Source organism: Adiantum capillus-veneris, chromosome 25, assembly GCF_014529385.1.
Source record: "Adiantum capillus-veneris isolate H3 chromosome 25, ASM1452938v2, whole genome shotgun sequence".
Classification (NCBI taxonomy): Eukaryota; Viridiplantae; Streptophyta; class Polypodiopsida; order Polypodiales; family Pteridaceae; genus Adiantum; species Adiantum capillus-veneris.
In genome coordinates, this window is record NC_140955.1 from 42912944 (window position 1) to 42985032 (window position 72089).

Here is a 72089-nt window from a genome sequence, read left to right on the forward strand (position 1 = left end):
GACTGCATAGCTCCCTTATTGTAACCACCAATAGTAGGCCATGCTCTTTATCAATCACTTCCACATCCACAGTAGGATTATCTTCCAAACCTGCAAAAACCTGGTCCATAGGAATGTACTTACCGTTTAGCATTTGTGATCGCATATACCAAAATGAGAGTAACAGTGATTGGCTTGCAATCATGTACTTGACAACTAGAGTATCAAGCGCGACCTCGCACCGTAAACCAATCTCTTCCTTTGCATACCATCCTTTGTCAAGAAGTTTGTCACAGGATGACTGCTGAAATGACTTGCACATGAACATAGTTTTTGTAACTCTGATGTTGTAACTATGAAACAGCTCTATGAAGAGTGCAACAGGACAAAAGTTTGCAATTCTAACCAGTTTGGTAGGAATAGAGCTACGTAGAGACCTTTGTATATCCTTGTAGAGCTTACTTCGCATTGCCTCCACCATTGTTTCCTCGGGAACTGGCCAGTCCACAGTGTTCCAATCGGTTGGTAGAGGCACTTTCACCAACATGCCATTCTTATTCCCTGAGCTCAGTTGGTAAAAGTGGTCATAAAAAAAGATTCCCTCATCAGCCAATCTTTTGCTGCTCCTCTCTGAGTACTGTAGAGAACCAATATGGGCATGTACAACATGGAAGAGGCCTATTATGCACTCCACAGGTTCCCATTGCTCATAAGAAGAGGGATAAACATCTGCAATATATATAAGAAGAGTTAAACTAAGAGTATCAATAAGTACAAATGACAAATCTAATGCAATTGAGCTGTGAAGAGTGGAGACATTACTCATAACAAGCGGGAGAAACATTGCAAAATATATAAGAAAAGTTATAATGAGAGTATCAGTAAGTTCACATGTCAAGAGTACTTACAATTGCAACGTGGTTGATGTATATCTGATACATTTCCACCGTTTGCTATCACCTCTGGATGGGTAAACACATGCTGAACAAGAACTTCCTTTACAGATCTTTTGCCGATCTCAACTTTGAAATCCAACACCCTGGCCTTCCATGGTGAGCGGTAAACGTTGATACCACTAGACCTCTTGGGTCTTCTTGGTTGCATGAGGACCCATGAACCTTTGTTTATCCTTTGTCCAACCCATTGGTTGTCTGCACTTATTGAAGCTGGTATTGTAATTGAGAATATGCTACTACTTGGCCTTCTAGGCAAAGTGCCGTTGTTGGTTGTTGGTGTGAGAGACAATAAACACCTGGAGGCTCTTGGGCGAGAAGACGTGGACGCCATAACTCTCAGAGAAAAGCTTTAGTGGAGGGAGATTCACTTTGAAAGCATTCTAATGGAGGGAAAGTGTTTTAAAATTCCAATATCTTGTGCGGGCTTAATGGTCACCCTCCAGTACGTTAATGACCGTAAGAGAATATCAGAAGTGGGACCACACGCAAGCACCTAAAAGCTCGGTAAAAGGAAGGAAATTACTATGCTACAATCCTAGTTTCGTGAAAGTTTTATGCTATTTTCCTATTTTTTGAGTCTTTCCAGGTACTTTCCTACGTAACGTAGCCTTCATGCTCATTGGACGCGCTCTATTTTTCTCTCTCTTCATATGGCCCTCCAAATGACCTCCGAAATTTCCTAATGAAGTAGCCCATCCTTGCCATCGCCTGTGAAATGTAAAAGGTTAGTGAGATTAGCAAAGAGAGGTGGTGCATTTGTTATTGGATCCTTTGGATAAATAGACCCATCGGTCCACAAATCCAAATGATGTTCCTTGTTTGTCCTTCTAAGTTCTTTCTCCCGTTGGGATAAAAAAGACTCCTTCCTATGTTTCTTCAATGGTGCGTACGCTTGATCAACGTGAAGATGATGTGTATTCTTTCTTTGGGTAAGTGTTTAAGATGAAGGGGATGGGGATTGCAAGTTCAAATTGATATTTTCATCGTGAAAAGAAGTGTTGTCCATTCTTATGACTAATGAAATATCTCAAGTTTTGGCAGCGAAGGCATGGCAGCTCGCGTTTGAAATCAATGTAGTCCCATGTTTAGAGTTGATAAAGTTCCTGTAGCTTATGTTTTTGGAGGGAATGCTTGTAAATTGGTGTTTCAAATCATTAGTCATACGTTTATTTAAATTCTTGAAAAGAGAAAGGACAAGTAAACAAGCCATGAGGTAAGCTTACACTTAAGACCTTTATGCTTCTCTATGCTTTGTTTCTAAAGTCAAAAGAGTTAAGCTAATGTCTCCTTAATAACAAGTGATAAAATCACCAGGCCTCCTGGCATAGTAGAAATTTCTTTTTGACATGCAAATTTTTAAGCCCCTTTTCATATGCTTTGTGTACTGCGATCAACTTATATAATTTGCCAATATAAAACATAAATTCAAGGGTATAAACACAAAAATTGAATGGCAATTTTAAGATTCTAGCATGTCAAATGACACGCCAATTGGTTGGATGAATTGTGACAACCCTTCCACAACTTGTTTCTATTTCTCGCTTTCCAACACTTTTAATCTTGATAGTTACACGTAGAAGAAAATACAACCTCGCACAAGCACAAACTAGGACTTGAGATTGCTATCAAAATCTTGGGGTAGTGTCCATTCCCACGGTCAAGGGTCGTTGGGAGGCGGACGAAGATCGCATGGTGAAAATTGCAAGGCAACTATTGCAGAGATGTTCAATGGTGTTGAACTCATGCTGCACATGCGCCTGCACCTCTAATTTTTCCTCTGCTAATGTGTCGCTTGTTGGTGTTATTCTCAACACTAATTTGGCATAAAACCATTTGATTAGGCAGATCATGATCGTTAGCCCACTGACCTTGACGGTCAAATAAAAGTGTGCGTACTTTTTGCACTAGTCACACATTCGTAAATAGCACTAAGAGTTCGAGAACTTATTAGAGACTCAAAACAAATCATCAGAAAATCTATGAAAAGTGTGTTTAAGTGGATGATGTTGATTTTGAAATTCTCATTCCATAATGCCACATTTGCATCTATCACTTGCATCTATCTTGTGGCATTGTTTCATGTGTAGTCTATGAATAACAAAAAGCATATGATCATACGTACTCATGCCACAAATTCACGATCATCTGATCAATGCCTAGTGATGCAACCACGGTTATGAAGAAGTAACTTAAAGTGGATCACTCTTGTTAAATTACTTCTATATCATCTTATCTTAGCACTTTGTTCTCTTTCCATGGAGATGGGACTTGTACGACCAACTTCCAAAAAGGCAAGGGCTTCTAAAAGCTATCACAATCGGACTCATGCTCAAATTGGTCACACGCATATAAATTCCAAAATATGCAACCTATACAAATCAGAGTAAGGGACACAAGGTATTTCGCCCACCAATATAATAGTGCGTGGGACATGTAAAACACATGTGCAAAGCTTGTATTAGCCTCTAGCACTTCAACAAAGGAAGCATGAGTTCCTACAGGTAAAAGCTTCAAGGAAATCTGAAGACAATCTAGGACTAAGAATAAAATTTCGATTCAATTAACAGAAGGGCTTGTAAAAAATTAGTTCAACAAAGAAATCATGAGTCTGTTCACAATTAAAGGTTCAAAGATATTCTTGGACTAAGAATAAAATGTCAGTCTAAAGTATCCATGGACCTTCAAGGGTTTCTTACGTTTTTCTATCGAGATTGGAGTTTTATCAAACACCGAGCAAGTTTTCTCGAGCAAAGGAAAGGTCAAGCAGATCCCACCAAAGAAAATTATGAAAATTGGAGACATATTTTTTAATTTGATTCAAGCTATTTATGAGTCCACTAGAGTGTGGGCAAAAAAAAAAGGTAGCTTTAACCATGCTAGATTATTTTAACCACCTATTACATACAGTAAACACCTCCAATTATGATGTTGCCTTAGGCACAACTAAAGACACTTGCAAGCATGTCGCATAGTCATTTTTCATGAAAATATTAAGTGAGGCAATATTGGGGTGAGAATAGGTTGTCGATTGACTAATATGAGCAAGCCACTAGCCTAACTTTTGTGTTTGCTTGGCAAAGGTAATTATGCACATCATCTTACACTACAAGAACTAGCAAGTAAGCCAACTTTGCTTAATTCAAGCTTTTGGCCACTGTCGACGATGAGAAAAAGAGCAAGTGGCAGCAATATGGAATTGCACAATCCATCTTTCCTAGGCATTGCAAGCCAGAAGATAATTGACATAGTTTAGTATGATTTATCAAGAGATAGATAACAAGACTAAAACTTCACCACAAACGGCACCAATGATGTGAAACATTCTCGGGTAAAATGACGTTGGTAGTAGAGCTTGAACATATTGTATCTATACATGAGGTGACAAAGTTTCTGCTATTATGCCTTCAAAAAAATGCACACCATGTGGATTGTTATGACTGTAGATATGTTTTTGAGAACATGGATTAGACATGTAGGTATCTTTTTATTAATACCTTTGTCTCTTAAAAGAGAAAAACAAAGCCTTCAATTCAGGGAGCATTAGATTCATATCAGCATACACATAGATCATGAAAGCGCTTCTCCAAGAGATACAACAATAGAAGTCCTTGTACATGTGCAGCTCTTGATGCTCATTACTGAACAATGGCCACTCTACAATAAATATTTTGGGTCGGCATTATGTAGACACTAATTCTTGTGTGGTTGGATGGCTAGACCTTTGTTGCATTAGAATGAAGAAATCCACACCCATTTATTGTTGGGAGTAAGAACGAAGAGGTGAGTGGCGCCAGGGGGTAGAAGGGGCAGTGAAGAGAGAGACGAAGGTGGTCACACTCATTGGGATAAAAGGCAAGGTTGAGTGAAAATTGCTAAAAAGACTCAAACGCGATTGGTGCTTCACTTCCAAGATTTCAGCTACATCGCTTCTCAATTGACAAATAGCGCAATCTTTCAAAAAACCAAGGGGATAGTGGACTGATATGAGAGCCACGAGAAGGTAGAAACAGGGCTATTTTTGGGATATTCCATGACAACTTAGCTTATTAACCCTAGGCATGACCTAGCTCTAAAACCTAGTCCGCGTTGCCGCGGACTGATTTGGGAGGGTTTCAATTTCTATAGAGATTATATACATACATTGTAATGATAAATAAATAAATAAATAAATATATATATATATATATATACACACACACACACACACACACACACACACACACACACACACACACACACACACATATATGTATATGTATATATATATATATATATATACATATATATATATATACATATACATATATATATATATATATATATATATATATATATATATATATATATATATATATATATATATATACATATACATATATGTATACGTGTATATATATATATATATATATATATATATATATATATATATATATATATATATATATATATATATATATATGTATATACATACACATATATATATATATATATATATATATGTAACGTGCTGTTACAGGAGAGAGACTAGACCAAAACTAGACCTCTCATTCATTAATCCGTCATCTCTCTTATATCAAGAGAGGTTAGTTACATGCCAAGAATGTACTAGTGTCCTCCCACACTAGGTGGTCGGACACATGACCTACATGACCACACACCACACCTCCCCCCTCAGGGAGAAAAAGATGGATATCTTTTTTACAATTTTGGGTTGAGAAAAAACTTGACACAAAGGGATCAACTCCGAAGCTTCATCTGGGGGGAGTGATCATACAACGGCTCAGGGGCTGGGACTGATCTTAGGGGCTAGACTCGACATCATGTCGAACATGATCAAGGCATGGAACTCGACATCTCACTTATGCAAACATCAGGTTGCTATCATGATGTAATGGACAAGACGAGGAAGAACGAACTGAGGACTCGACAAGAAAATCTCTCGACATAGGCAACGCACTAGGTTGCTATCCCAATGTGAATGGCTAGACGAGGAATGACTAAGACATACAATCTCCAATCCACTTGAGAGTTTGGTGTGAGTGTGTTTTGCTTTATTGAAAACCAACTACATGCTTGATCTAACGTTGAAAAGAGTATCACTAAACACAATGAAAAGTTTTTGCTTCAAGATCCCGCTGCTCGAAACAATCACGAAAATCCAAGCGCAGTAACAAACTTGCCATTCCCTTGCTGGGTGAACTTGCCATTCCTTTGCTGGGTGAAATAGTACTCGATTCTGACTTAGTGAGAGGAACACCCTCATGATCTGCTATCATCTTGAGCACCTTAACCATAGAGGAGGTCTTTTCCAGAATGTTGATAGAATCATCAAGGACAAGAGGAAGCTCAGGAACCAGCGCAATGTGATGTGCATGGGCAAGGAAAAGAGAAGGAATGATAGAGGAAGCGAAGGCAGAAACAACAACATGCCTCTTTTGGCCATAAACTCCATGGTCAGCTCTATGAGTGCCACCACCAGAGATGCTGAAATTTGTCATCAGGTTGTCCACACTGCCCTTCTCTAGCAAACTGGCCAACAATGCAAGCCAATAGTACTGCATCTGAATCCCTGTAGCTTGAATAGGAACTGCAGTCTGGACTGCAGTAGCAACATGCTTCAAAGCAGGCTTCTTTCCTGACGTGGGGGTCCTCTGGATCTTGTGCTCTGACTCCGCAAAAGTGGATTCCTGAGACTTGGGTGCCATGGGAAACCACCATAATAGCATGAACTGCAGCGCATGAAACAACAGAAGCACAAGGAGGGCAAGGGTGAGATCATGGAAAGAAGCAGCAGGGCTGAGGATCTGCGGAACATAAGCAATGATGATGACAGTGTAGGAGAATACGCAGCATGAAACAAGCAGGGCTGTCATGGCTCGTGGTGGCAGTGACCCATCAATCTGTTGACTCTCTGGTGCTTTCTCGCTCGCTAATATGATTAAGAGATTACCGTTGGAGCGACCCTGCTGTTGGGGAACTACAATGCAAGGCCCATAGAGAAAGGTGTTTAGTATGGGTGTATTACAAGAGGAAAGACCATTAGAGTTGAAAGGAATTCTCTGTTGCATGGCAGTCCACTGCTCGCTTTTGTTCGGCATGGCTTTGGGGATGTTCATCTGGAAAGCTTCTTGTATGACTGCAACTGAGGTCAAAGGCTCCGGTGAAAATGGTGACGATGAGCCCTTGTTAGAGTCGAACTCTGACGAACTACAGCTTGCCGGAGCCTCCATCAGCAGCTGCGCCTAAAGCAGAGGTGTCCATGGCGTCTCTAGCTGCGGGGTTTAGCGTTTTGTATTGTTTCTGAGGTTTAGCTAGCGGGGCTGAGGGGCGACTTCAAGATTGAGATCAGGGGTTCGATGATTGTTGCGGGATCTCACACACACACGAGACACTCCAGCCTAATCGGGCTCTATGGGGTACGCCATCGCTAAATGAAGCAAGAAGATGAAAATCAAGAAGACCCTAACTACCTATGCCTATACATGTGCCCGCCGCCTCCACCAATGTAACATGTTGTTATGTTGTTACAGGAGAGAGACTAGACCAAAACTAGACCTCTCATTCATTAATCCGTCATCTCTCTTATATCAAGAGAGGTTAGTTACATGCCAAGGATGTACTAGTGTCCTCCCACACTAGGTGGTCGGACACATGACCTACATGACCACACACCACAATATATATATATAGGGGGAGAGAGAGAGAGAGAGAGCGGATGAACTTAGGCGGAAGATGGTGAAGGAATCGGGTGGAAGTCCATGCCCGCCCTCATTAGAGCCCCGTCTCGCCCTCATCAGGGACTGAGAGGCGGTTTGGAGTGTTGTTTCGCATGACCTGCTGCACTTGCTCTCAATGGCGGACAACATGACCTACTAGACAAGTCACTTACACTGCAAAAATTCAGAGCGGCTATGGAGTATAGTGCACGCAGGCTCGAAGCTCTATAAACGCTGCAAGCTAGACGTGGCTCTTCCTCGGCCCACCCCCATGAACGCTATGTTGCCCTTGCAACCAGTAGCTTTACCCAACATGCCATGATACCATCTGCTTGTGCTGACGCCCATCATCTGTTGCCTCGTCATCACCTGAGGCGGCCTTGTCATAGCTGTCCCTTTCCATGAAATACCACCAATTAATGGTGACCACCTTCGCAAATCATGGTGCTTTGTGATGCCCTGTGCTCGTCATTGTCTGCACTATAAGAGAGGAAAACAGGGATCGAAGGGGATAGTAGCGATGGACTTGAGCAAGGATTTGATGGGGGTAGCCACGGGGAGTCGGGAGCATGAATGAAGAAAGGATCAGGATGTGATATTCATCATAAAGTTTCCCCGCAAGGATGTATTGCACTTGTAGATGAAGCAGCCTGATTTCAAGCATGTAGTTAGCCATTTATGTTTGCATGAAGGGGAAAGAGTTGTTATAGGTGAGATAGAAAAGAACATGCAACTCAACTCAGAGCACGGGGAGCCATCACGGGCTGTTCTCAATAGATTCAGAAACACTTCTGCTAGCTGCGATCTGTAGCTACTCAGACTCAACTCCTCCCCGACAACTATGAAGCAACAGTGCTACTGAAAAGCACTGATCAGCAATTAGTCAGGCGGCTTATGTTGGATCTAGATGGGAGCATGTGGCAGGTTGTGTCATCTGAAACAGTCACCAATCTGTGCAACAATACCATGTGCGGACCATATGGGGTGTGCGTAGATGCACGAGAGCGTGCATGCCTCTGCCTGCCTGCCAGGGTTCACCCAATTGATAGATGTGGGAAACGTCTCTCATCTGCAGTCTGGACAACTTGCCTAATTTGTCAAGCTGCGACAATGCATACTCCATCAATATTTAGCTCGGGATTAGTTATGTATCTGGTGATGCACAACATATATTTTGTGGGCTTAGTAATAATAAGAAACATTTTATTTTATTGGAATTTATGCTCAAGCAGAGGCATTTCCCACCTCATCTTATCAAAAGGCTTCATCGAGTCCACCTCATGCAAGTTTTCCCATGGCCGCTTGTTGGTGTAGGCAGGTCAAATTTGAGCCTAGCCGCGGTAAACAACAAGCTAATTGGTAAACACCAAGGCACATTGCAACTACATCATAGTGTTACCTTGGTGGGCTCGTGCGTGATCATTGCTTAGAACTTCTAGTTGTTTGCGCAAGATAGCCTAGATATTGCTTAGCTTCGCGTTAGCAACACATTTATTTTTTTAGTTTTAAAGGAGAGTGGGTTCTCCCCCCACACACACACACACACACAACACACAGTTTAGATCAAGTATGGGCAGAGAGAGCGTGAGAGGGAACTAGCACTTTGAAATTGAAGCTATAACTTAAGCTGAATTATCACCATTGATCCCTTGTCCATGTGGCGATTGGTGGTTGACAATTCTGGTTACTTGCAAGCTAAAATCATACAATAATTGTATGTGTAGCATGTTATCGTATTCTTTGTTGCACTCCATGCTCAACTTAGTACACAGTTAAAAGGAACATTGCACTTTGTGTAAAGGAATGTAACCTTACCAAAATCTTAAAATAATATAAAATCCTGTGTTTACATCTATTACCCTCTATAAGTAATTTTTAATTTGAGTGCCATGCGTGTATGCACGTTCGTGTGTGTGTGTGTGTGTGTGAGAGAGAGAGATGTGTTAGTGCGTGCGTGTGTGTGTGTGTGTGTGTGTGTGTGTGAGAGAGAGAGAGAGAGAGAGAGAGAGAGAGAGATGTGAAGTGTTGCACAAGTACAAGAACAATTGCTTATTGTTTTCATTCACATCTAAAATTTCAGAGGCAATTTAAAGATATTTACTAGCTTTGGATATTCTCATGTGACGTTAAGTATTGACAATATATATATAGATTTGATAATGATATGTAAGTTTTTCTACTTGATTGGATGGTATCATTCGGTTTTTTGTTCGCTCAACAAATCTTGCTCGATGTCTAGAATTCCCCCAAGATTGCACCTTATAAAAGCAAGGCCCTTATATGTAGAGCACATATCGAAAAAACCATGTGAGTCTCTGCCTGTTTCATTTCATCAGGCAAAGTAGTCAAATATACACACATACAAATGTGTGTATGTGTGTGTGCACGCAGGCGTGCACACGTGCACACACCTATTTCATTTCATCAAGCAAAGTAGTCAAACATACACACATAATATGTATGTGTGTGCGCACGCATGCACGCTTGTGTGTGTGCGCGCTTGTTTCATTTCATCAAGCAAAGTAGTCAAATATACAAACATAAATATGTCGCACGCGTGCACGCACACAGAGCAGCCACCCTTCCTGCCATCAAGATAGGGTGGAGTCACATGGCATGAGTATACTTGAAGTTGTTCAAGGGAAGCTTTTACGTTACCACATGTTGGAAACTTGGAATTCGCATGACAAAAGCAACTCCATACTCCAACAGATTATATACCAGAATTAGCAAATCAATAATTATTATGTCTCTCATAAGAAAAGGCACATTATGCATCCACCAACAGGTTACAATGCATCTACCAAGTTAATTCATAAGAGATTTGACTTACGTAAGCTAAAACCAGATTTGTGCACATTATACATGCACCTTATCTACTCCCTGACATAATATATCATGTCAATGAAACCCAAACAAGCTGATCGCATTACCCCTTGCCGATGATGTGATTGCCCTTGAGCAATACCAGCCAATGAAAACAATTTACCTCTACCAACAGCATCGAGGGCACTTCACTTCTCTCTGTACTCTGTTAAATATAGCTTGTAGAAATTCTTACATATTGTCAGTCGCTTTAAGTCAATTTTACACCACAAGCCTTAAGAAACACACTCCCAACCTCTCTATAGAACGTAGAGCATATGAATTATACAAGACAATTTTTGCTCATGTGAGCATTTATTTTCCTTAAAAAAAAGGGGGGGGGGAAGAGGGGGGGGGGGGGGGGGGGGGGGGGGTGTGCGAAGAAAACAAACTCATTGAGGATCAAAATGCATGTTTCAGGACTTTGAAAGTGCGTTCCGAGTACATCACCAACTAAGAGAGGAACTTTATTTGAGACAGCAAAAGTGAAGTTGCAGTCTTCTTGGCACTGCCATTGATTGGTAAATGATATAATTGGGCAATTCACCTCTGTAATTCAACCAGAAGGCTGAATAAACAACATTGACCCATTGCTAAAAGGTGAATCACGCATCACACGGTCTACATATTTAAAACAAGAGCATCCGCATCCCAGAAGCTTTATACACCTGCATTGAACGAAAAGAGAAAGAAACATTAAGGTGCTGAAGAACAAACCCCTAGAAAATTATAACCTCTCAAATGCTTGCAGAAATGCTCATAACTTGTGGCTATAATTCTTAGCCATAGCTCAACCCAAGCAAAACCTCGGCTCCAAGGAGCACCTATGTCTTAGAGAGACCTTACAATACCTCTCCCAACTATCACAAAATATAAAAGTCCTTCATCAAACAGTAATGCTAAGGCAAACACTCGTTGATTAAGCTCTTTACCATATGACCCATGCTTGTTTATGAGATCTGTAACTCTGTGTGCTTTCCAAAAACCGAAATGCTTTGGAAAAAGCAAAATATATAATTTTATGCTCTTGAAGAGGACAATTTTCCAATTAAGAATGTACCCTAATATGTGAAACTCGTGTAAGCTAAGCCCTTTGCTGTCACGTGCACATCTAACCCTATGTGCATGTGGCCAAGCTCACTCCTAATTCTAGGGTTCAAGACATCCTAGGAAGTGTTCTAGCACCCTTGTGAGCCTGTATGCAGGACTTCCATCCCCAGACACTTTAGAGTAGTTGCATACCCTCTGATTGCACATGAGCAAATCCAATGTTTGCTAGGTGTAGGCATTGGGGAGTGTTCCCATACAATTGCATTAGTACCCAATCTAGGTATTTATCTGCATGTGAAGCACCTCTTATAAGTGAATTTATTAACTCATTAATAAATGATATTTTAAGAAATCGTGGGTTTTTATTGGCATTGCCCAACCCAACTTTAATTCCATTTATAAGTGACTCTATGTCACGTGCGTACTTCACTTGCACTATGTGGACATGTTTCTGCTACAGTCTAGCACGAGTCATTGGCTGGACGTGCCTCGCATCTTTGTGAGCCTTTCGTAGGACGTGCATGCCCAGGCTGGTCATAGTTGCATACCCTCTCTTGCACATGACAACATTTCAACATGTAGGTAATTTGCCACATGTGAACCACCTCTTAGACTGGCTTTATTACTAAGTGAATTTTCAGCCTATTTTCAGCATGGTCGTGGGAGCCTGCTTCACCCAGATTTCAGCACCTATATAGGCAGCCCATTGGGCTCTAGGATCAGTAGAGGAGGCAGCAGAAGGCAGCCAGCGTTTTCAGCCTCATCTCACCTAGCGTTTCCAGCTCAGATCAGTCAGCTTTCCTCAGACTCTCCATCAGCATTTTCAGCCGTTGACGGTTAGCGTTTTCAGAAAAGATAGCCAGCGTTTTCAGTTGTGAAGCACCAGTAGACTTCAGCCTAGCCTCGTCGTGGTTGCAGTTCCCTAGCCATCGACATCGCTAGCAGATTTTGGCATTCAGCCATAGCGTCGTCATCGTCGCCGTCGCCGTCGCCGCCGACACAAAACCCCAGCACCTAGTACCCCTTGTGTCTTGGATCGGCATAAGGATCCACAAAACCCATCAAGCACCTCGTCGTTGACATAAACTCCATCAGTACCTCGTCGTCGACATCATCGTCATCGACATAGACTCCATCAGTACCTCGTCGTCGTCGTCATCATCGTCGACAAAGACCCATCAGTACCTCGTCGTCGTCGTCGTCGATATAAAACCCAGCAGTATCCCGCAGTACCCATCAATACCCAGTACCCACCATTAGTAGCATCAATACCCATTAGCATCAGCATTTAGTCATTATATCAGCATTGTGCAAGAATAAAGAAAGTACTTACTCTGGCAACAGAGCAAGGGGACCCTTGAGGGTTTGGGACCCGACATCCCGTGTTCTCTCTCTCTCTCTCTCTCTCTCTCTCTCTCTCTCTCTCTCTCTCTCTCTCATTCAATTCAGTTTACTAGATCCGAGCTAAATCCTTAAACCCGTCCGCTGCACCTAACATTGGTATCAAAGCTCTGTGCGTGCTTCGGCTTTGCGAGCTCAAGGGAAGGACCCAAAGAACCTCTCCCGGTTTTTTTTTCTGAGAGAATCTTAAAGTCCTGATCATGGACTTATTCGCTCTCGTCTTCATTGCCATGTCATACACAAGAACCCAGATCTTGAGTACCAGGATCTACTTGCCTCTTATGTGGATATGGAAGGCGTTGGAGACAGGATCCCTAACCCTCTTCTGCATTCGCTTTCGCATATAGCGTGCATCCACTTCCGTCAACAAGAAACCCTTGGAAATACCTCCAAGCACCCTCACCTTTCAGCTTCACCTGCAATGTTTTCATGACAGGACTATTCGAGTGGTAGTACTTGCTTGCAAGGCAAAGTCAGCATGAAGGCTGGTATTCTGCGGTAGTAGTAAGACTACCTAGCAACTCGGTTGGTCGGTGTCTACATCAGAACAGGACCTACATCCACAAGACCCACGAGTTTGGGGGAGTTTTCATTGGTTATGCATCCACAAGCGTTAGAAGCAATCAGCATACGAAGTACAGAAAGAATCCAAAGATAGAAGTTCGGCAGTTGTGCCTCACCTTTAACAGGGGGATGTAACGTGCGCACTTCACTTGCGCTACGTGGCATCAACATCTTAGCATTTAGTCATTGTATCAGCATTGTGCAAGAATAAAGAAAGTACTTACTCTGCAACAGAGCAAGGGGGCCCTTGAGGGTTTGGGACCCAACATCCCGTGTCATCTCTTCTCTCTCTCTCTCTATCTCTCTCTCTCTCTCTCTCTCTCTCTCTCTCTCTTTCATTCAATTCAGTTCTTTCAAGTGAAGTAAAGTGTCCCTTGTGTTTGTGTGGAGTACTAGATCCGAGCTAATCCTTAAACCCTTCTGTTGCACCTGACACCCTAGGGGGTCACTTATCAAGCATAAGTCAATACCCTCAGTATCAGCACCAAGTACCCGCAGTACCTTAGCATCTCTAGCGTTTTTGCACCAAATCATCCTACAGCACCCCCATCAGCACCAGCATTTTCAGTTTTCAGCCAAAACCTCACCATACCCATCACTACCAACATTTTCGGTTTTCAGCCCAAGACAACAAATCAGCAAGCATTTTCAGATTCAGCCCTTCCATCAGCCAGCGTTTTTCAGTTTTTAGCCCATAGCCTCGTCGAGCTTGCAAATCCCATTCAACATCCCTAGCGTTTTGCATTTTTAGCCCTTAGCCTCGCAGATCCAAGCATCTACAACAAGATCCCGTTAGCATCTTAGCATCTAGGACCATTGTATCGGCATTTGTGCAATCTGAAGCAAATACCTCTCTAGCGATAGAGAAGGGGCCCTTGGAGGGGGGTTTGGGACCCCATCTGCTCTCTCTCTCTCTCTCTCTCTCTCTCTCTCTCTCTCTCTCTCTCTCTCTCTCTCTCTAAGGTGCAGCGGATGTGAATGTTAAACTCTGCTCAAGATGAGTGCTCCGAACTATGCTCAAGGTTCCTTTTACTTACGGAAGGGATAGCCTTCCGTTCCTTTAGTGAGAGAGTGCAAGTGGTCACAAACAAAGTGGATAAACACTGTGAATGAAGGTGCTGAGACTGAGAGATAGACAGAGAAGAATAGGACACCAGAATGTTGTCAAACCCTCCTCCGAAGGCCCCCCTCTCTATGGTGAGAGCGGTCTACTATTGATTGCACAAATCTCTACAATGCTTTGGACTTGCCGATGAAGTCGACGACGAAGAGGACGACGACGAGACGGGCTGAAATCTGAAAACGCCAAGGGATGAAATCTGCATATCTTTATCTGTTGAATTCTGACTCTATGTCGGTGACGACGGCGATGAGGACGACGCGACGACGACGCGCTGAAAACGCAGATGCTGAAATCTGCGTTTTCCGGGCTGAATCTGCAAACTTCGGTGGATCTACTCGTGCTGCGAGCATCTGCTGCGGGAAGGTGAGATCTGCGAGGTTTGGGACTTGCAGTGCGGAGTCTAGACGCTGAAAACTGAAAACATTGATGCAGAGAATGTCTTCACGCCGGAGATCTGCAAAAACGCTAGGCTAAAAATTTGATGCAAAAATGCTAGGCTGAATCTGAGGTCTGCAGCAAAACGCTAGGCTTCCGCTGTCGCCGGGTTGGATCTGCAATGCAAATGAAAACGCTGGCTGATTTTGGTTGCTTGAAAACGCTAGGGTCTTCTTGCTGAGAAGGTGCACTTGACGGTGGTCTTCTGCCTCTTCTGCCAGAAAGTGCTAGCGCTAGGGTTTCTTATATACTTGCTTGACTGAATTGCCCTACCCAGTTTCCCAACAAAAGTCACTTAAAAATAATAAGTGAAAAATAGCAAAAATAGGGAAATTAGGTTTTCTGCACTGTAAAATGCTCTTTATGGAATCTCATGGTAATGCTGCTCATCATGCTTTGTGCAACCAGAGGATATGCATCTACTCTAAGTGTCTGGACATGCACGGTCTACGAACAGACTCACAAAGGTGCCAGAACACTTTCTAGGCTAAACTGACTGAACCCTTGTCATGAAGTAGCTTGTCCACGTGCACATAGGGTTAGATGTGCACGTGACATCGCCTCCTTTTTAAAGTGAGGTACTAGTACCAATGTGCATGGCTTCCTTGTAGGCTGCCAATATCTCGGGATAATCTTTGAAAAACTCTTTATCAACCCACACTGCTTCGTGGGTTCCTCGATCCTTGAACTTCAAAAAGTACTGTCTCACCTGCTTGTTTGAACCATGGCGAAACCGATGTAACAACACTTGCTCCGGCTCCATAACTTCAGCTTCATCGATGATCTCCGATTCTTCTTCTTCCGAAATGTCCTTCGAAGGCGTTCCCTGAAACACTTTCAACCAAGAAATATGCAAAACGTTGACCATGAGTTAGGTCCGTGTCACACTGGGACGGGGTGTGCAAGGCCATGCTGAGCTGGCGTCGTTCCATTCGCCATGAAAAGGCAAAACTTGGCCGCGAGTCTTTGTCAGAGGGGCGGGCAAGAGAGGCCAGCCAGCCAGCTTTCTAATGAAGCGGCCAACTGCAAAAAGCGCAGGTGCAAATACACTCACAGGTTTTGAGACTTGCAAGTCAACTAGAAAGATGGACGCCTTACCATTTGGCTACAGCGGATTCGCTGGCGGAAGTAAGCATTGTTTAGTATATAGCCTAATGTGACAGCCTTTGGCTGGACATCTTCCAAAAAGTGGAATGACCGCCTATCCCAGTGTAACAGGCGCCTTAGGCAATTGCAATTTCATTGAAACCTCATTTACCTTTTTAATGACAGGAAATGGACCATACATTCGGAAAGACAACTTTGGACACTTCTTTCCAACTTGCTTACTTCTTTCCAACTTGCTTAAGACGTTGCTTCATGATTCTTAAATACACCCAATCCCCTTCCTTGATCGAAACTTCCTGACGATGCTTATTAGCCTCCCGTGAGTAAGACTCCTGAGCTTTGCTTAGCCAAAGCTTCACACTCTGAGAAATCTCATCCAACGACTGACTTTCAGCATTGGCATCAGACATTTGACTGACTGAGCGAGTCAAAAGTGACTGGAACGGACGGCCAAAAGCTGCCTCATACGGAGTTCGACCAATGGCAGAGAAACAAGAGTCATTCAAAATAGCCTGAACCAATGGGAGATAGAGCTCCCAATGAGACTGCTGATCATGCACGTATGACTTTAAAACATCAAAAGCCAACTGATTGTAAATCTCTGTCTGACCATCTGACTGTGGATGAAAAGCCGATGAAAAATTCAACTTAGTATCAAAATTTTCAAAGAGTGCGCGCCAAAAATTGGACGTGAACTTGACATCCCTATCTGAAATAATCGATTTTGGCAAACCACAGAGGGGGTACAAATGCTTTATGAACATCTGTGCTACATCTTGCGCGGTGACTATGGCCTTACAAGGTATTAACATGCAAAACTTGCTGAAACGATCAACAATTGTCAAACATTGAGTGTTCCTTGAATGCAAACTAGGTGGAAGGTTAGTCACAAAATCCATAAAAATATCTTGAAAAGGTCCATCGGGAATAGGCAACGGAAGCAAGAGGCCTTTCTGCTTATCCCAAGGAGCTTTTACCTTTTGACATATAGTGCACTCTGTGACATAACGAAACACATCTTTTCGCATTTTAAGCCAATAAAATAATCTTTCTATTTTTTCCAAAGTGGTGCTCGTTCCCCTATGCCCACCCGTGAGAGAGTCATGTGCATCATGCAATATGGTTGGCCTGAGAGAGGGCAACACACAGAGACGTTGACAAAAATATACACCAAACCATCACGAGTGAGATAGTTTCTTGGCCCTTGGGAAGTAAGAGCCTGCAACCATTGCTTACCAAACTCGCAATCCGCATACTGGTTCTTCATGCTGTCGAAAGACACACCCTGAAGAGAAACTGTGGATCGTGACTCAAGAGCCAAAATTTGTCATATGCGACTTAACAAATCTGCAACACGTTTAGCTTTTCCAAGCATATAATCAATCAAACCTCCAAATTGCTCAAAAAATTGTGACCATCGTACTTGGCGATCACTCCAATGTGCACTAAGCATAAACTGGAGTCACTTGAGGGCTTGGTGATCTGTGCGAACTGTAAACTCTCTACCATACAAAAAATGCTTCCAATGTTTAAGAGAGTGAATGGCAGACAAAAGTTCTTTATCATAAACTGAATGGTTCTTTTTTGCACTATTGAGATTCCGACTAAAGAAAGCTGTTGGACGACCATGCTGCTAAAGCACAGCGCCTATGGCGACATTGCTTGCATCCGTCCATACCTCAAAGAGGTCATCCCAAGAGGCGAGGATGAGACACGGCGCTTCTATCACCGCAACCTTGAGAGCTATGAAAGCCTCAATGGCTGCCTCGCGTAAATCCACACGCTGATGGCGAGTCTTTACCCCTTTCAAAACATCAATTATGAGTGCGGCAATGCATGCAAAATTCTCTACGTGCGAACTATATGCTTGACATAAACCAAGAAAAGAACGCACATCATATATAGTTTTGGGCAAATCCTAATTACATACCTGTTCCACCTTCTTGGGGTCTAGCTTGACGCCTGACGCTTTCTGATATAACCCAGATAAGTAACTTCAGTGAGAAAAAACTCAGATTTCTTAGCTGCAATGTACAATTGTGTAACAGACTTGGACACTCCAAGTCAAGAATCAATCGCGACAGCACCAAATAACCACTTCAAAACAATTTACAGATCACAATAGATTTACACTGGCCCGACGGAGTTCCGTGCCTAGAGATATTGGCCCCAAAGACTGGCGCCCCTTTCGGTATTTCTTTATGTATTAATCAATCATCAATGTACAAGAGAGCGGTTAGGGTTTCACTCTCAAACTCTGGACGCTCTGAGAAGTGAGCCCTAACCACTAAATTAAAGGTTACAAGGGATGCTCGCAAGCAGAGCCCCAAAAGCTTCAGAACAAAAGCAGAATCTATATTTCTCTCTCAAACCCTCTTTAGGGTTTTAAAAATAAAGCAGATCATTCTCACCTATACCCACCCACCCCTGGGAAAGTATTGCAATGGATTTCATTTTTTATCTCCCGAGAATACAGAAAGATAACGATGATTTTCCGATTACATGGCACGTCTGAGACGATTGTCTCCGACAGAGACCCCAGATTTATGAGTTTGTTTTGGAAGGCAATTTGGGAGAACATTGGCACGCAATTGCAGTTCTCGTCATCGTTCCACTTGCAGACTGACGCGCAATTTGAGATTGCCAATTCAGTGATTTTAGATTTATTGAAGTCTTGTATCTCGGATCAGAAGACTCAATGGGAAAAGAACTTACCTTTGGTGGAATTTGCCTACAATAACACGATACACTCTTCGACGGGGAAGACGCCATGTGAGATTGTTGAAAGTGCTGCGAAGGTTCCATCCTTCCTGAGCACGAAAGATTAAATATTTGAAGCGGATGAATATTCGCGAGGTTTGGATACGGCTTTTGCCAAGGTTCGCGAGACTTTGCAGGAGTCTCAAGAACGACAGAAAAAGGCAGCGGATCGCCATCGTCGCGACTTGAAATTGAAGGAGGATGATTGGGTGCTCTTACTTTTGAGAAGGCACGCCTACGAAAGAAAAAGGGAAAGGAGAGGCTTTTTCCAAAGCTTAGTATGCGATACTACGGACCTTTCCAGATCACTGACAAGATAAATGATGTCTCCTTCCGATTGAAACTGCCAGATACTTGGAGGATTCATAATGCATTGCATGTGAGTCGCTTGAACCCTGTTAAGGGTGATGTGCCTGATGATGGGGAGCCTGATAAGCAACCCGAAGTGGAAGAAAACGAGGAGATTCTTGTTCCTGAAAAGATTTTGGCACATAACAATACGAAGAAAGGTAAAGTCCGAAGGCGGTTCTTGGTTTAGTTCAAGAACTTTCCTACATTTGATGCGAAGTGGATGGAGGAGGAGGACCTAGCAGATACTCCTCGGATTGTGAAACTTTACCTCGATGTTTTGGTTTAGCATAGTCTACTCCAAACGGAACCCAGAAACTCAGCTTGGCCGAAGATCTGGTGCAGTGGGATGCACAAGAGGGGAGTTACTCCGCTCCTTTGTCAACGAATGCCTCGATTTTGATACTAAAGTCATCGATGTCTCTTTGAGCTTCAGGGATACTGAGAGCTGACAGTATTCTGCTGGATGACTTTATGAAATGTAATTCCTGATTATGATACTGATTTGTTCTTGATTTCTTGTGAGTGCAGGAACTGATAGACGAAATGACTGCAGCATTTTGGTCTGATTGATCTCGAATAGACATGGTTGCAATAGGGGTTAGTCGATCGGACATCGATGAGGTCACGATTGGACCTAGATGTGATTGCTAGCTACATTGCCGATAAATCATGGTCTAAGATCCGAATGAATGTTGAATGTCATGTGATGTCCTGTGATGTCTGGTGATGTCCTGTGATGTCGTGTGATGTGACTGTCGATTTTGTACATGTGCTAAATGTGTGTTCCTAGTACGTAGGTACTAACAGTCAGTGGCTGCTAAGACGGTTTATGGCTTTTGTCGGTTTTGCCTGCGTAATCGCGGTCGATTACAATGCTTTCAAGAGGGGGGTATGTCACAAAGTGATGACGTGGCGGACAGCCAAAACCCTAATTTCCGGAAATCACGGAGGCTTTTTTTTTTTTTTTTTGAAATGATGAGCGACGCGAATTTTGCTTTTTTTTATTAAAAAAAAGAGAAAAGACTCTCTAAGAGACAGAGAGAGAACTGATGCTTTTTATTTTAAAAGCTTTTGGGGCTCTGCTTTTGGGCATCCCTTGTATCTTTAAAAGTGGTGAGGGCTTCACTTCTCAGAGCATCTGGACGCAGAGTTTGAGAGTGAAACCCTGACCGCTCTCTTGTACTTTGATGATTGATTAATATAAAAAGAAATACCGAAAGGGGCGCCAGTCTTTGGGGCCAATATCTCTAGGCACGGAACTCCGCCGGGCCAATGCAAATCTATTGTGATCTGTGAATTGTTTTGAAGTGGTTATTTGGTGCTGTCGCGATTGATTCTTGACTTGGAGTGTCCAAGTCTGTTACAGCGACTGAGTCAAAAATGCTGATTCGGGGGCTCTTTTTTGTGGGTCTTTGACGCTGAAAATCTGCAGGTTTAGGGCTAAAAACGGATGATCTTCAAGGCTGAAAATTGAGGTCTTTCTGTACTTCTTTGGGCTGATCTTGCAGGTCTTCTGATGCTGAAAATCGCTATGGAAAACGCTGCATATGCTAGGATTTGCAAACGCTGGATCTAGGACCAAAAACACTAGAGATGCTGATGACAAAACGCCAGGTTGTCTGCTTCTTCAAAAACGCTAGAAGTTGTGGGATGCTGCGGGGAGATCTGATGCAAAAATGCTATCTGCTGTGGTCTTCTGGCGGTGGTGTGCTGGTGCAAAAACGCCCGGCAAGGGCTGATGAAGAAACACTAGGATGGGGGGATCTGCTGCTTGGAGGGAATCCACGAAGCCTTGGTCTTGCTGAGAAGTTGCCTGCTGAGCTTGGCTCCTGTTGCCTCTTCTGTCAAATAGTGCTAGCTTTGGTTTGCTTATATATTTTCTTACCCAAATTGCCCTGCCTACTTTTGTTGGAAAGTCACTTAAATTAATAAGTGAAAAATGTCAAAAATAGGGAAAATAGGGAAAATAGGCTAAAATCACTGGAAAATTCCCTTGACTGATTCTGATGGATTCTGATGGGAATGCTTATGATCATGTTGTGTGCAACCAGAGGATATGCATCTACACTAAGTGACTGGGCATGCGCGGTCTATGAATAGACTCACAAAAATGCCAGATCACTTCTAATCTAGACTGACTTGACTAACTGAACCCTGATCATGCTGTAGCTTGTCCACGGACACATAGGGTTGGATGTTGTAGCTTGTCCACGGACACATAGGGTTGGATGTGTCACATGATAGTTTCGGAATTCAATTCTAAGTCTGAACGAGCAAATTAGAGCATAATTAAAAAACACTTGTTTTTAGCTAAAGTCGTTTTGCCAACTTTTGGGTCGGGCAAATGACTTGAAGGCGTATAAAAGGCAATCTTTGCCTACACATTTTATCATGTTCATCAAACAGATCAAGCCTTGCGTTTTCTTTAAGATCGAAGGACTCTCAAGCGGCAGACACGCTCCACGCACCATCAGCCAGAAACGCATCCGCGTTTTCAGCACTCCAGATCCGCCTCCATGTTGTTAGCATTTCCAGCACTCGGAATCCGCATCAGTATCTTCCAGCATTTGTATCAGTTTCTATACAGCAGTTAGGGAACATTATTCCCGTTCGCATCTCTCTCTCTGCGTTTTTGTGTTAAGTAATTGTCTTTCACATTTCAGCGTTTCCGTTCCGCAAGTGGGCACCCGTCCGCAGCAGTAGTGCAGGCGGTGTGTTAATATTGTCCTTTCGTCCTGTACCATTCACAAAGTTTGCCATATGGAGTTATTGGGCTTGGCAACTTCCCCCCCCCCCCCCCCTCTCTCTCTCTCTCTCTCTCTCTCTCTCTCTCTCTCTCTCTCTCTCTCAGGACATTGTGTGTCTTCCCTCTCCTTCCAGCACATACTAAGAGAACCTAGTAGAGAGGAGGAAAAAAAAAACCCACGTAGAATACGCGCACAAAACGAGCAAACAAGAAGCAGAACAAATAGTGGAAAAACAAAGGGAACGTAAACATAGAAAACCACAACAAATAGAAAACTCTCAAACACAAGTAAAACAAAACAAAACCCACTATCAAAACATGCTCCACTCGACCACCCAACCCAGAAACTCACACACAAGTCTGGATAGAAAACACACACACACACACACACACACAAACCAGACCGACTAAACACTCAAAAAAAAAAAAAAAACAATCAAAACAACAAAGAAAGAAAAAGGAACTGGATAGGTGATGGCAAAAGGGCGTGCGAGGCAAGTGAAGCACAGAACTACTCCTTTGATTGTGCAGACGCACAAAGAACCACAACAGCTCAAGAGAGCTCCATCAATTGTGCATGCATAGGCCGAGACGCTGCTCTCTCTTTCTCCTAGCTCTCAGACCCACTTTCACCATTTTCAACGCTCATAATAGGGTTGACAAGGCTAAGGGGGGCAATGTATATCTACAGCAACCTGGTGCAAATGTCGAGGGGGGTACTCAATGAGTGGGCAACTTGCTATAGGTGGTAGCAGGAGGAAAAGAGATGGGGCTTGGTGCGGAGGTGACGGCAGCAAGCTTGCTGACACAGGCATAGGCGAGGGCTGCACCATAAGACGGACATATGTCCAAACCTCCTCTCTAGCAGAAGAGAGGGCATTAAAAATTGGGTCGACAATAAAACGTGCAGTATAGTAATCAGAGGTAACAGCAAGAACCTCATCAGGCTCAGTGTGCAAATCACCGAAGCCTCTCTTGGTGCCCACAGGTTTCTCTTTGAAATGTGAGTAGAAATCCTTATTCATCCTGTCTGCGTTGGTAAATCCAAGTCAAACCAAAGCATAACAGGTGAAGTCAGATTTCTCTTGCTTGAGATGAAGTAGCGTCTCTTGAAACAAGAAGCCATCCCCTGAACTCACTCTCTCTCTCTCTCTCTCTCTCTCTCTCTCTCTCTCTCTCTAGATGAAGTCTGCATACCTGCCTTATGCGAAATCAGTCAGAGCGCTTGGCGGCTTCAAATTTGCGTACGCGCTCCATAAACAGTTCATACTCGCACTTCTCGTAGGCATGGCGCTCATCTACGCATTTCCAAGGCAGATAGAATTCCTTAAGGCGACACTTGTTGAGCGGAATCAGCAGATGAGCGCACTGATCCCGATAGGCTAACGGTATCCGAGCCTCCCGCATCTCTTCCTGCGTCGCCACTTGCTCCATCGCCTATCTGTCGGACTCGTTCCTTTGTTATGCTCTCTACCTATAGATGGACACTGCGGTCGTGTGAACCCGCTTGACAATTTGACACCATTGTCACATACATTGCAACTAGAGTGCTTCGTTATCCGCATTTGTATTGAATTGAAGTGAGTCCGACGGTAAAAGAAAACAAGAACCTCGAAGAGGAAAGCTTGGAGAGAGAGAGAGAGAGAGAGAGAGAGAGAGAGCTTGTGTTTTGTTTTTCACTAATCCTATTACCTTAAGTTAACACGGTCCTATGTTTACAACGCCATGATCTTCATGTCCCAATTTTGATATGTCAAAATATGTCCTTAGCTTTTAAATTGTATTAATTTTTTGATTTATTGTGTGCATTCTCGTCATTTGTATAAGTGTGGTTGTGTCATTTGAAGATTCAATAAGAGTATATTTTCCTAGAGAAGAAAATGGAGAGAGAGAGAGAGAGAGAGATACCTTTCACCAAGCAAATTTTCTTGTTCCTTAAAGAATACCATCTCTAGTACATTAAGATTGTGATTTCTTAATTTTGAACCATGTATCTCGCAAAAACCATAAGAAGGGTTAGAATGTATAAAGTGATGATATGAAACATTTGAAATATATTCACTTTTAGATGTTGTTCCCTTTTTATGTTTGGAAGGGGGGAAAAAACATGCAAGTCTCCTTGCATAGGGGAGTTTGCAAAGTCCTCCCATATTTTTATAAATTGAGGGAACACGCCATTCCCACAAAGTGTGCAATTTTCAGTGTGTTCATTACATTGTGTTCTTTGCGATCAAGAGTAGAATGTGGTAGTTCTTACTCACCGTACGCTCAAATATCTCGTGTATGTAAATGTACAGGAGTTGTGTCTAGGCTTCTTTATATATTGGCTGCAATAAAATACAATAACATTAGGAAAGTTTGAAATTTAAGTAGGATGCATGAAACATTTTTCTAACTTTGAATATTTTACAATTAATATAAAAATCAGAACAATTTGTGAGTATTTGCACCAAGCCAAACACAATGCTATTTCGCAACAAAGCTTCGTCATTTTTCATAACGACTGAAATGTAAAGAGCAAAACTCTGACTCTATATCACAACAAGCTTGCAACAACGACTTGTGTGGTTGTTTGCGGTGTATGAGGTCAATAGTTCGTAACTCAGTCAACAGCTTGTTCACCACGAGATTGGGTGAAAAAACCAACCAATGATTTGTCCTGCCATGTTGGACATAGCCTGGAATCAATGCATTCCCAGCGATGACATTTCAAGGAGGATACCCATCAAGAATTTTTTGTCCTTTCACGGTTGCACGACATTTGGCATACATATTGAACAAAGCAATGCAACACACACCATTTTTCACCAATAGTCTTACTACAACTGGTGGAGAGAGGCCGACACTCTCGATATAGTGAGAATAGCAATTTCTTTCCTTGCCACAACCATGTTGGGTATTTCTTGCAAACAAAAACATTTGGGAGAGGAAGCACATCCAGAGCTTCTCTGCTACTCAACCATGTTGTACATATTTTGCAATCAACTCGTACTTGGCTAGCTGTTTCTTGGGTTTTTTATGGACAACTGTGCTGTCTAAAATGTTTGCTTCATCTATACACCTTGGTAGAGATAAGCCTTTATGAGTTTAAAACTTTAAAAAACTCAACTTGAACTTCACACTGAAAGTATGTAGTGCTAAAGTAACACCCAAAAAATTACTAATGGTAAGACTCTTGCTTGTCCATTAGAATCGTTGGATACTCAGCCGGGTAGAATTGTTCAATCTTGATAGCAATCATTGATGGATTACAAATAGTTGGCTCGTAGCCCTTATAAAACGATGCCTAATTTCATTATCCCTTCAGAGAATTAGTAGAGAGAGAGAGAGAGAGAGAAAGAGAGAGAGAATGTTGGGCTGGGGAAAATCCCTTAATCTATATGTAAGTAATGGTCGGCCATGCCGAGCGCCCTTCACGAAGGTGGCAAGAAGAACTGTGCATGACAAGTCACAGGTTGTGCCTTGACTTGCCTTAATTTAATAATTTTGCTAGCTAAGCATAATATTTTTTAGTGCATTTTATTTGTGGCCTTTTACTTTTGTGCTTTTGTAATTGAAATATTTTTTTCGAGCTTTTTGCCACTACTTTTTGTTTCATCAACAATAAACATAGCTATATGGCCTCTGTCGCAATAAGAATCACTTACTAAAAAAATGGATGGTAAACCATGTGGGTGACATATAAGCGAAGATGATGAAGTGGATAGTGGAGAAAGCTTCATAATACCATAGCCTAAGAAACCAACCAAGAATCACTACAATATCCAAAAAGATTTCACAGAAGGCACACACGAGAGCTAACTCAGAACAAAATTGCCATACTCTTGTAATAGCTCGTAGGAAATACATTTTTGAAGATAAATTCAGGCTAATGTTTTGGGTGATCAATGACCCAAGTGTCGGTGGTTGACCTATCAAAAAGGTAATAATTACTATATATCTAGAAACATTACATAAATGGCATTGATAAAAGAGCTTATATCCAAAATTTCATGTGATTCATTATCAAGGATACACCTTATGTGGTTGACCATTGAGGTGAAGTACCTTCTACTTGACTCGCATACCTTGCATGCAAAGGTGCAAACCCTTGGCTACAATGATGGCCTCAAGAGTTTGAGCCGATAAGAAGAAGTGCCTTGCACAATCTATACTGGCCTAGATGCATCACAATTCAACATTGGCATACATAAAATGTGAGCTTATATCCTACATTGCCAAAATCCCAAACCTATGTGCCATTGCCCTTGATTTCAAATTGATGGGCAATACCTGGGCACGGGTTAGAAGCCTTGCTTCTCGTGAATTCTATCAAAGCATTTTGCTTTGCACAGAAGAAAATATTTGCAAAATAAAGGTTAAATTACTAAAAAATAAGAAGAACCTGAAAGTTGTAACCTTGTCGCCCACTTGGTAAGCTTCCCTTGCACATCTTTGTCATTAACCAAGGTACTAATAACCTCACCACCCGTCCCCTCTCTATAAACAAAAAGAAATGTTTGGATCTTGGGGTTAAATACATCCCGCCTCCCTCAAAACCCCCTCCCGAACTCATTCATCAAAGCCCATGAATCCTTAGCTAGAAGTCTACAACTCAAAATGTCCTTCCAAGCTTCTACGTCTAACACGCTCTTCCCTTTCAAAACCCCAAACCCCTCATGGATACCCCCCACCTTAGACCCTACACTAGAGAGCATCACCTCCGTAAACCTCCTCAACGTTAGGGATACACTTTCACACTACAATACCTCCCGCTCCAATGTCAAACATGCCATAAAAACCCTTTCAATGGACCACTCAATTATCATTAAACCGACAGATAAGAACCTAGGTCTTACCATCCTATCACGGGATTGGCATGAACAAGAGGCCATTAGGCAACTCCATGACCCCTCCACATACCAACCCATCATTCCACCCACACATAATTTCCTCGCTTCCTTACTCAAATCCATCACCATCAAATGTGTCATAAAATCTAATATCGAACCAACCCAAATGATTTTCTCATAACCGATCACTTAATGTGGGAGAATAAAAGGGAACAAGGGTTAAGATATAGACGTGCTTATAGATCTATTTCAACACGGGGCCAATGGTAGAGGGGCCCAAATGAGAAAAGGTCTATCAAAGAGCAACGTTAACCAATGGAGCAAAAGACCTTAGGGTTGTCTTCATTAAAGTCTCCAAAGGTAAGTGTTGAAGTCACTAAGGTCCAAGCAGGCAAGGGGGCAGCTTGCTTAAGCTAGGGTTGTGCTTAAGCAGAGGGCCTGCCTGCGTACCAAGATCAAATATCTTGCTACAGAGAGGGGGGCGAGCCCTACAAAGGAGGGATGTGTGTAGTAAGTATGCACCTCACCAAGGACCCATACTCTTATGAAAGGAAAGGGGCCACATGTCAAGTGTAAAGGCACATTGCTCAAGCAGGCAAGGGGGCAACTTGCTTAAGCAAGGGGGGTGCTAGCTTAACCTCACAAGAGGGAAAGAAAGACACTTGTCAAGAGACTACACATCTTGCCCCAAAGGGAGCCAAGCTCTCATTGGCTAGAGGGCTACATGGCCCAATAAGACTCAAGGAAAGCCTAGGGAAGGGGGTCAACCTAGCTAGCTCTCTCTCTCTCTCTCCCTCTCTCTCTCTCTCTCTCTCTCTCTCTCTCTCTCCTGCTTTTGATAAATCAATGAAAAGCTCAGTTTCTGCTATATGATTTTTTGTCAAAGAGTCTCCAAAAGATCCTAATGTTTCATCAAATGTAAATGGTAGGAATCAAGAAGAGTTAGGCTTGTCTAATTTTCTAAAAGGATTCCAAGATGTGTTCATCGATGATATCCCTATGGACTTACCTCCAAAACGAGGAGATGATGACCATCGCATTGAGCTCCTTCCTGGAAGCTCACCACCTAACAAGCCTCCTTATCGATCTCACAAGCTCAACAAGAGGAGATCATGAGGCAAGTACAGGAACTAGTAGACAAAGGGATGGTAAGGCCTAGTTCCTCTCCCTTTTGTTCTCCAGTCCTTTTAGTGCAAAAGAAAGATGGTACATACGGCATGTGTGTGGACTATCAAGCATTAAACCATATCACTATCAAAAACCCTTTTGTTCTCCAGTCCTTTTAGTGCAAAAGAAAGATGGTACATAGACATGTGTGTGGACTATCAAGCATTAAACCATATCACTATCAAAAATAGATTTCTCGTGCCTCGGGTAGAAGATTTGTTTGATAAGCTACAAGGATCTACCTACTTCAGTAGGACTGACCTTAAGAGTGGCTATCATCAAATAAGGATAGTAGATGAAGATATCTTAAAGACCACGTTTCGCACAACGTTTGGTCTTTATGAATATCTAGTCATGCCTTTTGGTTTTGACTAATGCACCAGCTATATTCAATCGTCTAATGGAGAAAAAATTTAGACCGTACTGCAAATTCACTGGAGTGTTCTTTGATGATATCATAATTTACTCCAAGTCTTTGGAGGAACATAAGCAACATCTCCAAGTGATTTTTCAAGCATTGAGGGAGAATAAACTTTTTCTCAACCAAAAGAAAAGTGAATTTTTCCTTCAAGAGATTCAATACTTAGGTCATATTATCTCTCAAGATGGTATCCGTATGGATCCATCAAAGTTAGAGGTAATAAAAGCATGGCCTAACCCAAGGAATCTACATGAGCTAAGAAGCTTTATTGGTATGTGTGCATACTATAGACGCTCCATAGCAAAATTCTCCCAAGTAGCAGGACCACTACATGACTTAACTAAGAAGAACGTTAAGTATGTATGGACTGCTAAGGAGCAAAATGCTTTCGACAAACTCAAGGAGAAGCTTACCTCTCAACCAGTTCTCATGCTTCCCGATCTCTCAAAACCATTTGAGGTCCAATGTGATGCTTGTGGTAATGGCTTTGGAGCAGTTTTGCTTCAAGAAGGGCATGCCATAGCATATGAGAGCGATGACTCAATACTGATGAACGAGTCTTGGACATTTATGAGAAAGAGCTTTTAGATTTTCTACATGCCCTAGACACATGGAAGCACTACCTATTGGGGACTCCATTTATTCTATGAACTGACCACCAAAGTCTCAAGTATTTCATGACGCAAACCAAGCTCTCCGACAAATAAATGAGGTGGGAAAATTTTCTTTCGCAATTTAATTTTCATATTGCTCACGTTGCTGGTAAGCACAATCAAGTGGCTGATGCACTTTCATGACGACCAAAAGTTAATGCAGTATCTATTGCTACTCACAATGACCTATCTTCTATGATAGATGAGTATGCTAATAACCCTGACTTTAGAGACATAATGTCAGCCCTTGCTTTGGGGAAGAAAGAAGAACCATTCACCTTGCAGGATGGTTATCTTCTCCACGGCAATAGGCTATGTTTTACCCATTCCCTTTGTGAGAAAGTTATGTATGAATACCATGCTCCTCCCTATGTGGGGCATAGAGGTATTCAACCTACTCTTCGAGGAGTAGAAACGTATTTCTATTGGCCTACCATGAAAGTGGACATACAAGAGTATGTTTCAAAATGTGTAGTATGCCAAAAGACCAAATATGATAGAGGGAAGCAACCTGGATTACTCCAGCCATTGCCTATCCCAAATTCACCATGGGAGAGTATATCCATGGATTTCATCTTTGGATTACCCAAGTCTATCCATGGCAATACGGGAATATGGACAATAGTCGACAGGTTTAGCAAACAAGCACACTTTATTGCTGTCAAAAGACTATTAAGGCACACCAAATGGCAACTCTCTTCATATCACAGATTTTCAAACACCATGGATTACCCACATCCATTGTGTCAGATAGAGATCCTAGAATGACCAGTAATTTCTGGAAAGGTCTCTTTGAAAATCTAGGAACAAGATTGAACTTCTCTTCGGACTATCACCCACAAACCGATGGCCAAAGTGAGATAGCTAATCTTACGATACTCGATCTACTAAAGACTTATGTTACAGAAGTAGATCAACGCTCACAATGGGAAAAGTACTTACCACTTGTAGAGTATGCTTATAATAATATTGTACACACTTCTATGGGAAAGCCACCTTTTGAGATCATTGAGGGAAGACCTAAAAGTCCCTTGCTACTCAAAGTACATGGGAAGATCTTCGCCGCCGATGAGTATAGCCGTGACCTACAAGAATCTTTTCAAAAGATTAAGGAGGCTATATCCATCTCGCAACAAAGACAAAAAGCTGCTGCTGATAAGCACAAAAGGGCCTTAACGTTCAAAGAAAATGATTGGGTCTTACTCAAGTTTCCTAAGGCTCGATTAAGGCAAACAACGGGCAAAAATCCTACGGGCCATCAAAAATATTATGCTAAACTAGCAAAAAGATACTATGGTCCTTTCCAAATGTTGAAGCCCATCAATGAGACGGATTATAAACTCAAGTTGCCCAACCATTGGCTCATATACAATGCTTTTCATGTAAGCCTACTTAAGCCCTACAAAGGAGAGCCACCAAGCGAACCAATTATTGCAGACCCTCCGAAGTTGAAGACCAAGAAGAGGTACTACAACCCGAAGCTATCCTTTGGCATGAAGACAAGGTACTAAGACATGGTAAGATTATCCGACGGTATCTTATTAAGTTTAAAAATTATCCTTTTGAAGATGCTAGATGGATGCAAGGAATACATCTTAAGGATAGTATGAACCTTGTCAATGCTTACAATGCTACATTAGAGTAAACAAATGTACAAATTTCTTTTAAATGACTCATGTTTTTGTCTTATAAGACTAATTCTCTTTTTATTGTGCACAAATTTAAATAGTATGCATGCTTAGAATCATGTTTGTGACGACGACGTCTCTCAAACACCAAGTAAAAATTGTCACTCTACATTGGGAGAATGAAATAAAATAAAGAGTAGACACGCTTGCGGCAGCTATGTCTCCCAAGCACCAAATGAATTAGTCATCCATCTTGGAAATATGTCGTAGGGTAAAAAGGGATCCTCTACGCGCTAAGTAAAATTGACTAATGACTACGACTTTATCTCTTCTACCTCATAGTCGAGGACGACTATGATTTCAAGAGAGAGGTAATGTCATAAAATCTAATATCTAACCAACCCAACTGATTTTCTCATATTATACTGATCACTTAATGTGGGAGAATAAAAGGGAACAAGGGTTAAGATATATATGTGCTTATAGATCTATTTCAACACGGGACCAATGGTAAAGGGGCCCAAATGAGAAAAGGTCTATCAAAGAGAAAGGTTAACCAATGGAGCAAAAGACCTTAGGGTTGTCTTCATCAAAGCCTCCAAAGGTAAGTGTTAAAAGCCTTAAGACATAATCTTTAATTTTTACTCTTTAGTCACTAAGGTCCAAGCAGGCAAGGGGGCAGCTTGCTTAAGCTAGGGCTGTGCTTAAGCAGAGGGCCTGCCTGCTTACCAAGATCAAATATCTTGCTAGAAAGAGGGGGGCGAGCCCTACAAAGGAGGGATGTGTGTAGTAAGTATGCACCTGACCAAGGACCCATACTCTTATGAAAGGAAAGGGGTCACATGTCAAGTGTAGAGGCACATTGCTCAAGCAGACAAGGGGGAAGCTTGCTTAAGCAAGGGGGGTGCTAGCTTAACCTCACAAGATGAAAAGAAGGACACTTGTCAAGAGACTACACATCTTGCCCCAAAGGGAGCCAAGCTCTCATTGGCTAGAGGGCTACATGGCCCAATAAGCTTCAAGGAAAGTCTAGGGAAGGGGCTAGACCTAGCTAGCTCTCTCTCTCTCTCTCTCTCTCACACACACACACACACACACACACACACACACACACACACACACACACACACACACACACACACACACACACACACACACACACACACATTTGAGCATGCCACGAGCTCTCTCACTCTCATTCTTCCCTTCACACACTCTTGTGAAGCAAGGATTCCATCTCCTTCTCCAAGCTTAAGAAGTTGAGTGCCTACTACCACAAGCTCTTGGTTATGGATGCAAATCCACACGAGAATGCTTATGCTTGCTTATCAATCTCTCTAATCTCCATTAACACTATGCTAAGCTATGCTACAAGAGCTATGAGTGATTATGTGCAAGGGGTTATTGCTTTCTCGTAGAGCTACTTCTACTTCTCTCTTCTTCCTCACTCCCTGCCAGCTCTCCTCAACTTTCATGGTGTTTGAGGTCTTGGGATTGAGGCTGGGCATTTTCCAAGTTCATGCTAATCATGTTTATTGTTGTTATACTTGGTGAGTGAAGATTACCATCTTCATCTCATCAAGAAGGTGTCAAGGAACACAACCAGTTGTCAGGGAAGAATCTATAATACAAATGCCTATTGGAGGGGGGACTGGCTCCAACTAATCCGGTCCTCTATTGGTGTCAATTTCTCTAAACTCTCACTTTCTTTTACAAGTATTGCTCATGCCATGTTAATGAAGTAATGTGTTAGTGTTGCTCTCTGTTAGAACGTCACCCTAGCATAGGGAGGACATCAACATAATGTCAATCCGAGGAGTAGGATCCGGCTAGGGCATGGAAACACACAAGTGGCTTGTGCGTGCCAAATGGAGGATTAGAAGGTGAAACCTACACACAAAGAAAGCTACGGAGCGGGTAAGAAGTTGCTATGAGGAGTGAGCACACTACTTACTCTGCCATTCGGCCTAATCTCTCACACACAAGCTTAATCATGCACTACTCTCTAATCAATCACTAATCCGACACTAATCAAGCACACAACGAGCATAGAATAGCATAGAATGACCACACCGGGCACCAACACTCTACACAAGCCTACACACACTTAGTAGCATGATTAAACAAAAGGGAAATATGAAAAAAGAGATATATTAATCAACAAATCAGCCACTAATCTTTGATTAATCAAGCATTGATTACACCATGAGCAAATGAGATAGAAGAGGTTAGAGTTTAGCTATTGGCATGAGGCCGAATCGTCCATGCATGCGCGTAGGAAGCTCAAGAACTCCATAGCCATCTCCTTCTTCACAAAGCTTATCTCAAGTGAGTAAGAATCCCCTTTCACATTGTGTGTTTTGAGTTATATACTCTCTAAGGTTTTTAGAAGTGGTAGAGCACTCAAATGGCCAAACTCACTTAATCTGCTATCTGCACTGCCCAGGATCTAAATATAGCTCAATGTTTACAACTTGGAACTCTTGATGAGCCCAAAACATAATTACAACCCGCATTTGTGGTCATTTGACGGAAAATCCTAAAACTTAAGTGGCCGTCAATTGTGACCGTAACTCCATAGATAGTCATCAATTCCAACTCTTCTCTGCATCTGTTGCTTGTATTTGCTTCATCTTCATCTTTACTTCGCATCCGCATCATTTGACCTCGTTAGCATTTACTAATAATAGTAAATAGCATTTTTGACTGGTCCGTTTGGCCATTGTTGAGGCCGTCAATTGTGACCGTAACTCCATAGATAGTCATCAATTCCAACTCTTCTCTACATCTGTTGCTTGTATTTGATTCATCTTCATCTTTACTTTGCATCCGCATCATCTGGCCTCGTTAGCATTTACTAATAATAGTAAATAACATCTTTGACTTGGCCGTTTGGCCATTGTTGACTTAGCCGCCAAACACTCCCCCCATCCGATTTCAGTGCACGTCCTCGTGCGCTGCCTGTTTGGCTTGCACTAGAGAGATTGGAAATTGGTGGTGAATGTTGTTCTGAAGAGCTGTAAGCTGTTGAGTTGACTTGTTGGTAAATATGGGAGTAGGCATTTGGGTTCAAGTAAAAGCAATTGGCTTGATTTATTATGGGAATAAAGAAAAATAAAAGGCTATGTATAGTGCTTTAGGGTCTGGAAACCCTGGATTATCAATGGGGAAAAACCTCATGGGAAAAAGTGCCCAAAGGTATGTGATCTTATTATGGGAATATACAATGATTGGTGTTTAGGGATTGAATTTAGTAGGCTTATATAAATAATGTGAAATTGAATTGTCTGTCCCTTGAAAAGGGTCGATGATCTGCCTTGAGTCTAGAGTTGCTTTATCGTTGCGTGTACCTGCAAGGTGAGTGCATGGGTGGAACAATAAAGAGTGCGTAATGCAAATGTCCAATTGTGGGACATTCAATATGCTTGCACAGATTTATGCATGGGTAAGTCTATGATGTGCAAGAGAAGAGTATAGATGGGTGATCCTCAGAGTTAATGTAGCTAAAAAAGTAAATTAAATTCACTTTTCTAGCTTTCACTACTCTTGAGAAGGGCGTTTGATGCAACGGTTTCCACTCTCCTAATGTGCACAAGTGCGTGTGTGTTTTGGTTTGAACACTTCGCCTCGCCACCATGATTAAAATAATACATTGACTATGCTCACCTATGGAGAATGAGAGTCTTGATATAATTACGCTCAACTCTTCCAGCTTGAGCTGTAGCCTAATTAGCTAGACTCATAGACCACAGAAAAATATTAGGACTTGAAGCTTAGGTCTAACGCTTTGCTCATTTATCGGCTCAGCTGCCCGACTCTTGATATTTTCTCGACTTGACTATTGTCTTGAGCTCTCAGCAAAATATATATCTAGACATTTAGAGCTCAGATCCTCAAAAAGAGGGTTATTAAAGGACCATATTGGCAAAGTAGGTTTTTTTTGCCATACCTGGGTGACCTTGGTTGTTAAAAATGCTTGTTTTAACTTTTGGTCCATTATCTGAGAAGATTGGCTAGTTTCATTTTGTTGGAAGTGGGGGATGACTTCAATCTTCTTCTGGTCGTTTGTCTGCTTCGGCACCCATATGTATCTGCTATTTGTTGTTGGCTGATTTTTACAGACGACATATTGACTTTTTGGACTTGTATCCTTGATCTGTCGGTGTTTGTAGCTGAAATTATCTTCAAGTTGTGTAAAATCTGGTCTGGTGCCTTGGGGAGCCAGATTTGTTTTTGTCATTTGTAATATCCTTGCGCTTGAAGTATATTTGATGGCGCAAATATTTTTGTCTGTACTTTTGGATTCAATTGTATCTTTTTCGTGCCATTTTTGGGAATCACGGTTGGTAAATTCCCTTGAAGATATTTAGGCTTTCTAGATTGAGAATCATTTTTGAACCTGTTTCTAGCCCAGTTGTTCGATCTCCTATTTTGAGTTGAATTTGATCTTGATTTACCTGTTTGTTGTTTTGGTTTGAAGTTATTTGCTACTGTATAGCCTGATATCTTTGGTTTAGGTAACCAAACATTTGGTTGACCACTGTAGTAGCCTTGCTCTTCTAAGCTGTACTGGGAGGCAATCCATCCCATTTGTTTACTTGAATTGCTGAGAGTAGGATCATTTACCCAAACTGGATCTTTGACATTGATGTCATTGGCTGCAACATAGGTTTTGATTTGTTGCTTGTGTCTTTGTTTACTCATCATTGGGTATTTTGGCTGAAAGACCTTTTTATACTCTTGTCGAGGCTGTTGGTCTTGGTTTCCCTGGGGTGTTGAAGCCACTGCTGTTTGCTTTGATTGTTTAACTGCATTGGTGATCTCCTTGTTCGACTTTTGTTCTACAGAAGAAGAGGTTAAGCCTCCTTGGACCTTTGCTTTTCCCTTGTCTTCTGCTGATAAAGGTCGAGATGTAATGACTTGGAATGTTTGTACCTTTTCTTGTTGATGACATGCTTTGGTGATTTCTTCATTTAAACTGACTTGAACCGTCTTTTGTGCCTCTATTTTTGAACAACTGTTTGAGTCTTTAATTTCCTCTGCCAGTTGGAAAGAAGTAAGTTGACTCTTTTCTTCAGATGCAATGCTTACCATGGCCTTTGGTTCACATTGCTCTTTATTGATCTCTTTGTAGGTCTTTTGATAGGCTTCATGTGCTTGTTGCACCATTTGCTTCTGATTGTTCAAGTTAATTGTGATTTGTGTCACCTTTGGTTCTGTGGCATCTTCCATTGGCGAGACAATATTAGCATCTGACTTTATGACCACCTCTGCCTTGTGACTCAAGTCTGCCTTTGAACACATTGAGATGTCTATTTCTTGGCTTTGAGACTTGATCTCTGGCTCTGTTGAATTCCTGGGTGCATCCCTTAGCGATGAACTATCTGTGCTATTGGCATTATTATGTAGAATCTTTGATTCCACATTGCTGCTTGTTGAAATCTTCAGTGGAAAGTCCTTGACTGCCCATCCCTGCTCTGGTTCTGGGTCACAGATAATTTCTTCATCCACTTCCTCTGACATTGAATCGTCCGCTGCATCCTTGTCGGATCTTTCGACTTTAGGCCTTAAAAATTCCCATCTGACCATCTGTTGTAGTTGATCTTTTTTTGCAGCTTGATTTTCAATTAAAATATCATTGACACCTTTGACCTCCAATATTTTAGTCATCAGTTTGTCTCTGGTATCCTTTGACAAGATATGCTTTCTTTCTATTGACTTTCGACTTGGAGACGTCTGCTTTAATGATTCTGCTGCTTGTAGTCTGATACTGTCTTGGTTTTACTGCTTCATCATATCTAAGTGCATCTTTACTGGGCAATTGGGTATTAGATGATTAATGCCACATCCGTAGCAATGCACATCTATTCCTATTTGTTCTATACTAGGTCGAGGTATCTGTTCATAATATTGTTGGTATTCGTTGCCCATAGTATCTTTAATCAAATATGTCATCAACACGACATGTAGATACTTGAAAACCAACATTGACGCTGGCTTTGACTGATTGCCCTTATCTTTTTCGACTGTGGCATTCTCAAGAAGCTTGTAATAGCTTCCATTATAACCCTGGTAGATGGTCGTTTCATCCCCTTCTTCAGTGACCAACTTTAATTCTATGTCTGTTATGAACATGTGATCCTTTATCTGTGGCTTCTGTATAGTCTTAGGACTCTGTTGTCTCTTCGATCTTGTATTTGGCTTCTGTTGTCCGCTGATTTGTAAGAGAGTATTGTGACTCTCTTTTGTTGTTTGTAGTTGATAGGGTTGTCCTGATTGCAGTAAATGAGGTGGAGATTGGACTCCCCCCATCCGAGAGTGTTCCCTATCTGTAAGAGGCATCTTTCTTATGCCAGATGTGGATATTCTAGCTTTGTCATCTAGCTCAGCTAATTGAGCTAGGTCTTTATGAAGTCGTGCTAACTCAATAGCTGATTCTTCGATTGATTGTACGTATGTTTGTGTTGGTACATTTTGTGGTGCATGTGTAGTGTTCGGTATCTGGTTAGAGATCATTTCATCATGTGTCCGTTGCTCAATTTGGTCTTGTGGAGTTGAAGGTGACAAGATGAAAGCTGCAGCTCTTTCCGAGAATTTATCTGCAATAAGATCTAATTCATAGCATCTTCCATCTATATCATAGCTCCTGTCCTCAATGCGCGCTGCCCATAGTGTCCTAGGTACCGACTCGCTAAATGTCCTTACCCGCGTGACTTGAATCCATCTTTGTCCATCAGAATCTACATAAATTGGATCTTTCCATCTTGTTTCGTGGATCCAATGAAGGGCTATTGATTCAGGTTGCTTGTTGACTTCTAAAGTGGTTGAAGGCAACTGTCGTTTACACATAGCATCAAGGAATTCCTTTCTGCTGACTGTGTCTTCATTTTTTGGCAGATTGATTATAGTAGGCCCCGTCTCTTGAGTGATTTCTCTGTTCTGAACTACCACTGTATCTGCATTGGAAGCTAAAGGTAAGCTCATTACCAAGCGGTAAGTATTACCACTTGTCGACATGTATTTGTATCCCAATTTTGAACCATCTTCATGAGCTATGAAGCATTGATCTGGCTCTTCCGTTGCTTGCTGAGGTGTTTCTGCTTTGTACCATCTACCCTCCATATCTCTATAGAGATTGCTACAGTTTTTGTCCTTGTATTTTGACTTTATCAAGTGCACAGTGACTCGACAACTGCTAACCTCTTGAAGATCTTGTCTGTGCAATTTTATTATGTCCAACTCACTACCTGGTTTGAGCTTCATGTACACCGATCCCAAACAATCTTCCATTAGGTTCTTTTGTGAATTAGCCATGTTGGTAGCTTCGTCTACTTCCACAACCTGTATTGTTGGGCTTTTCAGAGCATCTTGCTTGGACTTTAGATAGCAATTGTCGCATCATCCATGTAGCATGGAAAGTCTTTGAAATGACCTATTAACTCCAACCTAATGCCAACTGATTTGACTGTTATTAATGAGCTTGAAGCTGCATCATAACTGCTTTGATTTGCCGATGTTGCCATTGACTGTGCTGTTGCATCTGCTGCTCCATTTTTCTTTCAACCCTGTTACTGACCTGCTGAGCACTTGTATTCCCTTTTTCTAGCCTCTCCCATGGGTGACCAGTGGTTTCCCTAATTCAAAGCTCTCTGCTAGGCTTAGCTGTGATCTCGACGATCTGATTTACCTGTATAACTGTAGCACTAGTTGGCAAGATACTTACCACTGTACTGCAACGACTGCATCCTTCATAGAAATTCTTGGTTCGAGCTAACCTGTGTTTACTTTAGCACACAATCTGCAAAACTCTATTTAGCAGGACTGCCGTTTTACAATGAACAGAAAATTCTTGTTGTACCCTTGACAGTCACACTTGTGCCTTGAGCTCGCACTTTTAGCTGAATTAGATTGAAGCTAGCACAAAAGAATTTATGCACTACTTGCACTGATTTGCTAGCTAATGGCTGATTCAGAAACTTTCAGAAACTTGAGACTGTTATGACAAGTCGAGGTTCCTTGTGTACGGTCTCACCGCTACCAAATTCGTTTATGGATTCACAATTTTATACTAGGCATTGGTTTGATTTTACACCTTCATGCTGGTGACCAGTGTTAAAAAAAAAAAAAACGATAATTTCAATATGCTAGAATTAGCAGTTTTAAATGATCACTTGCAAGGCTTCAAGACCAATTCTGTTTCACTTTTTAGCTTCCCGAAGATGAAAAGCTCACATGCATTCGTGTCGGCTCTTAATGAAATCCAATGCTTGGGTTGACTCTAGTTTGTGGCCTAACTGTCCAATTTCTATTGTGTACTTCGATGCTACACTTCTCGCAGGCTTACAAGAGTTCTCATAAGAAATGAAGCCGGTATCGCCAATTAGTGACTCACTAGCCCCTCTCCTAGGTGCTCAATGTCGTAGGTCTAGTGATGTCAATGTGAATCTCAATATTCAACAATGTCTCAATGGCGCTCACTAACTAATGGCTCAAATCCAATGTCGCAAAAGAGTAATTCAAAATGATCTCGGACGTGTCAATGAGATCTCTAGGATAATCGGCAATCAAGTTAATCAATCTATCTCACCTGCTCTATGTGCAATGAGGGTATGCTCAATGTAGAAGGTCACAGAATTGCAAGATATGGTCTCACAATTACTCTCAGTGGGATGCTCTCTACGCTTCACCTCCTCTCAATTGTGGCCATGTGCTCACTTGTGCTCATAGTACATTGCCGACAATCTCAATTGTAAGGTGAATGTGTGTAATAGGCCATCGTCAATGTGTGCTATAGGTCCAAATACCAACGCTTTTTTCAATTACTCAAGTGTGTGCTATCAAAGCAATGGAGTATGTCGATGTGGGCTCGTCAAATCTCAGTGGCAACCTAGGTGTTGTAGATACTAGGTCTAATTTACGTGTCAAGAGCCCCCTTCACTCATAGAGCGCGTGTATATAAGTGTGTGTGTTGTGTGGGGTTGGCGTCGGCAGCCAAGGCGGTGGGTCGCCAACTGTGGGTGTGTTAGTGTGGGCCAAGCCAGGCGGGCAAGGGACCTCGAGCAAGGCGGGGTGGGCCAGCAGCGTTTTGGCGGGGTTGGGGCACTAAGGCGCGTGACTAGGCGGGATACAAGGAAGCAGTGTGTGTGTGTGTGTGTGTGTGTGTGTGTGTGTGTGTGTGTGTTGGGTGCGCCGTTTGCAGGCAGTGGATATATAGAGTACGCAACGTGTGTGTGTGGGTGTGCGCGTTTATTGGCAGGTGGGCCATATGCAGAAAATGGCTTGTTTATGGCAGCGCAAAGTCAGGCGACGCAGACTCCAGGATACAGCACAGGAGATGCAGCGTGTGTGTGAGTTAAAAGGCGTCGCCAACTCTGCAGGTCATTGCCGAGAGCAGGGCGTGCTCGTTTATGGCAGGTGGGGTCGCCAACTGTGGGGTTGCAGGGCCGAGAGCACGAGCGCGCAGGAAGACTAGGCGCTGCAACGAATGCGTAGGAGGTCTCGAGCCGGCAAAGCGTAGGAGAACTTGGGCGGCTCAGGCGTAGGATGTCCCGCCGGCAAGGAGCACACGCGCGTAGGAGGTCCTTGTTTAGCGTGAATCACGGCGTCACTTCAGCCGGGCAGCCAGCTTCGGTCAACGTGGGAGCAGGAGGCAGGTGAGTTTTTTTTTTTAATAACAAAAAATCACACAATTAAATTAAAAAAATCACACAAAAAATAAATACAAAAACACACATAAACTACAAAACACATTAAAAATTTCCAAGAATCATCAAAGAATCACAAAAATTCAAAAACACGTACAATAATAAATTTATAAAATACACAAATAATCAAAAAACACTTACAAAATACCAAAATGAGCACCAATAATAAATAAAAAACACAAAAAAATAAAAAAAAAACACCAAAAAATCAAAACATGCACAAAATTACTAAAAAACACAAAAATATAAAAAACACACAAAAACAATTATTACAAAAAACACAAAACAATCACAAAACAGAAACAAAAATAGAAAAACACAGAAAAATAATAAAATACACAAATATAAAATTCAAAATCAAATCTTATCAAACAAAAACCTAAAAATGTAAAAAAATTTAAACTAGCACGCAAAAACACTCAAAAACCAAAAAAAAATTGCCCCTGCACTCCACAATTCACTCGAATTAGGCGATTTATCAGTTTTCTGAGCATAATTAGCACATTTGAGTAAAAATTATCAAAAATTGCCAAAACTAACCAAAAAATTATCAGAAAATTCTCAAAAATTCTAGATCAGCCCACCGACCTACACATTTGCAATCAAGCAATCGAAACACCGAAATTGATCACTTACTTAATCAAAATCGCACAAAACATCATTCTTTAAGCACACAAATCGCTCGAAACTGTGCTTAAATGAACACAGAAATCACCCTCTCTTGCACGATGACTAATCGCACTCGAAACAACATTTTGCATCAATTAAACATCAATTCGAGCATCCAAATCTCAAATTTAATCAATCATTAACACGCTTTTTGCATCAAATCATGCACATAAGCATACATAACCAAATTTGACCGAATTTCGACAGCATTTCGGCATCACAACGGAATTAGAAAAACATAGACAGAGCTCATTGATGACCATAAGCAATCACATGCTTCTCAGAAGCAACTTGGACTCCAAAACAGCCCCAAATTGCCCCAAATTAGGCACTTCCGCCTACACACAAGCGGGCATAAACCGTACCTAGTTTTGCATTTTATGAATGCACATGGTTCATGAACCAAACCTGCACATAAAATCAGAAAATTAGCATTAATTTCAAAACCTTAATTAGCCACAAACTCAGCGATTAAGCACTTGATTAGTGCCCAACACACTAGTGTGTGTGTGTGTGTGTGTGTGTGTGTCGATCCCGTAAAATCACCTACACACAACCAACAAAATTATCAATGTGTAGCATTGTTTAGCATGAATGTAAACACATAATTATCATGGACATGCATCAAATAATCAATCCAAATCAGCACTTTGCAAAATGCCCAACTAATTAGTGAATGTAATTAGTGAAAATTTGTGATTAATAGGTGATTTCGGCTACGATTTGCGCACAAATAGAGTAGGATATGAGTGTGTGGATCACATAGGCATGTTGTCCATACACCCAACTCACTTTCTACTTGTGTGTAGCACAAAAAACAATTATCAATCAACGGGAAATTAGCATCAAAGTTAGGGAAAATTAGTGAAAATTAGTGAATTTGATGGTCAATATTAGTGATCAAAATCAAGAACTAATGATGTGTGTGGGTTGGTTTGTGATGTTCTAAGCATAATCAATGCTAACCCAAGCACTAATCACACTAAAAACCACTCAATTAATCAACACACCTAATCTAAAAACTAACAAAATTAGGGAAATTAGTGTCTCCTAATCACACCAATGGCACCTCTAGCTTAGGCAATCGGTCCCCGGCAACGGCGCCAATGTTAGAACGTCATCCTAGCATAGGGAGGACATCAACATAATGTCAATCCGAGGAGTAGGATCCGGCTAGGGCATGGAAACACACAAGTGGCTTGTGCGTGCCAAATGGAGGATTAGAAGGTGAAACCTACACACAAAGAAAGCTACGGAGCGGGTAAGATGTTGCTCCGAGGAGTGAGCACACTACTTACTCTACCATTCGGCCTAATCTCTCACACACAAGCTTAATCATGCACTACTCTCTAATCAATCACTAATCCGACTCTAATCAAGCACACAACGAGCATAGAATAGCATAGAATGACCACACCGGGCACCAACACTCTACACAAGCCTACGCACACTTAATAGCATGCTTAAACAAGAGGGAAATGTGAAAAAAGAGATATATTAATAAAAAAATCAGCCACTAATCTTTGATTAATCAAGCATTGATTACACCATGAGCAAATGAGAGAGAAGAGGTTAGAGTTTAGCTATTGGCATGAGGCCGAATCGTCCATGCATGCGCATAGGAAGCTCAAGAACTCCATAGCCATCTCCTTCTTCACAAAGCTTATCTCAAGTGAGTAAGAATCCCCTTTCACATTGTGTGTTTTGAGTTATATACTCTCTAGGCTTTTTAGAAGTGGTCGAGCACTCAAATGGCCAAACTCACTTAATCTGCTATCTGCACTGCCCAGGATCTAAATATAGCTCAATGTTTACAACTTGGAACTCTTGATGAGCCCAAAACATAATTACAACCCGCATTTACGATCATTTGACGGAAAATCCTAAAACTTAAGTGGCCGTCAATTGTGACCGTAACTCCATAGATAGTCATCAATTCCAACTCTTCTCTGCATCTGTTGCTTGTATTTGCTTCATCTTCATCTTTACTTCGCATCCGCATCATTTGACCTCATTAGCATTTACTAATAATAGTAAATAGCATCTTTGACTGGTCCATTTGGCCATTGTTGACTTAGCCGCCAAACACTCTCTCCATCCAAGCACTTTCTTTCTCAAGCCACATCTACACACGAAGGAATGCTCAAGGAAATGCTCAATATGTTATTCACTTTCCACTTCAACTCAAGTTAAAAGGCTAATTCCATTACAAAATGTACTCTCCTCTCCCGTGAGGAAGCCACCTTTATCCTCACACCTCTCTCTAAACGCTTCAAACCTTGCCCTGTCCAATTCCTCCCTAAGATACACAAACCTTTGCTTGTAGCCCACCCTATTTGCTCATATCGTGGCTACATGTTTGAAAATGCCTCCAAATGGCTACACTATCAACTTTACTCCATCCTTCTTTCACAAAAAAACACCTAAAAGACTCGTTATCCCTCATCATTGATCTCCAATCTAAACCCTTCCCTCCACACAATCTCCTTTTCACCTTTGATGTGACTTCTCTATACCCTAGCATCCCTATGTCTGAGGGACTCTTGGCCCTCAAAAACACCATCACCAACTCCTTTGATACCCCAAAAACAGAGTTTATCATCTCACTGGCCACCTTTATTCTATCACACCACTATCTTTGCTTCAAGGATAAAGTGTGGAAAGAAATCAAAGGCACCGCAATGGGATCAAACTTCGGAATGGTTTATGCTTGCCAATTTTTGTGCCACCTAGAAAACCACTCCCCCCTTATCCATAACCCTAACTTAGCGTATTACAAAAGATTCATAGATGACGCCTTTGGGGTTTGGACGAGCACTCAAAACTCACTCACTGTTGCTCTTGCCTCTTATGCCTTCCCTTTACAAGAACATATAGTAATCACACCCATCATATCCTCTTTTGAAGCTACGATTCTAGATATCCATTTATTCAAGGGACAATCTTTCAACCATCTTGGTATTCTCGACTCCAATTATTACCAAAAGCCTCTTAACACTAGAATGGTAACATGACACTTTTATGTCCTTGGACACTTTTGTGTCTTGTTAAGTGACCATTTTGCTTGAATTATTTGAAGAGTATGAAAATGAATTTCTAGGTGCTATATATCCACAAAGTTGCCTTATGATCTGAAAAAAACATAGCATTTTTTTTTGAGTATCGATCTCACCATTAACCTTACTCTTGCACAACATTTTTGAACCTAAACTGTGTGAAAAAACGGGTCTTGTTTTTGGTTTTTTTTAAATTTTTGGCAACTATACCACTCTAAACTTCATGTTTGTGAGGTTTAGATGGCTAGAGGTTAGGCCTTCATAGTTCTCAACATGTTTTGATGCTTGTAGGGAGAGCTAAGTGTTAAAATTGAAAGTTATGACCAATTTACAAGAATTGCATAATCCTGTTTTTTGGCCAAAATTAGCACTTTTATGATTTTTTTGGTGACTTTCTTGATATCCAAATTCAATTTTGATTGTGTAAGTGTAATGTATAACATAAAGCTAATCTTCCTTGAGTTTTGGGGGACCTAATATGCTATATAGCATAGTATGTGATGATGGTTGAGTTTTTGATTGCTGAAGAATACGATACATTTTAGAGTAGCAAGTATAACTTTCTCAATATTGCTAGTTTCTTAAGCCAATTGTGTGTATTTTGTAGGTAGTAACCATATCTAATCATAGACTACAAACTTGGTTAGATATTGAGTAGTTTCTATGGGTTTCTAGAGGTCATAATGCTAAACCCAGTTTTTTCATGTTTGTTGTATTTAGCACTTTATCATTGCCCCCAAGGTTCCAATTGTAAGAGATCCATTATCCTTTTGACATGCTCCATGGATCCTTTTGAATCCAGAGGCCCAAAGGGAACTAAGAAAACATGTATATAGTATCTGTATTGAGCGTGACTATAGAAACTTTGATGATAGGTCTGCAGAATGGAAAAAATACAACTTTTTTGTACCTATTTTTTTTCCCAAAAAAAAATTAGTGAGGTAAAAGCAACCATATGTTTTGGTCACCAACCCATTGAAGTTAACAGGGCATTTTATCTCATGTCCTACAAAAATCTCCACTCTTATTTATATGCAATCAACTGTAAGAAATTGCTGTTTTGGGCAAAATCCACTGTCCATCAACTTTGGAGGCTTGTAGTGACCAAGGGATGAGAAAAATTACAAGTTTCTCATTTTTTCCATATGTAGTAGTTATTGAACTATAAGCTCATGAAAGGATTTCTCAAAATGAGTGCATCTACTATGGTTTTGGAAATTTTTCCCAAAACCCTGAAATGACACTTTTATGTTCTGTTAGGTTACCATTCTAGTGTTAACTCATACCAATATATACCTTGGATCTCTTGGCACCATATACACCAAAAAATAGCCTTCATTAAAGCCGAACTTAGATGATACATCATTAGAGAAAGCACTCCCAGAGGATTCTCTTTTTTGAGAAACCCCTTCTTCCAAAGGCTCCTTTGCAGAGGATATCCAATAATTTTCCTCCTTAAGGTGAATGGTTCATCACTTACAAGGAACGACCTACCCTTTTAACTAAAACCCTTGCTTCAAAAAATCCTCTCCTAAACATCCTGAAACTCCCTTTCACACCAGAAACTCGGAGATTGAATCCTATCCAAACAATTGCCAAACCTCTCCGTCTCTCCTATAGCATCTCCCCTAACCTTTCACATCTTGATAAACCCATCTTATGTTGGACCAATGGACCTAACTTAGAAACTCTTCTAATCCAAACAAAAGATGCAAAAGAAGCAAATAATCTTATAAGGCTATCTTCTTTTTTGTGATTACCTCACCCTAACTCCTACCTCTTGGTTTGTAGGTTGATCCCCCTCCTCCTCCCTTAAAAGTTATCTTGTGAGAAACTCCCTCCCAACCAAAACCCCCCTCCTCCTTAAGATTGTACTCCCTCCTTTTCAGAATGAACTTCAAATTTTGTTTCTTTAAGATGTACACCTTGAACACCATGTTTTTGCAACACCTCCCCCCTTGCTCCTAAAGTTCTCTACCCCCCCACCCCACCCCACCCCCCTTTTTTTTAAGGTACAGGGTTAATTACTTTGGAATATACACTATTGAATCCATACCAAGTTTTTTACTTTGAAATACACACTATTGGATCTATACCAAGTTTTTGGAGATACACCGCTTGGAATTAAAACACCTCTCTTTTTATACCAGGTTTGGGTTCAAATGCCTTCCATGTTGGGCATCTCCTACAACCAATGCGCTCCAACGATACCTAGGAGAGGATGTTCATGAAGAAGTTTTTGGGTCTCGTACATATCGATCAAAGCATTGCCAAGCATAGCATCTTTCTCCAATGGCTTGTGACCAACAATCTCATAGTTAATTCTCACACCCATGTGAAGGTCTTGCATAAGGCCACGGGCCTTACAGGTGCAAGCATAGCCAAAAGCCTCTGGAGAAAAGTATTGTGCAACACCACATGCCCTAAAGGTGCAAGCATAGGTGTTTGAATTTGGAGGAATGCTTTCCCTTTAAACAACCCAGAACTTCCTTTCCAAAACCGGTGACAATTGCTTCTGTCCTATATTTGATGCAGATGTGTGGACACAAAATCAGTGACAATTAGAGGAAACTCATCAACCACAGAAATTGAGCAAAGGAACTACGCACAGCTACTTGTGGCTTGGGCTGCGTTCCTGCCTTGGCTTTAGAAAGCTAGAGACTCACCATATAAAGAGCCCTACGTCGTCGATAAAAGAGCTTGTGTGTCTTGAGGTTGTCACTGAAAAGGCCATGACACGTCCTCATGACTAAGTGGCACGAAGCATTTAAGAGGGGGGTGAGGCGATCAATGGATGGGAACTCCACACGCACTCGTCGAGGCGATCTGCATCATAGATCGTGGCCAAGAACTAAACCCGAACATGGATCCTGTCTGGGTTTAGTTCTAGACCATTCCAGGTTTATCATTTATAACACCATGTAAAATGGCATTGCTTTCACATGCACGCGGATGGGCGACGTGGTTAGCTCAAGCCTCAAAAAGCATTGGGACATGAGGTCATGTGTTCCAATATGGGCTCCTCAATGAAGCCCCCATTTTTTGGGTGGGTGTGCCCATCTCGAGATGCTCGCCAGTTCTCCCTCACCGTCGATCCCCTTACCCGCCCCCACGTGCACCCCTTTGTCACTTAGTGCCGTGGAGTAAGGAGAAGCAATATTTTTTAATGGAGTTGTATGCTAACCAAGTAAAGAAATGCCACTGACATGGCATTTATTTCATGTGCAGCGTGAGGAGAGAGCACATATGTTGTTGAAACAACTCGGCTTGCTGACAAGGAAACACACATAACTACACCCAACTGTGTGTGTGTGTGTGTGTGAGAGAGAGAGAGAGAGAGAGAGAGAAAGAGAGAGAGAGAGAGAGAGAGAGAGAGAGAGAGAGAGAGAGAGAGAGAGAGAGAGAGAGAGAGAGAGAGAGAGAGAGAGAGAGAGAGAGAGAGAGAGAGAGAGAGAGAGAGAGAGAGCGAGAGCGATCCTTTACTCCTATTCATGAATCTGCAACGGTAGCTTACGCCAACACTGTGATCTCCAACAGGGTGTCCAGGGACAAAGGACAAGCGGTGGGATGCACCCTTGTCCATCCTTACCTTGCACAAGTGATGAGAGGGGGAGAGAGAGGGGTAGGTTGAGTTCCGGTACCAAACTCTCTACGACCTTGAGCGAGGGCAAAAGGTCAAGAGTGCATAGACAGAGGAATAGGAGACAAAGTAGGGCCTAGAATTCAAACTTACTAATTTAAAAATAGCAAGTTTTCTTAACCCTTCAATTTCTACCACTAGAAAAAAAAGGTTCCTTAAATAGGAGTGGAGAAGGCATCTAGTGCTAATATGACTCATGTAGTATAGAGGTAAATATGCATCAAGCACCTCAAATGAATCCTTACAAAGGTGGGACACTTTTGGCATGATGTACAACTCAATTGGGACTTATATCCACTTCAGCAGTTGCACATGACAGTCATATGACACACACAAGGTAAACTTCCACCTAGGCTCCATGTAGACAAGCTATCTTGAACATGGCTCCACTACTAGAGAAAAAGATAGAAAAGAAAAAGACATCTTTCAAAAATGCTATTGCTATTGTTGCCCCTAATTTTGGTTGCAAAATGCCATTGTCCATAAAAACGATATCCTTCCTTTTTTGCTCTTTTGTGCCGCTACTTTATTGCTATTGTTGCCCCTGATTTTGGTTGCAAAACAATCTTTGATATGTTTAACTGTCCTACAGTCAAAGCATGGCTTGCCACTTTTATTGGATGCAAATGCACAAGGTAAGATGCCTAAAGCTGATGAAAAAGCTACAATTCCTTCACTTGAACTTCAACTTCTCCTCCCATTCTCTCTCATTGTGTGTTGGAGTGATCTTAGCACGTGGAACGTATCACAAGGACACTATCTAGACTCCTTACAGGTGCATGATAGCAATAAATTATTCATCATATGTGTAAACATGCCCTTGCTTGAGGTGACGTGGGAGCATCATTAACTATGGATGGCCCTTTGAAAGGTTCATTGATCTTGTGGGACTACTCCCTTGCTGAGATACCATGATAGGGGATTGTCAGCTCCTTCCCTTGCTAAGAGAATAGCGCCAAGATGTAGTGGAAGTGACCCCTTGATTCGAAGTGGGCACCGGTGCTTATTGCATATCCATTGAACTACCATTGAAATAGAGCTTGGAATCCAAGCATACCTCAACAAGATACTGTCATGCGTGAAGTGTTTCCACCAACATACCCAAATCCACTTTGAATTGGAATTGACCACCTAATTGAGATCCGACCAACTCCCCCCCCCCCCCCCCGGCAAGGTAGAGGCTTGAGCCCATCAAATCCACACTCCAAATATAGGCACTTTATGCTAAATAAGTGGCCCATGTGGGGAACACCAAGAATTACACTTTTGAACTATATCTAGTAGAGATTCATCCTCACATATACACCTAAACTTAGGAAGAAGATTTGGGTGCCCTAATCACCACCAAAACAAGCCCTTAATGGCTCATATGAAAGCTGATGTAGAGTACTTTATGCACACAATTAATGCAAAGGAGTTACACAAAGGGAAGAAAATTAGAGATGATGCAAAAGGAAGGTATACTGGTAAAATAGGCATACAAATAACCTTATTGAAACTCAATTGCTAAACCAACTATGACTTTATGAAATTTTGCAATGGAGATAAACTTAATCCATACAATCAAGTCAAATAGAATGAAATCTAGAGGATTATTTGGCTAATTGAATGCAAATGAAAGGGTAGATCAAAGCCTAATCGTCCTAATGCAAACCTAAAGCTCTCCTCAACTCCAATCAATCTATGATGGGTAATGGCTCATTGGCATATCCAAGCACCTGTCCACACATACAAGATTAAGAAAATGATTAATGAAGTAGATTAATAAACTATAATGCTAAATTGAGAGGTAACAAATCCCTTCAAGCTCTGACATCTTGTTAGCATTAGTGAGAATAAATGAGATTAGCATTCATGATTAAATAGTACTCAATTGGCACAAGAGAAGTGAAACAAAGTAGAGCTAAAACTTAATTAGATGAACTAACTCAAAATAGTAACTCAAAGTGTGTAAAATTTAAGCTCCTTCAGTATAAGTGAAGGTTGCATCTAGGGATGGTACAATTTATGTAGTGCACCATAAATGAGATCAAGATACACCCCAAATCAATCCCGAAGAAGGTGGATCAACCCCAAAAGTATGGAGACACATTTTGCACGGTTTATGATTTATTTAGACTCATATCCACCTTAAGAGCTACACATGGAAGTCACATGACACACACAAGGTAAACTTCCACATGGACTCTATGCAGATAAGACATGATTCATATACATAGGCTAGTTAAGAGATGATACATAGGACGATTCTTCTAAAGTTTGATGAAATTTGGACATCAATTGATGAAGATACCCCAAATTTTCTATAGCTCAGAGTTTGCACGGTCATTTTGGCCCAGAGCAAGCAAAAATAGTGCAAAACCCAAAATATTGATGACCCATTTTATTGTAGAAACATGCGAGTAAACTGCTCTAGAAATTCCAGATCATTTGGCTTAGGAACATGGATCGTGATCCATGTCTCCTAGATGCCATTGCAGCCTAGATTTGATTTACAGTTAGCTTAGTGTACCTATAGGCCATGGGTATCAAGAGTGCTAGAGAAATCTGCAAGGCTGTCTAAAATTCAAAATATTGTACCTTCAGAGTCTCCAAGTACCATTAATTGAGGTTTTTGAGAAAACCATAAATTTAGAACTTGGGAAGTTCTTTACATGACCTAAGGAGCCAAAATGTATCCTAAAATTACTTGACAAGAACATTAAATTTGGCATCATTTACAAAAGGTCCAATCAGAGTCAGATTGTGGTGAAAATTGACAAACAAATGCAAATACATGTGCTCTTCATCATCAAGGCATCTAATCACAGAATAGTAACACCTACTAACCATAGGATTACAGCCAAGAAGGCTTCAAAAATAACTTTTGGTCAAATTTAGATAAATATGGTCATAAGTTGGAAATTTGTGCTAACTTAGTGAATTTTGATCAGAATTTGAAAAGATTTCATTAGTATGCTAGGTTGGGATACACTCCCCAATTCTTAGCTCATTCTATGACCAAATATGGATCGTGATCCATGTCTCCTCCCACCAAATTTTGAACCAACACCTAGCCATCCTGACCCACATGCCATTTATAGTCCAACCCCAAAGTTTCATGTCATTTGGATACAAAAATCCTTGTGAAAATCCCAAAATTGTTCAAGTTTGTAGAAAAAGTGTGAAAATGGACTTAATATGCAAACTAGACATCCAAACTCAAAACGTTGCTGCCATAGCATGTATTAATCATGATGAACCTAATGGTATCATGAAAACTCAATTTGGCTTCAAAACATCGCGGTCCATGTACCCCTAGCTTAGAATTGACTTGAACAAATTCTTCCTAGTGCTAGCTATCTTTGGACACACTGGTGAAGTTTTGTCAAATTTGGATCCCGTTATCTTAAGTTATGTTCAATTGTTAACTCATGGTAAATTTTACACTAAAGAGGATTTTTCAACAAGTTGAAATCAACTTCTTGTCACTAAAGTGATGTATTTTGTTGACAGGTGGCTCAAAGACACGTGTCAAAGGAGTGGGGAGCTGCCCCTTACGAGGTGGTAGATATTTAATTGAATAAGAAGGCACACATTAAGGATAAATACTTACAACAGATACCAACAAACATCTTCATTGGAAAGTTCCAAGCTACTAATGGAACAAAAGCCAAGGCTACCATATGTTGGACGGGGAGCGACTCACACACCCATGAAGTGCATGCAAACACTACCTAGATCAACATAATGTCAATTGAGGACACAGATGACACGATAGGCACACGAAGGAAATCTCTTTAGCTTGTCAGGCTGAGACCATACTACACATACAACACTCTGGAAGGCCAACTAAACCACAATCAAGAACCTCACTGCTCTCAACTACACCACCTAGCCACATACACACATACGGAAGGTAACTCACCTAATCATGCCAGATTCGTACGAAACTTAAGGAACACCATCCCCTCACTAGGATACACATGTCCCTAAGCTTCTACACTCAAAACCCTCATTGTAAACCCATTTGCGGAAAACGCATAGGATGTCAGAGCAGAATTTTGAAAGTGTCCGAAACTAAAATTTATGAGTACCTATGCGTAGCTTATGTCGCCACGATTCTATAGACTACTAGCACGCAGAAAACAGACATCGTTTGATACACTTACGGCCACAAATAGCTCGTAGATGCGTCGGTGTGTGCGCTTCGTCTCGCGTGGAATGCTTGGTGTTGTCGCGTAGCTCTCCTCAAGCCTACAACAATGGTGTAGTTGGATCTCCAATGTGTTGAGCGAGCCGGGTGTAGCGAGAGGATGAAGCTCACACTCACTCTCTTTCTCTCTCACACACAGTAGACGACAGTGCTAAGTTTTGATCATGATTAAAGTCTTCCTTACAAAATGACCTAGGTACCTTATATACTAAGGCTACCTTAGGTTTAACCAAAAATGGGGTTGAACGGGTCAAATGGCTTTGTATTTACAATTTGGAAGTGCCATTGCACCCCGGCTTCTGAAACTAGAATAACTACTCATTACAAATGACATTTATAGCCATAATCTGTAGCATTTCATAACTTGCAAAAGATAAGACTTTGGTACAAAACTTGAGTTATATTGTGTTGTTGACCTAGCGGTCAACATTCCCCCCTTTCGCGTTCATGTCCTCCCTGACATGACCTGATTGTTGATGGCGATATGGTCTTTGCTGTCGTTTTGGCTTCATCTGTGGCACTGCTTGTATCTTTGTCGAACCACAACAAGAACTATGATCCATTAGAGCGGACGTCTATCATCGTAACCATTCATCTTTTGAGATCCTCTGATTACTTTTGTGTCTGCTCTTCTTTATTGGTAACTTCTTTGTTCCTGTGCAATCATGTTGTTAGTGTTGTCTGCAACTTTGTCATTGTAGGCCATTCTTCGACTCGCCATTGAGGAGAAGTATGCTATGATCTGAAATTGGTGCTCCAATTCATTTGTCAATTGATTTGAGTAGCATTTCCTTATTGTTGATGTGGAAGGAATATGTACAAGAGGATGGTGATAGGTGTCTTTAGATTAGGGTCTAAAACCTGGATGACCAAAGGGAAAAAACCCGGTGGGAAAAAAATGCCTTTGGTATACGCTCTTATTGGAGTTGAGCAGTTGAACGTGAAGTACATGTTCATGAAAGGTGAGTGATTGGGTGAAACACAGAAAGAGTGCCTGATGCAAGTGCCAATTATGGGACACTCTATATGCATACGAGAAATTTGTCAACAAAAGCATGCAATGTGAAAGAAGGAGATGATGGGTGTTTCGAGGAATAAATGTAGCACATGTGACATCAAAAGATGTCTCAATAGCTTCCACCTTTCCAAGAAGGGTTTTTGATGTAGAAGTTTCTCCACTCGTATCTCACTGTGCTCAGTACGTGAGTGTCTTTTGGACCTTCTCCTTCACTTCACCAGACTTAAGTACTTAGACTTCGACTCTTTTGCTCACCTATACCAGCATGAGCGACACAATGTAAATATGCTCAACTCTTCCAGCTTGAGCACTACCTAGAATAGCTAAGACGCTTAGACCACAGAGAATATTACTTGAAGCTTTGGGACTAACACCTCACTCATTTTGTGGCTTAGCTACTCGACTCTGACTTGTATGACTTGTCGGTTGCATGATGACATTGCTTTGTGACAAGTTCTTCGGCTGTTGTAGTGGCTACTGAGACATACTTCGTGAAGTTTCATTGTTTCCCTGTACCTTCTTCTTTTGGTAGTGCTTAGGCCTCTCATCAGTCTTTTCTTCATGTGGATTATGGATTTTTTTATTTTTTTTATTTTTTAAAATAATAAACAAAGAAAATCTTAATACAACTCAACAAAAGAAAAATCATTCAAATAGAAATCTAAATGCTATGTACACTATACACATGTCCCTAGGGGCTCATATATGGATTTTTTCCCCATACTCCTCTAGAACACTACTATGAGGGCATATACTCTAAATTTCGTCAAAAAGTTATCACAATAAAACGCAAAAATTCAATGCATCTCACAAAACATTGCCCTCTAATAGTCATAATGTTAGGTCTGCATTTAGAATGCCTCCCCCCTTCCTATTTGGAGTCATCCTTTACGATAGGGTATCGCAAAGGGTATGTGTTGTGCTTGGGCAATTAAAAGTTGTGCCTATGCAGGCCTTGTAATGTAGCCCTATTATGCATACACAGTCAATGCATGGAAAAGATTTATGTTGTGCAAGATGTGGGTATAAGCAATTTGCTTATTGGCATTTGTTGGCGAGGCTTCCTATTCTAAGCAATGTAATGGTCTTTGAAGCTCCTGTATCATTGCTTGATTGAAGCAACTTGCTCTCTTCTAACTGTACTGTAATCGTAGGAAGAATTGTAAGAATTCAAGCGGCGATGCACTGACAGCAGTTTTGTTGTTCTTCTTTGGGACCCATTTCTTTGCGATTATTGGCTCTTTTGTTGCTGGCTCTCGTTTGGGAACCCATACTTGCCCCTGCTTTGTTTGTGTTTGAAGAGACTTCTTTGGGATCCACCTTTTTATTGTGTGAGTCGACAGTGGTCTTTGCTTCAGCCCTTGTACGCTTGGTTGGTGACGGGATTCAGGCTTTGAAAGTTGATACTGTGGTTGTTTTGGAATCCAAATGAATTCCTGATTTTTTTGTGCTTGAATCAACTTCTTTGGAGCCCAAACCTGAGTTGTGAAAGCTTGCGACTTTGTGATATTCTTACCCGTTCGTGCACGCTTTCCTTGTTTTTGTTTTGGTGTTGGATCTTGTGATTTGTCATTAGAGATCTTTGTCTTCTTGATCCATATCTGTTTTTGGCCGATCTGGCTTTTTGGTATCCAGATTTGTCGAGCTTTTTGGCTTTGACTTGTTGTCCTGTTCTTTTGACCTGTCATGGTTGTTGCTGAAGGGGTTGGTGATAGTGATGGCCTGAGTTGATGATAGGGGACGTCGTAAGATTCATCACTATCGCTACTATCCTCAGCAAGGTTGACTTCTTGTACTTTCCCTTGATTTTTTGGCTGGTAGTGGAAAGTTACTGTCTGTTTGCTCGTGGGTGGTAGTTTCTTGGAGGACTTTTCTAGCCCATTGATTAGAGCATTGTTAGCTCGTTGCTCTGGTCGTATTCCTCCTAGCTGAGTCTTTGCATCCTTATTAGGAGCCCTATATGAAGATGCTTGTGGTGGCTGTGTCTTCACTGAGGACTTTGGAATCCACTTTTGATGCACTTTATTCGTGTAGCGATGACATTGATTCCCGGGTCGTTGATCTTCTTGAAGCTCGAAGTGTTCTACAGAGTCATAGAACTTGTCGTCTTCTTCATCTTTTGATCCTCCACATTTCTTTGTTTGCTCCTTATTTCGAGAGCTTGTTGATGTCTGGATCTCTTCGTTTTCCTGGATTACACTCACTGCAAAATAAGGAACGACATCATACCCATTTTCATCACAAAACTTTGTTGTGGGAGCATCCTCCACGGCGCACACGTCCAGAGTAGCCAAGATGTGTTCCCATCCAAAAGGCTCTAACTCTTCTTTAGGAAATGGTTCTGGGATATAGTCCATATCCTCTATAACCCGCTCTAGGATACATTCCTCACGTTTCAAGCTGCCACATTGTGAAGCTCCACACATCCAACGGTTCTTTAGGCTTACCTAACCAAGCTGGAAGTTCTGATCATGCTACTGTGGCGGAATGAAACTCCTCAACCGGTGTTCTCGTCACATCCCTATAGCTATGGTCCCTCAAGTTTATCTTTGTTATGGTTTCCATATGTTTCAGGTATATATGGTCATAACCCCAATCTTGGACCATTTTCAATTGTCGCATGAATGGTCTTCCCAGAATGATGTCATAGTTGTTCTTCTTGCCAAAGTCAACAACAGCAAAAGTGTGTTCATATTCAATGCCACAAGAAGTAACAAGTACTTTTTCTAGCAGTCCTAGGGGCTTTTCCTTGTGTCTGTCTGCAAGCTGCAGGGTCATTCGTGTGGATATCAAGGCAGGTTTTCCCCATTTTTTCCAAACCTCTTTGGTTGCAATGGCCACACCAGCTCCACTGTCAAGGATTGCCATGGTTTTTACACCATTGAATTCCACAGGAAGGGTGGTGTTTCCATCTTCTCCCTCGTAATACTCGCCTACCTTGTTTAATGGCACTGGCCTAGTATTTAGTTGAGGCATTTCAAGCTCTTTGATGCCTTCCGCGATTTGAGTCATTGGGGTTTTTACACCAAATTTCTCTAGACATTTACCCACATTAGCCCACATGTTTGGTCTTATTCTGAGCAACTCGGCTAACATTATTGTACAGGTGACTGGGGTAGATAGAATATCTACTAGCCCCTTTGAATCGATGGCCTTGTTGGGAGACAGTCTCTTTGATGGGACTGCAACCACATCTGACTTGGTCTCGTACTCTCCCATGTAGGACGGTAATGTTCTTAGAGAATGGGGTCCTTTTTCGCCCCAATACGATCTCACATCTAGATTCATTTGAGATTTAGTTTCAAATTCCTCTATTGGTGGTAGTGAGGCGGTCTGGGGCGGGCAACAAGAAGAGTGGCCTCCAAGCACTCTTCTAGGCTCCCATGCTGCTCAATTGGGTTGGGGTTGGAAAAAAACAACAAACACACACACAAACCCGCAACCTAACCCTACACAAATTTGGGGCACCACCTAGTTTTGGATGCGAACTAGGACGCGCAGAGAGAGAGAGAGAGAGAGAGAGAGAGAGAGAGAGAGAGAGAGAGAGAGAGAGAGAGAGAGAGAGAGAGAGAGAGAGATAGTGCTCGGGCTGCTTTGAAACGTATCGACAATGATCAAGCAAACACAACTATATATTTAAGAAAGAGAGAGAAAGGGGGAGGGGGTGCTTGTTGCATTAATACCTTCTTACAAATTTGTCATGACAAATCAAAGTGAGATTAGTATTTTTTCAACATAGCTTGTGTAAATTTCACCACAACACATCACAAGAAAAGCCACCCCAATCACTGTCTTAAGGCCAGGGGAGTCCTCTCCACCCTGTCGCCCTCTTACAGTATGTGGGATTTATGGCTAGATTGATGACAACACCAGAGACAAGCTATCAAGAACTTAACAAAAAACACCAAGACACTTACGCATCATTGTTGTCCATTACTTCACGTTGGAAGGGAGACAAAGTATCCAAGCTTAGTCCAAATCCACCCTCCTTGATTCAACAAATGTTGGGCTTACACTAGTAGGAGAAATGATAGATTTCCTACTCTCAATTGAATGATCACTCTCTCTCTTACAATGGCATAGAGTTCCTTTGCTAATCCCCTATTACAACACATGCACATGCATAAGACAATGAGCTTCCACTCAAGAGCTCCTTCTAGAGAGGTTGAGCTTGGCTTCTCAAGCTATAGCATAGTGCTCTTGCTCATGGCTCCCCCCTTTTGTGCTAGCTACACCCTCCTTTTATAGCAATTTTGAAGGCTAGGGTTACTCCTCTAACCATGGTTGGGTTAGATTTTCAGCAATTTACCTAATTTCTTTTGCTTGGAATTATCAAGAAGTTGGTGGGGAAAGAGAGAGGAGAGAAATGGAGGTGATAGGACTTTTCATAGTGGGTTAGTGTTAGTAGAGTTAGTATTAATTTACAAATGGAATTGGATATTTACAATGGGAGTATCCATGTAGGATACAAATAAGGAAGAAAAACTCTTAAGAGGTTAGAAAAGGTGGATTTCTTACAAGGTTGATGCTCCAAGTGTCTTGAGTAGGGCCAATTTTGACGCTTGTTGACGGTCCACTAGCTTTGACGGTACATTTTTTCTCCACTCTTGACCTTCCTTGAGAGACAAGGTAATTGAAGTTGAGTAATCAACCACCATGATGCTGTCTTTTAAGAGAAGAGGCTGAATTTTGTGGTTTTTTTGATAGATATGGGTAATTTGGAGGAGGAAAAATGAGACTAGGTGGTCAATTTTGGAATGGAATTGTGTGTGGGAGGTATGAGTTCACCATGGTTTCTCTTATGCTTCAAGGTTGAGGAGAAGGTGAGTAGGGTGCAGAGAGGAGTGGTGAGAGAGGTGGGGATGATGAGTGGAGAAGTGTGTGTGAAAGAGGAAAATGATAAAGTGGAAGAGAGAGTGTGGCTGCATAGCATGGGAAAACTGGGGTCCACTAATAAAATCATAGCTCACAGATCGTAGCTCAAAAAAATATGAAAAAATTTGAGGCAAAAGTTCAGCCCACGAGCTACAACTTTTGTTTGTATCACCTTTTCAAATTCAGAGAGCAAGTGAACTTTAAAAATTCAGCAAAACCGACTGTTTTTTTCCACTGCACAAAGTCCTTGTGGGGTCCTTCTTTGGATGATTCTTTTGAATACCTCCAAGAGTGAGCCCTTCATAGTGCATGTATGCATGCCACCTACCCTTGACCTTATTTGGTAGGTCTATAATTGAAGATATTGTTGAGATCATGATATAAGTGAATAGTACAACTAAGAAAATCAAATATTGAGGGGTCTAAAAAAATATGTACATGTCAAATACAAATAATATTAGTGGAAAAAATATAAAGGGGTCAAAAGAGATCTCTCTCATTATGAGGCTACCATAAAAAGATAAATATTTTTGGTGTTCTAATTTTTTAGAAAAAAAACAAAATAGATGTAGGAAGGGAAAAATCACAATAGTGAAAAAATATACACATAAATAAAACTAGTTTTTTTTGGATTTTTGTTGGGGTGGAGTTACACCAAATATAAGAGAAGCTTACATGAAAATATTTCTATATGGAATAAAGAGTATGAAAAATGGTAAGAAAAATTGTGGTAATGGTGAGGCAATGTACAAAGCATAAATAACACACACCTAGGTAGAAATATTTAAATAAATACCAAAATAATTATGAAAAAATCTTTTATTTAGGCCCTATATACAAAGAAATATTTACATACGCATGGGCCATAATATACTTATATTTTTATATTTTTTATATTTTTTATATTTTTGGCTCAACTAACCCAATGACGAGCTAATTGAAGGTTTTTTATTTCAGTAAGGAGATATGGAAAAAGTCCCCTAACTCACACGCACCTATATACAGTGAAAGGGTGAGGGTAACCACAATGTTTGAGTGATTTGATAGGGTGAGATAACTCACTATGGCAATTACAGAGAGCCGAAAAACGGCTATCATTAACCCTCCCCCAGGATGATGGTATATTCATGTACCATGATAAAGAATCTTTTCCAAAGAGAGTGCTTCAGAGTCCTTGACAAGATTTTCATTGTTTGGCCCCTTGGAATTTTGGTTTGTGTTACACTCATGCTTCATGGAACAATACTTACATGAGATAGTTGCCTTTTGCTCTGGTAGATCCTTTGGTAGAAGGCGACTCAAATAAGGCTTCAAGCGATACCCGTTTACCTTCCTGGAGTGCTCTTTCCTATTCAAGTCCATAAGTTGATAGTAACTTGAATTGAAAGCCTTCTTGACTATGTATGGCCCCTGCCATCTTGTTTCAAATTTGGCATCAAAACGATTATCGAGTCGATTGTCATACCTTAGCACAAGATCTCCTTCATTGATGCCTTTGTCCTTCAGTTTCTTGTCAAGCTTCTCCTTTGTCTGTGTGGCTTTCCTCTTATAGCACTCGTATGCTGCTTCTCTTTTCCACTCAAGCTCAGCTAAGGTAAGAAGTCGATCCATCCATGCTTCTTGATCATCTTGTGCTGATTTGCCATGAAGTCGCATTGTTGGAATGTTTAGTTCAATTGGCTGTAAGCCTCTTGACCATAGACCAAGTGAAATGGTGTGAACTCCGTGGCTTCCCTATATGTGGTTCGATACGCCCACAAGGCACCATCCAAGAAGTCATCCCACAACTTTGTCTTGTTTTTCACCATCTTTCTAATGATGCCTTCAATGACACCATTAGCTTTTTCTACCAAACCATTTGATTGGGGATAGTAGGGTGTACTGTGACGATGTAGAATGCGAAGTTCTTCACAGACTTCTATGAGCAATCCCTTTCTAAACCCTGGACCATTATCAGAAACAATCTCCAAAGGTGTGCCAAATCTACAACAAATGTGAGTGTAGACAAATTTGCTCACTGTCCTCTCATTTACCTTTGCCACACTTTGTACTTCCACCCACCTTGTCATATAGTCTATAGCCACTAGAATGTAGAGTTTACCATTTTTTGTCCTAGGCAGAGGACCCATAGCATCAATGCCCGACTTTTCAAAGGGTCCATTTGCAAGCACTATTTGCCTCGGGCCATGCACCAACCTTCTATTTCCATTTATCTGACAAGTGTGACAGCTTTTACACCAATGTTGAACATCCACATGCAAACTTGGCCAAACATACCCTGAAAGCAAAATCTTCTTCACCTTTAATTCTTAGGAAAAATGACCACCACATGCCTCTTCATGCAAACCTTTTAGAATGGCTGGAATTTCCGCGATAGTTGGTACTCTTCTGCACACTTTATCCTTCCCTCTTTGATAGAGGGAGCCTTCTAGGAAGAGATACATGCTTGCCTTCTTCATGAGTCTCCTCTTCTGAGCTTTTGTGAAGTCTGGTGGAAACTCACCCTCCAAAATGTAGCCAATGATGGGAGCCAATGACTCCAATCCCTGGTACCTCGGTTGCTTCACAGCAGCCGCCACCATGATGACCTGTACTTCTTTCTTTACACATGCAATGGCTTGTTGTGCAAGTAAATCAGCATCTTCATTTTGTTTCCTAGGAATATGATATAATTGCACCTCCTCAAATTGATTAAATAGCCTACGGATGGTATGAACTTTGGCCCTTAGTCTTTCATTTTTGCATGCCCAAATGCCTAAAATCTGCTTCACAATGAGAAGTGCATCCCCTTTTACCATGAGACGTTGTATACCATGGCCAATGCATATTTTTAAACCATGAAGTAGTGTGTCATATTCTGCTTCATTGTTGCTAGCTGAACTTAGTAGATTGAACTTCTCTTTCATGACCACCTCTCCACTTGGGTTGAGCAACACTAGCCCTCCCCCTGCTTTTCCTATGGCTCGACGAAAAGCTCCATCAAAGAACAAGGTAAAAGCATTAGGAATACTTTTTTGTGGTGGCAATGGTAGGGTCTTTACTTCAGGCACCTTAATCTCCTTTTCATGCACCCTATAAGTGAGAATCCCTGCCAATTGTGCACGCACACTATCTTCTACCTTGAAAGAGTATTGGAACTCTTGCAACTCCATAATCCACTTTGAGATCCTAGTACTAAGATTCATTTGAGATGACACCCAAGGGAACAAATTTTCTGCAGTGAGAATTACAAAAGGTTTTGGTAGCAGGTAGGATCTAAACTTTCTCACCGCAAACATGAGAGAAAGCATCATGAGTTCTGCTTCTGTGTAGTCTCTCTCCAAAGCATTCATGACCCTACTAGCAAAGTAGATGGGTCGCATCCTTGTACTGTGGGGATCTTGTTGTAGCAACACAGCACCAATTGTTTCCCTTCCAACACTAGAGCTAACAAAGAATGTGTACTCCCAACAAGGAGGCATGAGTGTTGGTAGCTCTGACAAAATGACTTTAATGGTACAAAAATACTCTTCAAGCTCATCAGACCATGCAAATTCTACTTGTTGTGTCAACTTTTGCAAAGGATGAAGCAACTCCGAGGCTAAGTGAATGAAGCGTGACATATACTTCACCTTCTGAATGAAAGAGATGACCTCCTTAAGACTCTTCGGTGATGGGAGCTCAATAAGAGCCTTTGCCTTTGAAGGATCCACCTCAATGCCTTTATAGGAAACCTTGTGACCGAGCAAGATCACTTCATCCTCACCTATGTGGCACTTGTCGGGGTTGAGTTGACCTCCCATGTCGTAGAGCTTCTTTAAACCTTCTTCTACCCTTTGTAGATGCAATGATTTTGAGCTATAAATGCAGAAATCATCAATGAACACCCTAATTTACTTTCCAAAGAATGCTTGAAACACCATGTTCATGAAACGTTGGAATGTTGCAGGAGCATTTGTCAGGCCAAATGGCATGACTCTAAAAGCATAACAACCCCAAGGAGTGATAAAGGTTGTTTTCAATTGATCTTCCAATGCGATACCTATTTGAAAGTAGCCTGAGTAGCCATCACACACAGTGTACTTCTCATGACCAGCTACCTCATTTAGTATCTCATCCTGAAATGGGAGGGGAAAGTGATCTCTTTTTGTTGCCTCATTGAGTGGACGGTAATCCACACACACCCTCCACTTGCCATTTTTCTTAGGAGTGACAACAACAGGAGAGACCCACTTTGAATTCTCCACTGGATAAATGAAACCTGCTGCTAGAAGCTTTCTTACCTCCTTGATTAAAGCCTGCTCCTTGATGACTCCTAGCCTTCGTAGCTTCTGAGCCTTAGGTGTGGTCTCTGGCTTCAACTCAATTTTGTGTTGAACAGCATCTACTCCACGCACATCGGTGTAGTCTTTAGCAAAAAGCCTAGGAAATTTCCTTAGCACACATCCTCTCTTTCATCCTTTGTAAGTGTTGTAGATAGCATACCTTCTAGCATTCTTTCATCTTCCACTTTTTGGTTCTCTTGGGAACCTACCTCCTCCAAACCTTGACAAGAGGTCTCTTGGTTGCTTGGCTTAAACCTTACCCCCATGACTTCGATGGAAGACTCCTCTTCAGTAATGCTGCCGCTACTTTCTTCTTCTGAAGTGCTATCGGTCCAACCTTCTTCCGTCTCACTTTGAGATGATTCTTCATGGAGCTCCTCTTGGCGTTGCTCCTTCATGTCAAAGACAACCTTCTTATGATTGTCATTCCTGCAAATTAATTTCCCATTCTCCCAATCCTGCAAAGCTCGCATTTTCATTAGCCATGGTCTTCCTAGGATAAATGGATAACCGCTTCCCTTGGTCGACATAACATAAAAATCCACCGCTTTCTTAATGGCAAAGGCCTCTACAAAGACATTTTTACAAATGCCTACACACCTAGCCTTGCTATTGTTTGCCATCTTGACTTTGATTTCAGGTGTCTCATGGATGTGCATGCCTAGTCTTTGCATGAGTCCCTCTGTCATGATGCAAATTTGTGCACCCCCATCCACTAGACCTTTCCTAACCAATCTTCCTTTGATGTAACAGTCTAGCACCGGTGTAATGTCCTCATTCATTTCAGCTTGTGCAATTTTTACAACAGGCACACTCTCTTTTACCTTTCTCCTAGTGCTAACTGCCCTTGTTAAATCCCTCCTAACTTGTGGACATAATGCAAGAAATTGAGGCCATGAAATATCAGGACCCTTACCTCTCATGTCTTCCAACAAGTTGTACGGAGCCATACCATGTCCAAGAGGGAAGTCTTGGAGGTTGATACGACGTCGAGTCCTCTTGGTTTCCTTGGTCTCCTTTGCCTTTTTGCCTTGTCCATGGTCACTCTGTGATGTGACTCCTTCTTTATCTTTACCTTTCCCTCGGCCACGCTTAATGCCATTGGCTTCCATGTCAACCTCATTTGAATTTGTCACCTCTACCACATGCACATTTGGATCTGGCAAAGGTGGAACTCCTTCTACCCCTTGTGGAGGTGGTCTTGGTCCATTTGGCCTTTGTAGAAGCCTTGGTTGTTGACCAGCTCCTTCTCCTGCATTCATCACTGGGTAATTCAAGTTAGGTCTCCCTGGCTCTCCACGGGGCCAAGGACAATTATACATCCCATGTCCAGACTCTCCACAATTCCAACATTGCAAGACTCTCCTAGTTCGTGGCTCTCTCTCTTCTGACTTCTTTGCTTGTCCCTTTGGACCTACAGCTTGTGCAAGGTGAATTGACAGGCTGCTTAAAGATTCATTTAACTTCTCAATCACTTCAGCCGTTACCTCAGGAAGCTCCCTAGATTTTGATGCTTGTGACTTACCTTTGGGTCTAAGACCTTCTATTGGAACCTCTCCCCTTAAGCACTTGAGTTTCCTATACTTCTCAGCAGCCCTAGTTTCAGCTGCATTGAAAGTAGCAGGTGCACCCGCCTCAACTTTTACCTTAAGGTCAGGAAAAAGTCCGGCTATGAACCTCTCCTTCTCTAAAAATTCTGCACCATCACCAGGGTTAGCAACATTTCGTATCCATAGAGCCCAAAGACGTAGAAACTCTTGCTTGTACAAGTAGTAGTCATCTAAGTCTTTTTGCTTATGAGAAACAATGTCTTGCCATAGTTTTTGAGTGTTTTGGGGATCAAGGAAGTATTTCTTGAAACGATTCAAAACTTCCGTGTAATTCCCTTTAATTTCCTCAGGCAAAGAGTCAAACCAAGTGCTAACATCTTTCCTAAGGACCACCTCAAACATTTCTACACGTTCTTGATCAGTTACTATCCTCTTGATACGGCAAGACATCTTGAAATTCGCTAGAAATAATTCTGCATCCTCTCCAGGCTCTCCAAAGAAAAGAGGATATCCAAACATTTGGCGTTGGCTCTCCATTGAATTGATTTCAAAGTGACGCGTTTTTGTTTTTTCTTTCTTTAAAAGATTTACACAATAATATTTTCTAAATTGCAATCTATTCTAAAACAAAATAAAAATATTCACATCAAATGACCTATGATAATCAATAATAGGTAGAATGACAGGGTTTGGTGACGCGAGAATTTCTCCTACTCTTTGGGCACCAAACATGAATACCATACGTTGTTGAAAATGGATTTTTCTACAGATTGCAATGTTTACTCTAATGTGTGGAGTGAAATGAAAGGGAAAAACCTGTATTCCTGGGCCATTATCCATGGTCTATGCATGACCTAACTCTTAAAACAAAACAAAAATATAGACGTCCAAACTAAGGTCGTACCTAATGAGAGGCAAAATAAAAGGATTTACTGATGCGTTTATCTCTACCAACCTAAGAGGACCTAAAATTCTACGAATTACTCGCTGAAATTGCAACTTAGTACTAACAATTATGTGTACCTTTTGCCTTGCAATGGGAATGAAGGGACCATACAAATTCTCGTGATTCATGCAAGCTACTTGATTATGCTAAAGGTTGAGCCTTCACAAAACATACACAAGCCTGTCCTCCGTGGGGGCACCAATTTGAAGCGGTCCGGGGCGGGCAACAAGAAGAGCAACCTCTAGACACCCTTCAAGGCTCCCGTGCTGCTCAATGGGTTGGGGTTGGAAAAAACAACAAACACACACACAAACCCGCAACCTAACCCTACACAAATTTGGGGCACCACCTACTTTTGGATGCGAACTAGGACGCGTAGAGATAGATAGATAGATAGAGAGAGAGAGAGAGAGAGAGAGAGAGAGAGAGAGAGAGAGAGAGATAGTGCTCGGGCTGCTTTGAAACGTATCGACAATGATCAAGCAAACACAACTATATATTTAAGAAAGAGAGAGAAAGGGGGAGGGGGTGCTTGTTGCATTAATACCTTCTTACAAATTTGTCATGACAAATCAAAGTGAGATTAGTATTTGTTCAACATAGCTTGCGTAAATTTCACCACAACACATCACAAGAAAAGCCACCCCAATCACTGTCTTAAGGCCAGGGGAGTCCTCTCCACCCTGTCGCCCTCTTACAGTATGTGGGATTTATGGCTAGATTGATGACAACACCAGAGACAAGCTATCAAGAACTTAACAAAAAACACCAAGACACTTACGCATCATTGTTGTCCATTACTTCACGTTGGAAGGGAGACAAAGTATCCAAGCTTAGTCCAAATCCACCCTCCTTGATTCAACAAATGTTGGGCTTACACTAGTAGGAGAAATGATAGATTTCCTACTCTCAATTGAATGATCACTCTCTCTCTTACAATGGCATAGAGTTCCCTTGCTAATCCCCTATTACAACACATGCACATGCATAAGACAATGAGCTTCCACTCAAGAGCTCCTTCTAGAGAGGTTGAGCTTGGCTTCTCAAGCTATAGCATAGTGCTCTTGCTTATGGCTCCCCCCTTTTGTGCTAGCTACACCCTCCTTTTATAGCAATTTTGAAGGCTAGGGTTGCTCCTCTAACCATGGTTGGGTTAGATTTTCAGCAATTTACCTAATTTCTTTTGCTTGGAATTATCAAGAAGTTGGTGGGGAAAGAGAGAGGAGAGAAATGGAGGTGATAGGACTTTTCATAGTGGGTTAGTGTTAGTAGAGTTAGTATTAATTTACAAATGGAATTGGATATTTACAATGGGAGTATCCATGTAGGATACAAATAAGGAAGAAAAACTCTTAAGAGGTAAGAAAAGGTGGATTTCTTACAAGGTTGATGCTCCAAGTGTCTTGAGTAGGGACAATTTTGACGCTTGTTGACGGTCCACTAGCTTTGACGGTACATTTTTTCTCCACTCTTGACCTTCCTTGAGAGACAAGGTAATTGAAGCTGAGTAATCAACCACCATGATGCTGTCTTTTAAGAGAAGAGGCTGAATTTTGTGGTTTTTTTGATAGATATGGGTAATTTGGAGGAGGAAAAATGAGACTAGGTGGTCAATTTTGGAATGGAATTGTGTGTGGGAGGTATGAGTTCACCATGGTTTCTCTTATGCTTCAAGGTTGAGGAGAAGGTGAGTAGGGTGCAGAGAGGAGTGGTGAGAGAGGTGGGGATGATGAGTGGAGAAGTGTGTGTGAAAGAGGAAAATGATAAAGTGGAAGAGAGAGTGTGGCTGCATAGCATGGGAAAACTGGGGTCCACTAATAAAATCATAGCTCACAGATCGTAGCTCAAAAAAATATGAAAAAATTTGAGGCAAAAGTTCAGCCCACGAGCTACAACTTTTGTTTGTATCACCTTTTCAAATTTGGAGAGCAAGTGAACTTTAAAAATTCAGCAAAACCGACTGTTTTTTTCCACTGCACAAAGTCCTTGTGGGGTCCTTCTTTGGATGATTCTTTTGAATACCTCCAAGAGTGAGCCCTCCATAGTGCATGTATGCATGCCACCTACCCTTGACCTTATTTGGTAGGTCTATAATTGAAGATATTGTTGAGATCATGATATAAGTGAATAGTACAACTAAGAAAATCAAATATTGAGGGGTCTAAAAAAATATGTACATGTCAAATATAAATAATATAAGTGGAAAAAATATAAAGGGGTCAAAAGAAATCTCTCTCATTATGAGGCTACCATAAAAAGATAAATATTTTTGGTGTTCTAATTTTTTAGAAAAAAAACAAAATAGATGTAGGAAGGGAAAAATCACAATAGTGAAAAAATATACACATAAATAAAACTAGTTTTTTTGGATTTTTGTTGGGGTGGAGTTACACCAAATATAAGAGAAGCTTACATGAAAATATTTCTATATGGAATAAAGAGTATGAAAAATGGTAAGAAAAATTGTGGTAATGGTGAGGCAATGTACAGAGCATAAATAACACACAGCTAGGTAGAAATATTTAAATAAATACCAAAATAATTATGAAATAATCTTTTATTTAGGCCCTATATACAAAGAAATATTTACATACGCATGGGCCATAATATACTTATATTTTTTTTATTTTTTATTTTTTTGGCTCAACTAGCCCAATGACTAGCTAATTGAGGGTTTTTTATTTCAGTAAGGAGATATGGGAAAAGTCCCCTAACTCACACGCACCTATATACAGTGAAAGGGTGAGGGTAACCACAATGTTTGAGTGATTTGATAGGGTGAGATAACTCACTATGGCAATTACAGAGAGCCGAAAAACGGCTATAAGTAGAAACACTCCTCGTTCATCACTAGTTTTGTCTACTCGTCTTCTTAGGTCATCGGCTTCATTGGCCTCTCTGACTTGTTTCCACAATTCGTCAAGACCATCTATCTCTTTACAATCCTCAGGTATAGCTTGGTGAAATCCCCCGGAAGAGTTATCCGTGGTATTCAGTACTATCCTTGGTTCTAATGCTGGGTCTTTGAGGTTTGGTCTGTGCTCATGACTAGAATCTGGCTCTTTTAGTTCCTGGTTTGGTGGGATTACTTGTGTAGGCATGACACGGATCACATCCTCAGGTTTTGCAACTGGTGGTTCTAGTAAAGCTTGGGCTGTTTGAATCATTTTCTTGCACATTTCAAACCTTTTCTTTTCTAGTTCCGCATAGGGATATGCCATCCACCAGTGTTCTTGGGTTTGGTTGTTTTTTAGCCTCACATCATAGGCTTTCAAGAGGGCATCTAATGTCTCATTAACGTTCTCTGCCAACACAGATCCTCTTGAACTAGCACTTCTCGGTTTCTCATTCGTGGATGGTTCTTCTAGAGGTTTAACCATCTGTGTAAGAGAAGGTGCCTCCTTTTCTTCATGTTGTTTTACCTTCTCCTGAGCTTCGGTAAGCTTCTCAGCTAGGGATTTTTGCTCTCGTTCCTTGCGTGCTTTCATCCTAGTCTTTCTAGCTTTCCAACTATTTCGTTTGCTCTTGGTTTTCTGACTAGGTGCGTCTGTCTTTGGTCCATCATCTGTCTTTGGACTCGTGTCACTTTCCGTGTTCTTTGTCTCTGGATTCTCATCGGCTTTCTTTTGAGCTTGTGCTCTCGTAACTACTTGAACTGGTACAACATTTTCATTTTCTGAGCTACTAGGAAGCTGAACAATCCTTGATACATTTGTCGTGATTTTCCTGATTTGGTTTGGGTTTTTCGGGCAATCGGGGATCAAGTGAGTGATGCCACACTCAAGACAATAGGCATTTACTTCAGTGATCTCCGTATGAGGCCATTGTTTGACCAAGTGGTTGTCACGACTTTTGTGACAATCTGTCTCTGGTTGAGGAGATTCTTTTAGCATTTCCTCTTGGCTATAAGCAAGCTTTGACCTAGATAAGCCACTATTTGCAATGAATCGCAATGTCCTTTTGTCCATTTCATACCTTCTTTCTTTTGACTGAAACCCAGGAGGTGGAGGTTGTACCGGCCTCACCACTCCATGTGTTTCTCTCACATTTTGTTGCTCCGAAGGGTAGTACTCACTTTGGTGGCTATACCACATTGTAGCTAGTACTGGCGTTGGTTTATTTGATGCTTTCATCATTGGCATGTATCTCATGTCTACCGGAATTCTAGCACCTGGCAGCGGAGGTTGTTGTCCTAAGACAAGCTGTGGCCTTAAAACTCCTACCGGTCCTGGCGCATTCCTCGTAATGTATCTAGGTGGAGTAGGTGCTTCTGGAACAAGTTGTACATACCTCTCCCTAGCATTTTCCATGCTATAATAGCACTCTTCCTCCGTATGGTTCGTCCATTTTCTCTCAATTTCACACCACTTTGGCTCTCCCGAATCAAACCTTACAAGAGGAATCAACCTCTTGACCAAGTCGTCGATAAGCTTTTCTTGATCAATAGGTGCCGTTGGCTTGGCCATCGACTCACTTATCTGTGAAACACTGTGCTGAGAGGATGTGTCATCTCCTTGAATCTTTAAGTCCTTTTCTTTGTATGCCTCACAGTTATCCACTAGATAAAGAGCTTCTTTGATCAACTCGTTTAGTGTCATGCTCCTTATCATATGCAGATCCTTCTGAAGGTCTGCATGTCTCATTCCCTGGATAAAGATCAGCATCAGTCGTGCTTGCGTAGGTAATTCCGCTCTCGGACAAAGCTTAACATATCTCTTGAGCGGTAATGATGCTTTGCGTACTGATTCATCCTCTTTTTGTTTGAATCTATGGATTTGCGAGACCGTGTTGTGAGCAATGCCTTTTGGCGAGAATTCTTCAATAAACTCCTCAAACAGATCATCTAGGGTCTCAAAATCCCATTTTCCACCGAGTCGAACCATGTAGCTGCATCATCTTCTAGAGTCAATCCAAATCCCGCAAACTGTGTCGCAAAATCTGAAACTTCCTCTGCTCTAATCACTCTTCTAAAAGCCGCTACGTGATCTCTCGGATCTTTATCTCCGGAGTATTTTCTGTTTACCCATTTCTGGACTTGGGATGGTCTAACTCGTCGATTGTCTACAAGTCTAACTAGCGACTCTCCCAATCCTTCTCTCGTTATCACTCTTGAAGGGAATCCTGGTGGCTCTCTTCTTGCAACTCCTATAGGAATTCTCGTGTTTGGTGGAGGCATTTGTGGTCCTTCATTGACCAAATATCCACCTCTTTCTAGTACAGTCTGTGGATTTGTGGTTTCTACAACTCTGTATTCTCGTCCATACTTGTCGACAACTATAGATCCCCATTGACAGTCGACTCCGTATGTGTAGACATATAAGAGCTTGTAATCCGTTATCTCTTCTAGGTATGGATCTGAGCACCTATAAAGATTGACCTCATTGTCGTCAATGTATCTATATAGTCCTTCAGTCTCATGACCAATCATCCGAACTCTCTCAACAAGATGGGTCTTTATCAATTGCAAGTTTGGAAGATCCATTGTGGGAGGATATTCCTCTATCGTCGGGATCTCCAAGCTTGTGTAAGCTGCGTTTGAATCTAGGGTAGACATGATTTCTGGGCTTAAGAGCTTTTGCTTGGTTCAAGTAGACTTAGTCCATTGTGTTCAAGTGCTTTGGTTAGGGAAAAGTCGAAACTATGTCCAAAACCGCAACCATTTCGTCACAATTCTTGCAAATTGTCGCTTTCAGACACCCCTAACTTGCGGATGTATTTTGAGGCCTCAAACGATGTTTTTTTTCAAAGTTGATCTAAATTCAAGTTTTGCTCTAAGATTTGTAGAGCCGCTCTCAGGCTACGTTTTGATATAAAAACTTTTTCGATCCGATACCGTTTGTGAAAGTTATGGCCAAAAACAGTGAAACGCAGTTTAGAATGGTCAAAATGAGTCCAAAGTCAATTTTGAAAAAAGATTTGGGATCTCTGTGACACTGTGAACACTTCTGTATGGTCAAAAGTACAGTTGAACCCTAAAACTGGCCTAGAGACATCCTACGCATAGGATGTCTATATGCTCAGAATTTAACAAAATTTGGTCCAGAGACTCCCCTTAAGTCCAACAACACAATGGTATGCTCAGAAATTCATTTGGACCTAAAAATGGCCTTGAGACATCCTACGCGTAGGATGTCTTTTTGCTCAGAATGACTTGAAATTTTCACCCCAGACTCTCCTTGATGTGCTGATCACAGTGGTGTGCTCATAGGTTGGTTTGGAGTCCTAAATCAAGCTAGAGACATCCTACGTGTAGGATGTCTAACTGCTCAGATTTTGTCCAAACTTGCACTGTAGCTTCCCCTTGATGTGCTAAACTCACAGCTATTTTTACTTTTAGATCTGACACATATAGGTTGGTCAAATGATCAAGAATCTGTTTCAAAAGCATGATGTCTGTTCTGATGAATTCCTAAGTCAAATCAACTCCAAATTGGACCAAATTTGACTAGGAGGCTTGCCTAAGGCTATATAACACCTTGCTATGTCCACAATTTGAATTTGGCCTCTAAATCATGCCTTAGACATCCTACGCGTAGGATGTCTAACTGCTCAGAATTGCCCCAAATTTGAACCACGGACTCTCCTTAAGGTGCTGATCATTGTGGTATGCTCATAATTTTGTTTAGAGTCCAAAATCACACAGAAGACATCCTACGCGTAGGATGTCTTTTTGGCCTGTTTGACCCCAGACTTGTCCCACAGCTTCCCCTTGATGTCAGCAACCCAATGCTATGCTTAGATTTGAGTTTGGATGTCAAAAGACCCCAAAACTAGCTATCCTTGCCTTTTCAGTCAAAAATGCTGAAGTCTGTTCAATCTTCCCTTTCACTGACCCAAATGAGATGAAATTTATCACATGCACTCAATACAACATTTAGAACATGCCTATGGAGTCATCCTATGGTTTGGTCTCAAAATTAGGCCTTGGACACAAATTGGGTAGGATGTCTGGCAATTCTCGTCTTTTGGCTTTGATCTGTCAAAATTTGGTCAAATTTTCACTTTCTAGGTGAAAATAGGGTAGAACCTACCTTCTGAACACACTAGCAACTCAGAATTTCAAAATTTCCACCAGATCACCCTGTAGACATCCTACGCATAGGATGTCTACTGCTGATTTTTTGAGACTGAAGTGTCCCTGATGCTTCCTTATGCTCTCAGCAAGTGCAAGTATGCTTCACAATTGCAAAAACATGCAAAAATCACTCAATTTAAGCCTTTTCTGAAATTTTGCGTTTTCTGACTCCGCCTTTTGGCTTTTGGTCAACAAAAATAGGAAAAAACACCCAAGTCAATATGTTACTAGGGTAAAACCTACCCTCTGAACCCACTGGTACAGTCAGAATTTTCAAATTTGGTCTCCAGAACCCCCTTGAGA

The 72089-nt window shown here is 41.4% G+C and overlaps 2 protein-coding genes and 1 pseudogene across 3 annotated transcripts; all 3 read right to left on the reverse strand.

Moving 5' to 3' along the window:
* Positions 1–6034: 6034 nt before the first annotated feature.
* Positions 6035–7051, reverse strand: LOC147424782 (uncharacterized). Its single transcript, XM_086500602.1, has one exon. The coding sequence runs from the start codon at positions 7049–7051 to the stop codon at positions 6035–6037; it is 1017 nt and encodes a 338-aa protein (XP_086356728.1).
* Positions 7052–10911: 3860 nt separating this feature from the next.
* On the reverse strand, positions 10912–23571 carry LOC147424783 (NADH-ubiquinone oxidoreductase B18 subunit). 2 transcript variants are annotated; one of them, XM_086500552.1, is made up of 2 exons: positions 23255–23571; positions 10912–11184 (listed from the first exon to the last, which is right to left on the reverse strand). In XM_086500552.1, exon 1 carries the CDS (start codon positions 23485–23487, stop codon positions 23266–23268), a length of 222 nt encoding a protein of 73 aa, XP_086356678.1. In that variant the 5' UTR covers positions 23488–23571; the 3' UTR covers positions 10912–11184; positions 23255–23265. The 2 variants fall into 2 exon arrangements, with proteins under 2 accessions (XP_086356678.1, XP_086356677.1); XM_086500551.1 differs by having other exon boundaries at positions 23251–23571.
* A 13718-nt stretch (positions 23572–37289) lies between these two features.
* LOC147424784 (uncharacterized) lies at positions 37290–38277 on the reverse strand (annotated as a pseudogene).
* Positions 38278–72089: the final 33812 nt, after the last annotated feature.

Coding starts and splice junctions, on each gene's coding strand:
- LOC147424783 (XM_086500552.1), bottom strand. CDS start 23,487: ATGGAGCAAGTGGCGACGCAGGAAGAGATGCGGGAGGCTCGGATACCG.
- LOC147424782 (XM_086500602.1), bottom strand. CDS start 7,051: ATGAACATCCCCAAAGCCATGCCGAACAAAAGCGAGCAGTGGACTGCC.